Raw genomic sequence first — 72089 nt, 5'->3', positions numbered from 1 at the left:
CCTGGTGGCATGGCTTACATGACATGTGTGGTGTTATGTGTAGCAGAGGTGTGCAGTGTGAAGGGTGTAAGTTTGTATTGTATGTATGTGTGCCCCTGTATAGTGTGAGACACACATGTGTCAGCCAGGAATTGTATGCATGTTGTTTGTTTTGTCTTGCCCTGTGTGGATGATTGTATGCAATTGTGTGGGCTGTGGGGAGTGCACTGGTGTTGTGTGTTCCTTGTCAGCCAATCCTGCAGTGCCTGTGTCCCTGGTTGTGTGTTGTGTGTTGCAGTGTGTGTGTATTGTGCTTGTTGTTACAGTGCTTGTTGGTGTGCATGGGGGTGCACGGGATAAGCACCTGGCCTGTGACTAGCTCAGGTGGGGTGCAGTGTGGTTTGGGGTGGTGTGTCCCTGTGATGTTTGTGCCCTGCCCATGCCTTGGTGTGGCCCTGCCTTCTGCATAGTGCGCATGTGTTAACCATGGCGGTGACGTGACCGTGACCGGGACGTTGCTGATGGTTGGCGGACGTTGTGTGTTCCGGATGCTGTGGGGTGCCTTGTTGTGAGGTGGGTGATGTGTGGGTGCCCATGTGGATGTGTTGTGCCTCCCAGCAGGATGCCTGTGTGGTGCTTGGGCCCTGTGTCGGCATGTGTGTTGTGTGGTGCATATGTGTAGTGGCGTACCTGCGGCGGCGTCCGCGGCGGCCCATCTGGCGATACTGTTGCAGCAGGTACATGACCGGATGCATGTTGAGGGCTGGGTCCATGGGGTTCATGTTGGGTCTCGGCGTTCGTGCTCCGCTGTCGACTTTCCGCCTGCTTCAGCTGTGCGGTGTCTCCGCTGCGGGGCATCTGCTTGTTTGGGCCATCCTAATTTGTCGAGCGGGGCGGACGTCATCGTGCGCGGCGGAGGGTCTCGATTGGCTTCCGCCGCCGCGGTGGCGGCCGTACTTTGATGACGGTGCGCGGCGCTCCGCGGCGGATGGGAAATGACCTGTGTTTACCTATCCTAATGTTGCGGACGTAAGTTCCGCTGCTCGCGGGCGGTAAATGCTGTTTTTCCGCCCCGCCACCACCGCATTGGTGCCACCGCCCGTCATCCTAATGGACCCCATATATTTTTAGCCTGGTGAGCTTACAACGCAGGTAAGTAGTTGGGCGCATGTTAAGGGACTTTTTTTAATTGACAATCTTTGAAGCAGTAAACAGTGTTTTTTCTCATACAAGTTTAACTTCACTGCGGTAATAAACTGGAATTTGACATTTGCACTGTAGCAATGGGTGCTTATGACTATAGTTACTCTAAATAATGCATTGGGCAAGATTTACTTTCTCTGCCATGGCACGTCTGTAAATGTACATACATTCAATGACAAAATAAAGGTTAAAACTTCTTTACAGTTGGGAAAACGTTATTTATTCTTTCAATACTGGCCAAACTCGAAGGTCAAAAAAATTAGAAATTCTAAAGTTTATTGTTATGCCTTAAACATTCAAATTACATAGCTTTATTTCAACAGTACATGTCTTAAAAGTGATATAAATACTTAAGCATAAAATATCACACAAAGCGTTATACATAAAACTTAAATCACAACATTTGCATATATTGTTTGCCCTAAAATAGGTTTTCATCATGGCCATATTAAAAATCATAAAATTGAAACTTCATTGCTTTGACAATAAAAAACCTGAAAATTCATCTTTGATCTGATAATCCACATCCAGCCCAAGAACTTGGCAACAGAGCTTGAGTAGTGAGAAGATGATTCTAAGCGCAGTATTCTCATTGCAACACTACTAATTCTAGTGCCCTAATTTGCAAGTTGGCATTAGCCATTTTTTACGCTGGTCCGAATAAGCTGGGCAAGCAAACAAAACATGTGAAAATGTTTCTATTTGATTTATAGAGATGGGACATTAGTTGTCAGCTTTGGTGACCAGGTTCAAGCAAAAACCTTTAATGGAAGGATCTTTCCTGAAATAGAAAGTATCATCTCCTATCAAAGGGCTTGGATATAATGTCCCAATATGTCTCCTGCAGGGGGGTAGGTTTGAATTCTAAAAATCTCCCTGTCAGTGTATGGCTCTCCATCGCTCTAAACTTGTCTGTCATAATCATGTGCCAATACAGATCTTTTATGTTTTCCTGCGAGGGGAACTGTACATCTATTGGGTCTCCCATAGAGACTGCATTCCCATATTAATAAGTGTTCTCATGATGTTCTAGAGCCAACCAATCTTCTGTGACTGGTCGGCCTCTATAACATCCCTAAGAGCTTCAGCATAAGTGGTCAGCTTGGGAGTGGACCACATTCTACACCAATATAAAATAGGACCTTGTGTTGTTGTGTCTTCTAGGAGTTTTTGACCAAGATTAGAAAACAGAGGTATGAGAGGGGTACTTTGTGGTAGACCTGTTATATTTGGTAGAAATGTATTCTCTGCTACAGTGAGTGGGACTAAATTTGTAAAGCCCAACGTTCAGACCCTTATAGGACTGACCCCATTACTTCAGTGTCATAAATTTCAAGAACTGGACTAATATGGTTAGTGAATGATGTTTTAAACTCTTTTGCTAATGCATGCACTATTTGGCGATGTATGAGGGCCATGATTTCAATTTGGGGCTTCCAAGACAAATTCTTAACCAAGGTCACCCCTACATAGCTGAAAACATCTGTTTGCTCAAGGGACTCACCGTCAAGCTTCACAATGCCCGTAAATGATCTATTCTGGTTGAAAACCATGAATTTCGTTTTAGCAGAGTTAATGACTAAGGGCCAGATGTAGGTAATTCTAGTTTACCTACTCTTAAATACCGATCCATACCGAATTGATATTTCAGAATCGGGATGTAGGAAAAAAATCGGTAAAATTTACAGATTCGGTAAATACCGAAACGGTAATATCCGAATCGGTAATACCCATTCAACCCTATGGGCCTCCAGGCCCATTGGAATGAATGGGAATTACCGATTCGGTATTTACCGATCCGGTATTTACCGATTCCGTAAATACCGAATCGGTAAATTCAAAAAGACCTATGTGAGCCTGTCTACCAATCAGGAGCACCCACCACACCCCACAACAAAGCAACAGAGGAACCAACATATCAGATGCAACCACCCCACCCCAGTATCTGGAAGTGGCCACATCCATGCAGGTGGAGAGCAACTGAACTGTTTGGAGAGCTGGAGGAAACACAGAGGAGCAGGCAGTACTGATATATCTGAGCAGCAGGAGCAGCCCCAGGATGGCCAGCAGGATGCAGCTGAGCGCAAGAGGAAAGCACCCAGCTCTTTGGCAAGCAGTCTCTGCATGTAGCAGAGTCAGTCAAAAGGAACACCTGGCGGGAGATCCATCCAAGGTCAATGCCATTGGGGTCATAAACAGGGACATAGATGACCTCAAAAAAAGGTGGTATGATCTGCGGATCATTACCAAAAAAAAAAATTGCAGCATTGAGGGTATGTTGTCCGGGCCAGGAGATCTACCCCCCATAATTGCATCTAGGGCTGCTTTTACATCTGATAATCAATAGAAAGGTCAGTTCTGCCAAATGAAAGGGGATTACAGGCATCTGGTCATATTGGTCATCTTCCTCTGCTTATTGTTTGACAAAGTAGTCTGTCTGTATCATGAGCTATGTGATTTTGCAGGGGTTAAGGTTGCCTCCCTCTTCCCCAATTTACTAATTGCCAAAATGTTGCAGAATTATTTCCCGGAATATGACATTTTGAGATCCTGCCATCAATTATCATCCCATTTTTTGGTTCTGCACTGGAAGGATTTATAAAAATGTCTTGCTTGATGAATACGTGTTGGGACTTTTGCTTTTATGGCAACGATAAAGAGCTTGCGCGCCAGTCTACAATCCACATTGTACCAATTTTGCTGCACCGGAGGGGGTTTGCTATCTAGTCGAAGTCAGAGAAGGGGGATTAACAACCTTTGCCATGTTGGGGGATTCAATTACAAAACACAATGGATCATGAACACTGTCTGCTCTCTCAACAATTTCCATATCAATGAGAGCGGACCACAATTTTAGATCAATTAAGTGATTGTCGATCCGACTAGATTGATGCCCATTTTTATAGGTGTACGACCCTTTTCTGTGTGACTTTGATCTCCAGTTTGCTGCCCTAATAGCCCTCTCATAGCTTAAGGCCTTAAGTTGTAGGGCTGCTTCTGTCTATCGTGCAATAGGTGTTATCTCTAATCGTGGGATACCCCATATCAAATCTTCCTCTTCAGCTAGATTGATATCTTCTGAATCAAGCAGTAAAAAGGTTTTGTTAAAATACGGCTATTATTAAATGAGTTATATCAGAGGGATTGTCTAACAATTTGTCAAGCTTCATTACAGTGCTGGACTTCTATCCTCCTCTAAGACCTATTGAAGTTGAAGTTGAAAGTATTTGTTGAGCGCACTTATACCATGCGGTTTCATGGCGCTAAGAACTAATTGCACAGAGGGGAAAGTAGAGAGTGACTGTCCAGAAAAAGCTAGAGAGAAAAGGTGAGTTTTCAGGGCTCTACGAAAGTCCATGTAGGAGGACGTGGATATAATTGAAAAAGGAAGAGCATTCCAGAAGCAGGGGGCAAGAATGGAAAACCTCGCGCCTCCCAGTTTCTTCCTCCGAAAGCGGGGCACTTCCAATAAGATCTGAGTGGACGAACGGAGGGTTCTGCTGGGGGCATAGGCCCGGATCTTTGAGTTGACAAAGGCGGGGGCGGTGCCCGCCAGAGCCATAAAGGTCAGGCAGCCAAGTTTAAAAAGGGAGCGATAAGAGATAGGCAGCCAGTGAAGAGATTTGAGCAGAGGGGTGACCCCGTGGGATTTGGGGAGCCTATGAATGAGGCGGGTAGCTTGATTTTGAATGAGTTGGAGTCTCCTAAGCTCGTAGGCAGGAATGCCTACGTAGAGGCCGTTCCCGTAATCGAGGCGGGAGATGATCAAGGCCATCTATTGCATAGATATTGTAAATGTCCAAATTAACCTGGGGACTAATCTGAAAATGGGTTGCAAGGACATCAGGGCAGACGGTGTGGAGAACCTGTACCTTGTAGCCTATATCTTACAATAGCGATATTGTTAGCCCTCACGATGGCCTGCCCATTAAACCATGGGTTGCTGGAACATAATAGTTGAGGTACCCGTGGTGGAATAATGAAATGGTGGGCTAGGTTTCTTGGAATAAACAGATGTAATATAACTCAATAAAGGTATTCGAGTTTGGAGACCTTCCCTTACATCTGGCTTTGGCTGCAATTTATAATGCAGGAGTAGATGATTAAAAGGTCTACAAGGGGTTGTGGGACACGGGGTCCCCAGTGGCCGCGATCCTGCAGTGGCTCATGCCTTGACTATAGACAACCACAAAGTACCCCCTGGAGCGAGGAGACGGGCAGAAGTGGATGCTGACTCCTCTCAACAAAGCCTCCAAACTAATGCAGAAAAACACCCTGACAGCGATTCTGTGCTAAATGAAGCAGCCACAGTTTCCCAAAGCAGCAGGGTTCTGGCTGCAATTTATAATGCAGGTATAGATGATTAAAAGGCCTGCCGGGGGTTGTGGGACATGTAGTACCCAGAGGCCACAGTCCTGCTGCAGTGTGGACAATGACAGAGTACCCGCTGGAGCGATGAGATGGGCAGAAGCGGAGGCTAGTTATAATAATGTGAAGGTGGTTCATAAATTATGAATTTAAGGTATAACAGACCACATTGATGATGGCCAATGATTTTGGTTATGGACAGAGTATTCACTATAACCTTTTATATGTGTTGGACCTGTTTGTACTAAATAAGGCTTCTATTCCGCTTATGAGCTTAGAGTAATTTATTTATTTGTAATGTTCAGGTGTTAAGAATATGCCATTGTTGATTGATGATCTGTTTATTCCTATTTGACATATCATCTTAGGTCGAGACACATACCTATCATTCATCTGTTATGCATTTTGTAATTTTGAGGAGAGTTTCACCATTATTGTTAATCTCATGTTTATATGCTCCATCGATTATCCTTTTGTAATAGCCTCATGCTACCATCTGTCCAGTCAGAATCTAGTATATCGTTGGTATTTAGACAGATTTGTACAATTACGTTGAATGGTAAGAACTGTCATACCAGCAGATTTCCATGTGCTGCTTCGGGATGGTAACTTTTCGAAGAAAATGTCTATCCCTCAGCATTTAATCCACCTCTCTCTTCGGAATTCAGTCTTTAGTGGTGACACAGAGGTCTAGGAAAGCAATATATTTACTGCCAAACATATATGTGAAAGCCAGGTGTGAGTCACTTACCTAGTCTCTATATAACATTCTACATTGCACATGGCGCTTCTTGTTACCGCGCAGTGAGAAGAGGACACATATCCGGGATCGTCCGCACTTTATGAAGTGAGAACGATCCATCTGATGAGTGCGAGGTCTTGTTTTACTCCCTTTCCATATCACAAAACATCATTATCAATATAACGCTTTCAGGGAATGACGGAGTACAATATGAATTGATCTCTGAGAAGATGTTAGTCTGTTCAAATTTATGAACAGAAAGAATTCCCATGCTTGCGGCAAATTGTACTTCCTATCGAACTCCTGTTGACCTGAAGGTAGAATTGGTCTTCCTATTGGAAAATGTTTTTCTTCCTGGCATTTGTAGCACATTGCATCATGAAATCAGTTGGAGGGATCGGGTCCTGTTGTACCTCTTCTAGAAGCTGGTGAAATGTGTGTCTTTATGAAGAATATTTGTGTAGAAACTTTCTACAGTGAGTGCAATTAAAAAATAAGTGGTGTTGTAAAACACTTGATCTTTCAACAGATGTAGGATATCTTTAGAGTCTTCGAGGTAAGATTGCATATCTCTGACCAGTGATCCAAAGAAAATAGGCAAGAGTTGTGAAAGGTTCAAGCAATATAATGATATCAGAAATAATAGGCCAGGAGAATATAAAAATTGGGGATAATGGGATTCTCAGTAAGCAGAAACTCTCATTTGAGGATTTACTGTCACAATGTAAGCAACATAAAGCACCTAATATACTATGGGGAGGAGATTTTAATTTGACCTTTTGCCACACAATTGACAGCACACATAGTAATCATACAGACCATAGTTGCAAAGATATTGAAGCAAAACATAGACATGGATGGGCTACCAGATATTTGGAGACACATAGGGGTGATTTACTAAGATTTCGTGCTGCGTTTGGTTCACAAAAGTGATGCAAGTCATCGCATAATCTTTTTTTGCCAATTAAGTTTCCAGGGCTAAACTTGTTTAGCACTGAAAATAACAGGAAAACAATGCACCACGGGGGTGTGCCCAGAGTGGAGCATGGGCGGTACCATTCAACCACCCAAGGTTTTGTATGCTAAACCCACTTTCATAAATAAAGTAGATTGAGTGTAGAGTGAGAACACTGTGCCCTTGTCAAGCAGGTGCAAGGAAGGAGAAATGCTTTCATTTCTCCTTCCTTTTCCGACTTTGCATGTGTGCTGCACTGTACAGCACACATATAAAGAGGGAAAAGGTTTGAAGTGAGTCTCATCATAATAGTTTGTACTGGAAAGTTACCCTTCCAGTAAAAATCCTATGCTAGACTTACGGAGACACCCTTGCACCATAGCTGATTGTAGCGCTGGTGCTAGTGAGACGGAAGGAGAGTGCCTTACTTTAGTAAATAGGGCGCTCTCCTCCTCTCTCTTTTTCACATAGCACAGCGCAGCATGTGCAGCTGCTGCAGTGCGCTACATGAAAAGGTAGTAAATGTCCCCCATATAGTGGAGAAAGCTTACACTTTCTACTTCACAGTCCATGACACATACTTCAGTATGGGTGTCTGGCTAGAGACCATGGAAGTGCTTCCATGGATCATTGATCCATACAACTGATTGAAGCCTTTTTCACCACTCCCTGAATATGTTTGTGCTAGAGCTCCCCCAGGAGTGTTCAGCACACTGTTCCTTGGTGTTCCATAATGGGACCCTTAGAGACAGGATTTACCTGAAGGTTTCAAAGACATTGTTGAATTTCATCATATCACAATAAAGCCAGGCACAGCATTGTCAATCATACAGACCATTATCTTTACTAAATGTAGTTAATAAGATTCTGGCACAGATCATAGTTAACAGATTGGCTACAAAGACACATTTAACAACCTAAAAACTTTTTTTTGCTGCCAAGCCACAAGTTAAGCCATTAAATGCCATCTCAGTCCTTATAGATGCTGAAAAGGCATTCAACTCGCTGGAATGGCCCTTTCTGTTTGCATTGCTATGTACAAGAGGCAGCACTTATAAAATAATGAAACTGATTGAACTACTGTATACTAATCCGCTGGCCGGGATATGCAATAATGGGTGTATGTCTGACCCCTTTCCAGCAGGCAGAGGTACAGGGCACCGGTGCCCCCGATAGCCCGTCTCATTTTCCCTTGCCATGGAGCCTCAAGCTACGTGGCTGTGTAGCAAACACTCACATAGATACCTTACTTTTCCCCAAAAATGTATTTTACTGTCACTATATGCCAGCAACATTATGTTGTTTGTGTAAGATCCAGATAACCATCTTGAACCACTCATGGACAATGGAGAAGTATAAAGCATATTTACTGAGGCTTCCTCTACGTTGATGGAATAGCTTTCCAGGTTTTTATGTATAATGCTAAGCAGAGATCCATACCACTTACTCCTACATTGTCCAGTGTTTCCCTAGCTGAATGAACAAACTGAGGGTGGAGACAAAGAGGACACCACAATGCTACGCAGCGGAAGGCGCACCCAAAGACAGTAATGAAATGAAATGAAATGAAATGAAATGAAATGAAATGAAATGATTACGCTCTTGTATAGCGCACGACTACCCGTAGGCATCTCGGCGCTTGCTTAGGGAACCCGTCCTGGTATTCCCCTGTGAGATACCCCGGCAGGGTGTCCACAAGGTGAAAGCCAGGCATCCCGCCGCGAGAGGCCGTAGTGGAGATTAAGCAAGCTATTGCCACAGTAGGAGTGTGAATGATATATGTGTGGATGTAAGAGCGTGCACAATCCCCTGATGTAGGTAAATACCTTTCTTAAAAAACCTGCTTTTTCCCACATTTTCTAATGAATACCTGCATTTTTAGATTTTATGTAATGAACCTGACCTAACACCACCAGGCTCTCATGCTGTGTTTTCTCCCACTTTTCCCCAGAATGTCATTGTAGGGGCCTTCCCCATTCGACCTCCCATGGAGAAAGTAGGGTAATTACCTAGGGTAAGTCATGCAAGACAGTCTCTTGTTATTCACAAAGAGGTGTAAACACGTATGAATGACACATGTTCTGCACCTAGAAACAGTGTGGTGATGTATGGTAACTTGCTTTACAACCAGCAGAAACCCACATATCATGTTTGTATTTGCTTTCTGTTTCTCTACAGGCGAATTTTGGAGTACTATACTAGTGGGGGTAGTGACAATACACACCCCATACAGTGGTTGATATTTATTTACATTTCTATTTAAATATAAAGATGGAGCCCCATAGATACATGGTCCTGATGAATGCTACGTACCCGTTTGGGACACTGAGCAGAAACATGTTGACCACATCCATTACGGTAAAGGGATAATTAGTTCCCCAGCCACCGCTCACTTCTTTTAATACCATACAGTTGCCCAATTAATTAAAAACTTCTTTATGACAACTGTCATGGTTGTTAGATCACTTTCACTACTCACAGGCCCCCACTTAGTTTAGAAGTGCATCCCTGTCATCAGGTGCATGCCTGCTCTCTAGCAATCCGAATTTTTAGAGGGGGAGGACGGCCTATGATGAAGCATGACACCAGGTGGTGTGTGAGGCCAGTCCTACATTTATTGTGAGATGCCCCCACTTTACACACATCTCTAGAGACCTGTAGCAGGGGCAGCCCCATTTGTGTTTACACAGGTTGATAACACTGCCATTATCTGTCGTAACCAGGATTGCAGCTTAATTTGAGGACGTGGTTGCCGATTTCTCCTAATCAGCACTTATTTCCCACATCAAATATTGATACAGTGCAAGGGAGTTCAAAACACACTGATCGGAAAAACAAAGGAAGAGAAAGACAGCAAAACCATGAAAAAGGGTGAAACGGGAACATGGAAAAGGGCAAAAAAGTGGCAGGAAGCGTCTGATAGTGACGCAAGCCTTGGTATTCGACAGTCAACTGCTTGATTGCACCGGCTTCTGAACACCGGCACTCTTTCTTTCATAAATTAAGCACTAGCTGGTTGTAACCCAAGAGTAAGACGGGAGATGCTCAGGCTACCTCATGACTGGGGAGGGTTTGAAGTTCCAGACCTGAAGAAATACTATTATGCAGTACAATCACACTACACTTTGTTCTGGTTTCGCCCATTATCCAATGCCCCCAATGTCCCGGGTGTAAGCAATCAAATAATGACGGGCAGGATTTGGACCTATGGACCTCACAATGTTGTATCCAACTATACAGGCTGTTTAATGCTCTACCTAGTCGCTGTGGTATATGGCAGCTGAGGTCGGGTCCACACAACTGTGTTCACCACATATCCCTTTCTTAAATAACCCATGAGATCCCTGAAGCTGGACAGGAGCACAACACGTATGTTGAGCGATGCTATGCTGCTGACTGGAGGACATTGCTTGTATAAAGGAGACACCATCAGATATGTTTAATTGTATTCATATACAACATACATCAGCATCCAATTGGCACGCTTTCCACAAGAAGCCACCAAAACTCCTACCACTTATCCAACTCATTCAAAAACCACAACAGCGAACCTGGGCGTCCACACTATATACACTATATACGGAACTCGGAGAAATGAAGAGCTGACACAAGGGCCCAAACTAACCTGATATCTATAAACTATAGACACAAGTTAATCCATGTTAAGTTTATTATTAGATTATACTGTTCCCCACACTATTTACAAAGATTGGCTCAGAAACCTTTGTGCAGTGCTTCTGCCACATGACATTTGAGAACCCATCTTACATCAAAAGTAGAAATATTGCCCCTATATATAAATACACAAGAATGCTATTACTGATCTACATAACCGTTCTATAAATTGTCAGACTGACATTTGTATTCTAGAAAATCAATAAAACACATTTTTAAAAAGTAGGAACTCTCACTCTTGTCTCTTGATTCAATTGCTCAGTAGACATCTTTCAATTATTCCTTATAGATGCTAATAAGTCAAGGGGTTCAGGTCCTAGTTAATCGTTAACCAGCTCTTCTGGTTACCTTGTAGGCGAATACATTCTTGATGGTAGTCAGCTTTAGTCATGATTACCACCGCTCCACCATTGTGCCTTTGTCCACTGATTTGATCACTATTGGGGGGGTCATCTGTAAGTTTTGTCAACATATTCCACTCCTATAGGTCAATGGTGACTGTTTGAGGCTGTGTCAATATCTTTTATAACTACTTTTTCAAATGTCAAAACCTCTGGTGGAGTAGTTTGTGCAGGAGGTATGAAGGCAGATGTTTTCTGTAGAACTGTATCGATTGATTTGTTGACAGTGTCTTGTGAAGTTGTTTAAAAGTAAACTTCAATGTTATCTTCTTGAAAAGGAAGCAAATCAGGCTCTTTTTCAAACTCATCATATTCCTTGGTAGGGACTGCAAAAATCACACGCAACACAGCGCAACACCCTAAGTTGCTGCATTGCATGAGAGGGAGAGAGAAGGACAGCACCATATCTAAAAAGATATGGTACTATCCTCCTCTTTCTTCAACACCAACGCAGAATTATGTTGCCAACTACCACACACATACACCTTTGCACCATAGTGTAAAGGTATCTGTGTGTGTGTGTCAAGCATAGGTTTTGTACTGGAAGGATACCCATCCAGTACAAAATACAATTCTTAGACTGACTTCACAATTTTTCCTACTTTGAATTTGTGTTGGACAGTGCATCACACTTACACAGTCCGATAAGAAAGGAGAAATTAAAGCATTTCTCCTTTAATCGCCTACTTTCAAGTGACATTCATTTTTGGCGCAAAACTCTGTTTGCTATTGTTAGTAGATAGGGTTTTGCCTCATAAACAATGGAAAGTATCACAGTAACACTCATGTACCACCCATGAAACGCCCCCTTTGACGCAGAGTAAGGCAAGTTTTCAAATTTGTCCAGCTGCAGCACAAGAGTGCTGGAAATGCAAAAAGATTGGCCATTTTGGTAATGTTTGTAGAGGAGGCAGACGTCATCCTATTCGATATGTTCAAAACTGTGATGTTGATACTGAGAAAATATTAATGGAAAACAAATTTAAGGAATTGATGTTGGCTGTGGATTGTATTGACATTAACAATGTTCATTCAGACAAGATAGTTTCTGATCATTTACTTCAGATTTTTATTGACAATGTAAACATCCCACTTCTTATTGATTCTGGTGCAAGAATCACCATCATATCTGTTGATAAGTACAAACAAAACAGGGCACATAACGTGTTATTACCTCCAGATGTCGTCACCACAGCATTTGAAGGTAGCAAAATTGATTTAGCAAGGTATTTTTGTAGCAACATCACCTTCTAAACTAAAACCATTCTTGGAAAAATGTATGTTGCCTATTGGTTGGTGGCATCAAGCTGAGTTCGGTATGATTATCAAACCTGGCCACAAACACCCTGTCTCTCTTACCAGTTCTGTCTCCGACCATACGTCCTGGAAAGAGAAATGTAAAGATGTATTTTCTGATAAAATTGGTTTGGTACATTTTATTTGCCATACCATCAAAGTCAAAGAAGTTGTGTAAACAGTCAAGCATAGGCTGCGCAATGTGCCCAACAGTGTAAGAAATGAATTATCTCTAATGTTAAATAACAGGCAAAACAATGGCATCATAGAGAAAGTAGATGCCACGCTTTGGCTATCGCCCATTGTTCTTGCTAAGAAGAAGAACGGCGAGTTACGTTTATGTGTTGATTTGCGCTCTATTAATAACGCAATTTGGGTGGAAAATGTTCCCTTACCTTGCATTGAGGACCTCATCACGGCAGTTGGCCAATCTAAGTGGTTTTCTAAATTGGATTGACAAGCTGCATACCATCAGGTGGAACTGGATGAGTCTTCCATGCATCTTACAGCATTTGTTACATCTGATGGTACATTCCAGTGTCGCAGAATGCCATTTGGATTGGTGTCAGCAGCTTCTGTATTTCAGAGAGTGATGAGTAATATGTTCAAGGATATACCCAATGTAGTTGTATTTCAAGACGACATTTTAGTGCATACTGTATCAAAGGAGGAACACAATGAGGTACTTGAACAAGTTCTTACCATACTACAAAACAATCATGTTACTGTTAGGGAAGACAAATGCATATTTACTGTTAAAAAAATCGGATATTTGGGACATGTTCTTTCTAAAGATGGTGTCAAACTCAAGCCAAGCATTGTTGATGGCATCATCAATGCGCCACATCCCATTGACAAAGAACAACTTCATTCTTTCATTGGGCTTTGCAAATTTTACTCCAAATTCATCAAGGATTTTGCAAACCTCACTGAATGCTTCAGAAGTCTTCTAAAGAAAGGCTCTGATTTTATATAGACAGCCACTTGCCAAGAGCATTTCCAATGCATCAAACAGAGTATTCTTTCTGCTCCCGCTCTTCAGGCATATGTGGAGGGTCGGGACACATATATAACTGTTGATGCTAATTCATATGGCATGGGTGCTGTTTTATCGTAAATGATGGGCAACAATGAGCTTACCATAGGAGTTGCCTCAAGGAGGATGAAAGATGTAGAACTAAGGTACTCAGTTGTTTAAAAAGAAAAGCTTGCATGTGTGTGGGGAATTGAGACGTTCAAGCCATATTTGTTTGGGAGAAAACTTTGCCTTAGGATGGATCACAAACCGTTAGTTGATATCTTGTCTGGTAATGAAATTTAAAAAGCCACAGCTAGGTTAATTAGGCTTGCCACCAAGTTGTTAGAATTCAATTTCACTGTACAATATGTAGCCGGAGGCAAGAATATTAAGGCTGATTTTTTGTGCAGACGTCCCATTCAGGAGGACAAACTTAATGAAAGAGAAGAAGAAGACATTGAATAATGTATTATTGCTATCAATGATGAAACTGTAATTTGTGCAGACATGGAGGAATGGTGTAAAGCATTACAAAATGATTCGCTACTTAAACAAGTCATGGATTTTGTTGTAAAAGGTTGAACTAAAGAAAGATCCATCGATCATGATTTACAGCCCTTTTGTAAGATTGCCAACTAATTATCCTTTGAAGACAAACTCTTAGTTAGAGAAGGCAAACTAATTCCTCCCTCTTGTCTCCTGAAAAGAATTCTAGAAACTGCGCACTCAGGTCATCTAGGTAGGACTGCCACCAAACGCAGGATACATAATGACTTTTGGTGGCCCTCTGTTGATCCTGATGTTTAAATTCTTGTTAACAATTGCACAGTGTTTGTAGTGACATACATTTGTCCACCTCTTCTCCTTCTCCCAAACCCACTGTATCTCCCAGCAAGGTATGGCAAAAGATTGCTCTCAATTTTTTAGGACCATTTCATGTTCTCCCCAATCGTATGAGATATTTCATAGTCTTAATTGATCGCTTATCCAGGTGGGTGGAAGTCAGGGGTGTTTCTGAGCCCAACACCAAATCTGTCATCCGCTTTCTTCAAGATGTATTCAGCAGAGAAGGCACTCCTGAAGAATTACTTACTGACAATGGGGTCCAGTTTACCTCACAACTTATGCAAGATTTTTTAACAAAAATGGGTATTAAACACCTTCGCACACCATTATACTTTCCTCAAGCCAATGGCAAGTTGAAATATTCCACAGTGTTCTAGTTGAATGCATTAAAAGTGCAATAAAAGCAAAAGTAGATTTTGAGTCTGCCATTAGGGATGTTGTATGGGCTAATAGAACAACGCCTCACTCAGTTTCAGGTCTTGTCCCTTTAGAACTGAGGAGAGGGAGAAAAGTGGTTTCCACTCCTAATCCGTTTTGGAAATTGAATTGTTTTAACAATGAATGTAATGTGACGAAAGATTCTTTCACAGATAAAATTCGAAGCGATGAAGCCAGTGTTCAAAGGTGTAAAAAATTCACAACGCCTATGCCCAGGAAAGAAGGTAAGTTTGCCACTGGTGGCTGGGTATGTGTTAAGGATCCTTTACTGTTACAAAAAGGAAAATCTAAATTCGGAGATCGTGCATGTATTGTCAATATTAAAGGTAATGCTTTCAAATTAGACAATGGTCAATGGTGGAATATAGGTCGCTTGGCTAAGGCCAACACTTCTGGTGGTCCTGTTGTTTGTAATGATCAAAATTTTTCTGTTGTTAGAAAAAGTTCCAGGATTAGGAAAATTCCCAGTAGATACATTCAATAGGCATTTTATGTTTGTTTCTCTTCTTTTTCGCCATCCCCTTCATTCTCGTTAAAGCGGTAGATATGTAGTGCTTATGCTTCATCTGCTAGTGCCCCTTTAATTTACACTTCTGTTAGAATGTCCACATATTCTATGTATTACCTGCAACATAATGTTTGGGTAGTGGCATGGAATACTCCAGCGGCAGTTGGAGCGACCATCCTGAGCCCTCAATACATTTGTACCTGTTACTCCTTTTTCTACAATAAAGCCTCTGAAAATACTGAAGGTTGCTGGTCTACGCTCTCCTGTGCTCGCTCTACACTACAATCTGCAAGTGAGCCCACTTCATTACTTTATTCTAGACTTGTTTTATATGTACCTATGTACATATAGTGGTTGTGAGTTAGTCACGCAAATGCGATTATCTGGTAAAGCAATAGCAAGCTTGAGTCCCACCGCTGCCACCAATGTGAGAAGGTGGCCTGGCATATGATGTCCACTAGTTATAGTGGGCACCTTGTACCAGTCCAAACAACCCTTATTGATGATAGGTTTAAAGACAACTTTTATTGAAAGATATCCTAGTGGTAGCTATGGAGAGCAGCCTTCAGGCTAAGTCTTGAAGGAGTGTAAAGCAGCTTGGTTTACCAAATGATAACCTCTTGAATGACCAAATGAAAGGAGAACCACACAATGTATATATATAAAATATATGTATTTATTACTAAACACTCTCTACTAACCTCTTTATCAGATAAGAGAACAAGATACACAATATAAACACACTACGTTGTCAGTAAACAACACATTATACAATGGGCCTAAGAGGGAGACCAAACCAACTTGCAAGCAAACACTTTTAAACTTAGAAGGTTCTAAGGCCAGCACCCATGTGAGAACTGGAGTACTTGTGTTACCTCACCCAGGGAAGCGGGTGCATAGGTGCCAAATGGTGTCAGGAATCGTTGCTGTTTTCAATGATGAATTCCCTCAAAGTGCTGCTGCTGTGGAAAGGAAAAGTGTACGTGCGATCCAAGCCTGGATCAAAGATGTGAAGAACCTGAAAGCATAGGGGACAGAGTCTGGGTCACTACAGGGTGACCAGGGGCATGGTAGACCAATGCCCACCAAAGTTGAGTGTTTCAGGTGCGATGAGGTGAAGCTTGAGAAGAATCACTAAATACCAGCCCAACGGGTCACTCGTTGAGTGTAGGCCAGTAATCTTCAGTGGAATCACTGCTCGGGGTCTGGACTACAAGTAGCCCAATGCACAGCCTCGGGATTGCCAAGAAGCATATGTAGCTGCAAATGGTCACGGTGTCCAGGGGTTCGGGTTGCACGTTCCCCACAATGGCTTTGGATCTCAGGTTTGCTGAGAACATGGAACGGCCTTGAGGAAGCTTGGAAACCCACCTCCTGTGTTTGCACAGTCTTTAGAGTCCTTCAGAAGCTGCGTAGTTGCAAACCGGACAGATGCGTCTTTGGTGCCTGCCTTGCAGGGGAGTAACTCCTTTACTACAAGGGAGATTCTTCGGTCATCCAATGAAGTGTAGATAGTTCAAGTTCTGGGATTCTGTAGCAGAGTTTAGTCCAAGTAAATCTAAAGACCTGTAGTCAGGGATTCCTACTTTATGGGAGGCTCAGGATAGAGAGGTGGTTACACCCATATCCTTTGTCCATTTTCGCGGCAGAGCAGGGGCTGGTAGCCCCTGCAACTGGTTTTGAACTGGACTATGCACAGGGACACCAAATGTGCACCCAGTGCAGACATCAAAGCCCTCTTGGAGTGCACCCACCCAGCTCCAATACACTAAAGCCTGTCTGGGAGGCCATTTTGTGATGCCAGGGTTCTGTTAAGCTGGTACCGGGTGTTCCGGTGTAGTCACATTTCTCCCTCTAGGAGGGTGGAATCATACCTCCGCCACCAGAACTTGCGGGGCGGTATGATTCCAAGGTGTTTGACACCAAACATTACATGTTTTCTTGCAGCCATTACAAAGTTAGCATTTACAGCGAGGTTATAATGCACTTAAGAGTATATAGTTTGGCTGCATCACAGAACAACCCGGGATAATAGATTTCGAAGGCTGCAGAGGGGCCCTGCTTATGCATGGGCACCCTCTCACACAAAACCCAGCACCCTGCCTTCAGGATTGATAAGGCTTGCCACAGGGATGACTGATAGGTTTATATGTGAAGTGATATAAAGTAGATATAGGGAACCTATATCTAAATAAGGGGTACATACACCACCTTACACAGGCTGCTGGGCTGCTGTAGCAGGGGTGGCATAAAACAAGCTGCACCCCCTGAGAGGCCTCTGGGGTACCTATGCCCTAGGTATATAGGATTCCATATACTAGGGACTTATAAGGGTACCCTGGAATCCAATCTGTGCTGTACCTAAAGTACATGCAATCATTTTAGAGAGGCAGTAGCTAGGCTGGGGCCCTGGAAAGCATGGTACCAGCCAGACTAAAGTCGAAAAACAGTGAAACATCAGCAAAAAGTGGGGGTACCTATAAGAAGCAGAACCTACTCTCCTACACCGGGTCTCCAGCTAAAAAAAACGTGTCTGTGGGTTAACACGTGTCTAGAGATGCCTCAAAAAGGAAGGGGTTGCTTTGTAGCCCACCTCATTTTCCATTAGGGTGAGCACTATAATGAAGCATGCCACCATATTGGTGGGTATTACGTAAACGTAAAAAATAGTTGTTTATTAAAAACACTACATCGACAGTGACCTATTAGACTGAGCTTATACAAAGGATACCTCAGTTGTGTTGTGTTTATATATTACATTATTTCTAAGTTCAAGTTACATGCTTTCAATAGAGTACTGTCTAACAACCCGCAGTGATGCACAGACATTTATTAGAATTGGACAGATCCAAGATACGTTGTTGTGATACTGCCCACCTTTTCAGGATGCCTTCAGTACTAGCTAGTATCTCTTTAGATGAGTTAAAACTCCATGAAGAGCTAGTAAAAGCAATACCTCAACAAATGGACTGAAAAAGAGGGACCTATTGGCTTTGGCGATGAATGTTTCATGAAGTTACACTGTGACCCGTCTCTCAGTGTAGCTAGACACATTTTACATTCTGCCTTTGGCACAAAGTCCATGTTGATATTCTGTTTACTATAACGATTTATACATTCTAATTCTGGAATGCACATGCATTTTAAGGCGCTCCCTTGCGTGTGTGTGCAGTAGTGGTGAACTTTGGAGTTTTTTGCACATTTTTTAAATACTTTATTATTTTGTGCTTACCATAATTTGATCAATTCTCCAGATTTGATTTTGTCAAATTGATGCATAAATGTACCTTATTAGGCCCAGCGTAGGCATGTGCATCTTTTTAGCAGTTTCAAGATTTCAGGATTCTGTAATATGGGACGCATGCCAACAAGTTGTCCAGGTTTGGGGTACACGTATGTCTGCTGTAACTTAGAGCGCACAATTGAAGGGTTCTCACCCTAAATCTTCCACCACACTCTTGGCATTTGGCTCTGAGTTGGCAAAGTAAATATTAATTAGATGGCTTCAAATTCTCTTACGATACCTCAACTGAGCTTCCTTTGCTGAATGTTTACAGCCTGACACAGGTTATGTAATGTCTCTGTTGAGAAATGTACTGGCAGTGGTCCTGGTACATACCTGAAGCCTCCTTCCAAATAAAGCAGACTGTGTCTGCCTATAAACCTGAGCTGTTCACTCGCTGGAACTCAGATGCAGGTCTGGATGCCAAGATGAAGAGAGTCATTGGGAACTGTCTTGCCCTGGCCCTTCTCTGCCTTTGCATAGGGCTGCACTGGGCAGCTGACAGCCAGTCAATGTGTAATGGTCCACAGAATGCAGGTAAGTGTTTATGATTTAAGACTACCATTGGTTTCTACCCAGCACCTCTCCCTCAGCCAGCACATCATCTCTTTCCCTATGTCCGGGTTCGTGTGACTTACCTAGAAAGCAATTTATGCTCCTGCATTTCTGTGTCTCTGTGCTGGCATCAATTTGCCTTCATTCTCTTTGCACTCTTTCTTTTCACAGTCCTCTAAAGCAGCTGTTTGTCTATTTCATTGTCAAGTATATTTATTTATTTCAAGTAAAGCGTGTGGAAAGCAGTAAGTAAATTAAAACCAATGAGTAAACAACACCAGCCAGCCTTCTAGCTGGTTCTGATTTCCTGGAGTTCACCTTTTATGTCTAATTTACAATCTAGCATTAGGTGCGGAATTAATGATAAGCATGTAAGATGACATCAAGTAATATTAGTATTTTGACCAGCAGCTATCATTGGGTGGGTGAATGAAGTGGGTTAAGTACTAACCATAACCTTGTGTAGAGCTTTCCCAGAGAGTCTTACAAGCATCCTAACAGCATCCTAACAGTAGATGTACGATCTACAGATGAATAAGGGAGGAAGTAAGCTGTAACAAAAGATGTAGGATCTACAGATGATTATGAGAGTAAGTAAGCTGTAACAGACGATGTAAGAAGTAGATGATTTACAGGGGGAAGTAAGCTCTAACAGAAGATGTAAGAGCTACAGATGATATACAGGAGGAGGTAAGCTGCAACAAAAGATGTAGGATCTACAGATGATTATGGGAGGAAGTAAGCTTTAAAAGAAGATGTAATATCTGCAGATGATTACTCAGAGAGATGAGCTCTAACAGAGGGCATAGAAGGATAGGAGAATTTATACCTGAGTGCATGAGATCTACAGACGGGTAGCAGGGTGGGACGAGACCTAGCAGAGGATAGAAATTCTACAGGGGATTGCAGAACGAGTGGACAGCTCTACCGTACGTTAGGTGATAGAACCTAACTCTAGCAGAGGGAAAGAGCGCTAAAGGGGAGTAGGAGAACACGTGTAAGCTCAAGCAGACAGTGCGAGCTAGAGATATGGCTGTCAGCGGGAGGTGCATGCTTGCAAGGATCTAAATGAGGCTTCCAGAAACTTTGAGGTCTAGGGGGACTGTAAGATAAGTGGCAGAAGGGAACTCTGACACAAGCTGCAATTAATTCTTCGATTGAATGTCCTCTCATTAACTGAAGGACGAAGTCCAGAAATAGTTTCAAAGGTGGAGGCTAACTTATCGTTGTTCCACACAAGTGCTTCACATAGTACTCCCAATGTGCAACTGTGATGGGCTACGTAGCAAGTATTATTCTCATAATTATCTCAGCACAGTAGTAGGTCAATAAACACTGTCACAAACGACATGCTAGCTGACCCTCATTTCTCTTTATATATTACTAAAGGATGTTTTGTTTCTTTGTAATGGTTTATTTGTCTATGAAGAGAGTGACAAATTAAAAATATACAGCCCTATTCCTAAAGCTACGGGGCAAATGCGCAGTCTCCCCCTGCGAAAAGGGCACCTGAATTTCATGACCTATCCCTCAAATCTTGTCATCACACTCTGAAGAGTCTATTGGAAGGAAAAGATTCTCTGCATTGTATTGTACTGTAAACTAATTTAAATAGTGCTTACTATCCCTGATGAGGCGTTGAAGCACACCGCTCCCGGACCCAATGTAAAGGGGTTATACAGTGGATATTGGCTATAATGTAATATTCAAATTAGTCTTGTGCTCTCAAGGAAAGCATTCCATCTGTTTACTCCAGTTTCTTTGTGGTAGATTAAATTAATAGGATTTATGTGTGATCATTATCTAGGGGTATGAGAGGTAAAAACACAGTTGGAGGGATAAGTAGACATGCTAGGAGTGCTTAACCACTGTTGGACTGCAAGGGACGGTTTCTGAGAGGAGAGGTTGTGATCTATGAAATGAGGCGTGGGCAATTTACAGGAGTACAAAGATACAAAATAAGGACGGGCCAATGGACTCAGGGTCGGCTGTACTCAGAGTTGGCTGTACTTAGATGATGAAGGGTAAGGACAGGGAAATGCATAGATAGAAAGTAGAAGGTAAAGAAACGATACGAATATATGAGACGTTTTGAGACAACCTGCAATCTCAGGGGCTAGAAGTGTGGAGAAAAAACATTATTTGAATACACAATGGATCACTGTGAATTAATGGTAATCCCTGAAGCAATAGTAGCACTGAAGACATGTCCCATCCTAGGAGCTGTGGTACCACTGCGGTAGCAGTAATTTTGGCTACCGCCTGCAGAATGGATACCAATGCAGATAGTTCAGTTTCTTGGAGTAACATTAGCTAAATAGCAAGTCATCCTACAGCAAAGTTACTCCTGTAGTAATAGTACCACTACAGTTATTTGACTTCCTTTGAGCCCTTGACCCTCAGCAATTACATTGCCAACGCCTTCAGCATAGAATGGCATTACAAATGCACAACTTATTCAAAAAGGTGTTCTTGCATTCATGGACTCCAAGTTCTGCGTTTATAATTGTAGAAACAGAACAAAAACAACAACAAAAAGTCTGCGAGGCAGGCAAAGGAGGAGGTGGTGTGGAGATGCACTGAGGCCCATAAGGCACATGAGTTGAATCCTTTACACATTCATGTAAAAACCAGGGCAACGTTTTAACATTTCATGCACCAAAGCCTACCTTCAGAGAGATGAAAAATAAACACAATATGCTTTTATTAAATCATTTATTTTCGGATTGGGGAGCCTGAGGCCCCTCCCTCTACAAATGCTGCTGTGTTGGAAGAATGCAACAGCTCAGTTGATGAGCACTTAGAATTGCTAGCATCTCCATTCCTGGCTCAGACCATCACCTGGTTATGTGGTGATATAAGAGCTATGGGCACCCAAGTCACAGGTAACTCCTATTCACATTTGAAATTAAAAGGTGGGCCTTGGTGTTCGACGGTCTCCTCCATCCTTTATCCCTGAAAGGGGGTGGGGGGTTCTATGAAGACCCCCACCGGCCTCCAAATATCAAACTTTCTATTGAAGCTGAGACCTATCTACCTATGCCCCCCCTTCAGCAGTGGTATAATGCTAATACTGCTGGGCTCACCCAGCAAACTGTGGCTAGAAAGCTGCAGATATTTAAAGGCCTGCATGATTGAGGGGGCCCCCCCTGCATCTCTGGGGCTGGCTGGGTCTGTTTTTTGCCCCTGACCTGCAGAACCCTGGCTGTGTGCGTGGGTGTCTGGGAAGTAATACTGGGGTGCACATGGGCAGACTCCCATGCCACACACCTCTGTCATCATTCTCAACAGGTAGGGTTTGGAGGGGGAGTTAAGGTACTAATACATACAATACATTCTGTGGAGGGGCATAGTAGAAGGTACTGAATACAATAATTAAATATTGTAGAATGTGAGGACTCACCAAATCTTTTCCCAACCATTGATGGAAAAACACAGCTACAAAATACTTTTTAAAGCATTACATAAAGTCTGGAATCCTAAACCTACAAGAAAACTTTTGTGCGTTGTTTTTAAAGTTTCCAAAGTTATTTGTATAGCGAGCCGAGATCACATTTAACAGGAAGGATACAATCTGCAAGTTGTACTCGAATCCCAATTACAAGATTGCAATCCCCAGAGCAGTGGCCATCTCCTTTCCTCCCCTTGTAACATAATTGTTTATCCATCAGAAATCTTCTAAATTACTCACCAACATGACCCACTCTTCTCAGTACAGCATCATTCTGCATGCCCATCTTCTTAGGGCTGCTAATACATATGCTAAATATACATTTAACTCTGCCTGTGTGTCCTCACACCTGCAAGCCTATATGGAGTGTTGGGTGAGTTTCCTTCTCTCTTTCTAGTGCACAGCCCTGCACTTAGCTGCCCACCATCACCACCTTGAAAGGCTCCAAACCTGGTAGCACCTTCTTGCCTGAGGGGTGGGTGAGTGGGTGTGGATGCATGTCCCTTCCGTACCCATAAATGGTTTCCCACCTGCACCACTGCAGCTTGCAGAAGATCAGAAAGTAAACCACAAACATGAAGCAGAGTGTGCCTAGGGAGCATGCAACCAATCCCTATGGTCCCCGTGTTGCATGTTTCTGGATATTGTTTTAACCTCAGATCGCGCATATAGATCATGCATGCTAGCAGAAGGCCCACTATGCGACCAAGCAGTGAGATCTTTGTACCTAGAGGGGCACACTCGGTGCACCCCACTCTTGCTGAAGAGACTACTGTCAACTAATCAGGCTGTCTGGGACTGACTACAGCAGCAGCAGCTCATTCTACCTGCAATACCTGATATTTTTGTTCCTGCCTACAGGCATCTCGTTCCAGTCTCCTGTCCTTTACTCCATCTATATGGGATATGGAAGTTGCATATATGTTTATAATATGTATGTGTAGCAGCAGTAGGAGAGTGGAGCGTTATGTGTGACTGGGGCAATCCACAAATCCATTTAATATCTAAGGTTCATAATGGTACATAAGACTGAAGGTTGGAAGGACCTTCCCAGACAGCAATGTGAATTGCAGGGCTCATGGAAGATAGAAGACAGTCAGCCCTCGTCCTGCTCCATCTCCAAAGTGTTACTGCTGACTGCCAATTCCCATTTGCCAGGTTCTGAAGTGGAACTTGAAAGTTCTGTTCACTTCTTGATGGAGTTGTCTTGAATTACCTTGGAAAAGGAGACCACCGAATTTTGAGAAAAGTTACAGGGGATGCATTTGCACAGAGGAAAGGTGGCCTACAAAAGGAGAGTTGCAAGGTGCTGGGCAGGAGGAACTAGATTTGGCCTGCTGTTTTTCAAAGCAGGACGTATATAGGCAAGCCTTGTGGTAAGACGTTGCATTCCTGCTCCTCCTGCAGCACACTTGGAGCTATATATCTTGCTCCTTAAAACTGCAAATGCGTGACATCCCTCCCTCATTGAAAGATGACAAAGATGCTGAAAAATACCACAAAGGGCCAATAAAAAACTTGGGAAGTTTTGATAGGGTGGTGCTGAAGCACACTGCTGCTGTGGTCAGTGGCTTCTTCTCAACCTGTGTCCTGGAACCCACATGGGGGAGGGTAGGACCTTCATTTGCTTGGGTAGTGGGCTTGCATTCTGAGCTGAGAAAGACGCAGCATATAAGACTTTCCTCCCTAAGACCGGTGCAACCCCTGCCTACAATCTCACACCACCCCACCTCTCCAGGCTTGAGGGTTTGTCATTATACTATAAACACACCAAGGGTGATGGGAGGAATACCTGCAAATAGTTTACACCACCGGCAACTGCTCAGGTTAGCATTTTGGTCTATTGTTATAATCCCACTGTTCCAATCCACACTTATTAGTTCTGTCTTATGCAAATCAGTCCATCCCTTTAAGTCACGTGGTACTCCCTCCATGTAGGCATACTGTTGTACATAGTCCTGAATGGACGAGGTTATGCTTAAACATGTCCCACAAAATCTAAACTATATTGAGTGGGTAACCAAGATAGTAGTCCACTTTCTGGATCCAATGGTTTCATTCTTTTCAATGTGCCGAATGGAACATGAGTGACTCGAGACAGAGAAGAAATTATAATATCAGACACTTTGAATGCACTACAAAGGTTCATGAGCTACATACAATCATTACTCGAAAAATCAACAACATGGATAGGCTAGGCCATATTGCAGTTATGCTAGTGCAGATATTGGACGCTCTGACAACTTCAGCAACTACAAACAAGATTCCAATGCTGACTGATAGGCCCAGTGCCAGCTGACATTTCTACAGGATACACCAGAGCCTCAATTGCAACACAAACTAGAGCTGCTCTTTTGTTTCATTCTGCTTGTTACACACACAGGCTACCACTTGCTAAGGAACCAAGGCCAACAATATGATGAGGCCTTAATCAAGATAAATACTGGCTATGATGACCACCCTGAGGAGGGAAACATCCTTTACCCCGCAATCTCAACAACGGCCAGCCTTTACAACACAGTTACTACCCCAACTGCAATTCTACTACATGTAACTTTAACCCTCAAGTTGTTACAAAGATTTGCTGTAGGGGGAGCGTTGCTGGACTGGTACTGGAGTTTTAAGTTAAACACCTTCCCTAATGTAAAGTTGGGATACTAGATAGTCTAAAGAGCCAAATGCATTGCTCATTCGTCTCAAATTTGCATATGTGTCCTGGGGGGTAGGGATCCAATATTCCACGTTATGCTCTTTTCCAAAAAAAGCGTCTCGTCCAATGTGGAACTGGCTTCTTCCTCTTTTCAAAAATAGAGGAACAAAATGCTGTCAAGATGCCCTAATGTGTGGTATAGGACAGGGGATAATATTGTTTGCTCTATGGGATTCTACGCAGGTGAGGTATCATTTTTATCAGGAGGCCTCCAGAACTTTCCCACGAAGAAATTTGAGAAAAAAGTGATTTTTTCAGCTAAATTTGAGGTTTGCAGGGGATTCTGGGTAGGAAAACGTTAGGGGACCCATGCAAGCCATACCTTGTTGGACTTCCCCGGGTGTCTAGTTTTCAGAAATGTGTGGGTTTGGCAGGTTTCCCTAGATGGCCACCGAGCACTGGCCCAAAAACTCATGGTACCCCCGTGCAAAACAAGGTTGTTTTGTGTTAGGTAATTTTGATGTTGCCTCAATATGTTTTGGGCCCTTGCCTGTCACGGGGCACTAGGCCTTCCCACGCTAGGGAGGTACAATTTTTCTCTGAAGACTTTGGGGATCGCGGGGTGGGTGGAATTTTGTGGACCCACGGGAGGGAGTGGGGGCACGGGCATGTCCCCACCCTAATTCAAATTTGCCCAAAAAAAATCCCTGGTGACTAGTTTGCTTTTTGCCCCCCCCCGGGGGTGCAGAAACCCTACTAGACGCCAGGGATTTTTTTGGGCAAATTTGAATTGGGGTAGGGGCTTCTCAAAACAGGTATGCCAATGCCCCAACCCTAATTAAAATTTGCCCCAAAAAAATCCCTGGCGTCTAGTGTGCTTTTTGCCCCCCTATCAGTCCTGAGGAAGACCCCTATGTAAGGATCGAGGTCAACATACACGTGTTTGGGGTCGAAACATCGACATTGCCTTTTTATGTGCCAGTGTGGTCAACAGTGCTTTTTCACTGTGTCAAATCAACAGCACAATAGCCTTAGAATAATTTATGGTCAATTGTCAGGCTGGACAGGTTTCCTTTTGTAAATAATAATGTGGATGTATTTAATGTCACTACCCTTCCTTTCCTATTGAACCTTCACTTGCGCACAATTTACTTCCTTTCTCCTTTTTCCCTTTTGGGTCACTTTTTTCTGTAAATAATTTCCATATGTTTGCTGGATTCTGACCATTTCTCTGGGTATTCAATATGAATAAATAATATTGAGCAGAAACATTTAGTGTAAAGTAATTTAACACATGTTGTTGCATAAATATTTGTTCTTTACAAGGGTGTCCTACTGGGACAATTTTTATTCAGTGTCGTCTGTATCCCAAGCATCACCGTAGAGTGATCCAGCAGGCTCCCAGGTAGGATCTCTGTGGTCCTCACTCTATGAGTAGTTCTGGAAGATATAAATAGTTTATTGCTGTATTTGAGTGTTAACAGGTATGAATGAGATAAAAGATTTACCCTGACAGAGTAAAATTTACCAAATAATAAAGTGATGCTAACCACACATTGTTGCCCATTACACCACATCATTTACCTTTTATTTCTGCATAATTTAGTCAACCCTACCACATAATTTGTTCATTTCCTGCTACATAGTTCCAGTGGCCCTGCTTAAAGTTACATGGTGACAACACTGAGATCTGGAATAATTGAGATACTTATACAAAATGTTTGCATTATGTACAGTCTGATTACTTCTTTCTTAAACTTTATTTTGAAGGAACTTATTTTATCTCAAACACTGAACCATTTTGCAGCAGCCTAGCTTAGACTGTGCTCAGTACTATTTTAAAATGACTTACATATTGACAGTGCTTTCTGTCACAGTCTGGGATCTCCTAGCACTATAAATACAAAGGTCACTTTTCCCCAATGCGCCAACTAGGGTTTAAATAGTTTATTGATCGGCCAATAGTATGATCATAGCCAGCATAAAATCTCAAATACACACATCATCACATAATACATTTAAGAATGTTTCTTAAAAATAATGATTTACAACATTGCTTAAATCAACTGTCAGACATAAAAGTTACACAGATTTACTTAAATCAACTGTCAGTCAGACATAAAAGTTATAATTTTACACTTCTAAAATAAAAGATACAAGTATAAGACACATGTATTAAAATCAGTCTCATCCCAGCACGTATTGTGACAAATCTTTCGATTTCTGCCACCAAGCATATAACAGGTATCTTGTTATTGCAAGGATAAGTCACTTTGTTGTCTGACCAGAATATGCGGGAGAGGGGTTGGCCTAACGGCTAAGGCGCTCGACCTCGGACCTCGGTTCGAGTCTCGGTAACGACGCCAAAAACCCCCTGTGATTCTGGGCAAATCACTTAATCTCGCCGTGCCTAAAAAAAAAAAAATGAAAGTGTGTCCTCATGTAACGTAACTGGTGCTATGTAAAGCGCTCTGATAACTGATTCGGTTCGGTTCTAGTTCGCGCTATATAAAACTCTGCCAAAAAAAAAAAAAATGCGTAGTGCTTCGGAGGGGCTTGAGAAAGAAAGCAGTCGGTAGGCTGTAATAATCCACGTTTTCCTTATGCTTCCATACACAGGGCACACAAAAATAAAGTACTCTATGGTCTCTTGTGCAGCCTGACAGTATGGGCACAAGGAAGAGATTAATACATTTGCTTAGCTATTTGTCCATGCTTTTAATGGAAGAGTCCCTAGCCTGATTTGAAAATAATGTGCTTGTGCCTGGGGTGGTTCAATTTCATCCATATACATGTCAAAGTTAAAACTACTTTTAACATTTAAAAATTGCTGGATTAAAGCGCCACATGCTACAGTATCATTACAAGTGGAATTGATAAAATCCCAGTATCTCTTCTTTAGCAAATGATTCATTTTGTTGTAATAGAGCTAGGAGCCTACCACATCTTACCCACGCCCAACCTATACAGCCACTTCCTAACCCTATAAAACCAGGGCAATTCGCCTTTCTGACTTTGGAGAGTTAGTAATCTCTGTATTAATAATCCAAATTCTCACCCAAAACATCAATACTTTGAGAACTGCGGAATGTGAAATGGATTTGATCCCTAAATCGAGGTCTAGTGGTAATATTGCTGTATTAATTGGGACACTGAGGATTGCCCTTAAAAATAATTTTCTGCTACCCTAACGGTTTTGTATTATCGAGGCCCCAACGTTTGGCTCCATATATGGCTGCCCGTAGGTCCTTGGTTCTATGTTTTTCAAGTGTAGGGGAAATTGGGCGAAAGGTTGAGCACCTTAACCTCCTTGATATTGCACTGCCCACGTGGTGTAATACCAACACAATCTTCTTTATTTGGGGAGCTAATGCTAGGTTGTCACTAATTCTGACTCCCAGGTAGTCAAATACCTTAACCTGCTCTAGATGTTGGGTACCCAGCATCAGTTTCCCTTTGGTGGATTTGTAGGGGTAAAGAACCATATATTTTGTTTTAGAGCAATTCATCTCAAGGCCCTGATCTTTACAAGCTTCAGCAAAATTATTTAAAATATTCTGGATACCCATCGGGGTCTTAGAGATGAGCAATGTGTCATCTGCGAATAGAAAGGAGGGCAAAGGGCTGCCTGCTAATCTGAGAGGATCACCCCCACAGTCATATATCTCTTTTATTAACTCATTAATGTACAATGTAAAAAGGGTTGGGGCGAGCACATACCCCTGGCGTACACCTTTAGTAGTGGCTATACTATTGGAAAGACTGCCATCTGACTTCCACCTGACTTTGGCATAATTATCGTGATATAGGTGAACCAATAACTGAAGTAAGTCACTTGGAAGTTCTAGTTTTTTAAGTGTGGCCCACAACTTGTTTCAGTCAATGGAGTCAAAGGCCGTTTTAAGGTCAAAGAATACAACTTATAGGTGACCCTTCCAAGTCTTCACTTCCTTCCAAATTAGAAGCACAAATCTAAACACTTGATCTACGGTGTTTGTAGATGATTTAAAGCCTGCCTGCAAGTGGGAAAATTTTTTATTCTCCTCCAACCAATTTTATAGACGTAGCAGAATTACTTTAGAAAAAACTTTTTGTGAAAAGTCTATAAGACTTATCAGTCTGTAAGTAGAAGGATCCCCTTTCGCTCCTCTTTTAAGAATGGGAATTATTTCAGCTCATTTCCAGGTTGGGGGATATTCCCACCACGTAGGATAGCATTCAAAACCTTTTGGAACAATGGGTCCCAAATATTAGGCTCAGCTTTATACAAATTTCCAGGGAATTTATCTAAGCCAGGAGCTTTCCCTACCTGGAGTTGGTTAATTGCTACTGTGATTTCCTTTACGCAGAAGCCTTCTACATCTTCCTGTCTTGACACTAAGGTGTCTTCTCCTGCGACTATTGCAGTTTAGGGACCGATCCAGTATAAAGCTTTTTAAAATATTCCTCCCAAACCAGTGGTTGTATATAATAATCGACTTCACTTACCTGCTCTGTAGAACCCCTAGAAAGCAGGTGCCAAATCAATTGACTATCCCTCTGTCTGCGGGCCTCGGCGAATATACGCCAGTTATCGGCCTCCTTTTTTTTGTTGTTGCCTCATTCTTGGTCCTCTTGTACATCATTCTTCTATTCTTAATGTCATCTTGTACTCCCTGCTTGACTGCCACCGTTAGATTACCCTTTGCTAATCTACATTCCCCATTATACCATAGGGCAGTATTTCATTTAAGAGTATTAAAACTAGATGATTTACTAAAATATTGTGTAAAGCTATTGGACAATTTCTGATAGCTGGCTAAGATAAGATCATCTTCATTTTGGTCTAGCTCACTAAAGACCGTAAGAGTCTGAGACACTTCTTCGTACATTTTTGGGAGCGTTTTCCCATCTACTATTACCCTGGGCCATTTCATTCTTCTGTCATTATTCGTAGTTATAATCAGAGCTGTACTTTGAGGGGTTTGATTATCAAAAATTGGGAGGCCAATTAACTCCAAAAGGAGGGTATTATGATCACTGTCATCAAGGTTTTGGACGGTCATATCCTTGACGTATGGCCACAAATCAAGGTCCACCATGATGTAGTGTATCCTACTTTTAATACTCCCCCTCTGAAAAGTAAACTTGGCTGCCTCATCAGATGGTGTCCATCCATTACAGGCTTGCACCCCGTGCGCTAAAGTAAGAGGCAATACTCGCTGCCCAACTTTAGTAAGTCTTTTAATGGCAGAAGTATGTAACTTATTAACACCCCTAGCTTGCTCTTCTTCCTGAACTAACTCATGCACATAATCTACTGGCTCATAGGTTGTGTTGAAATTGCCAGCCAGAATAAGATAGGGCCCTTCGCTACAATTCTCTAGACAGTTAACTAGCGTTGTTATAGTTTCAGAGTGCTTGTGGTGGCTGCTGAACCTGTTATAAATGTTAAACAACCTAATTTGGACATTCCTTTTTGGCCATATCAGATCAATGCCAAGTATCTCCTGAGAGTCTACCCCAATTATCTCAATTTCACCTTCCAATGGTATCCTGACCATATTAACAGCCTTCCGGCCAGACGACCCGCTGTTTATGGCCTAGCCTCGATGCTAGATGCGCTGAACCCCACCCTGTGCACCCGTTTTGTCGCCCAGGTTTCCTGAAACTGGCATATATGATACTATCAACCACCCATTCAGGGTGTCTTAGCTTAGATTTAATTTCTGCAATATTCCAGGAAAAAATATGTAGTAATTGTTCGGCACCCATGCTTCCATGTTGCCTACAACTAAGTGTAGAATTTGCATGTATTGGTTTCTGTAACGTTTCATGGGGGATTAATTGGGTGGGAGGGATGTTAACCATCTCATTACATAAGATATTATCAGTGGTAGTTATTTCCTTTACTTGGATTGTTGCGACTGCATCATGTTCCAACACTCCACTCCCTTGATTTAGTAAGTCAGGGCTATTCAAGTCAGTAAGGGCTTCTTATCTGTTGCTGACTTCCAGGGGGGAAATGGACTTTCATACTTGGTGGATTCTGGGTAAGATGGGCATTCAATGGGGGATATTACGCAGCCGGCTTAAGATGTCTATAAAAGAAGCTGAGTGGCACTAGCTCGACCCCTTATCCTGGGCCACATCCAGGTAATTTCCTCTTACTTCGGAACAGCCGCCCTGCGAGATCTGGGGATCTGCAATTGATCACTATGCCGTCTCCCTTTGTAGTCTTTCGTAATGGACCAACCCAATTTACTCTACAAACAAAATATCATGAAAACTAGAGCTAGAAAATTCAGTATTCAATTTTAGCCAATGGCAGACCTTATTCTTTAGTTGAGTGGTAGTCTCCTTTTGGTCGCCCATAAGTGACGGAACATAGGTTAAGATCACAACATATGGGCAATATTCTAGGGGAAGATGGAGAGTCACATCTTTGCAACTTTCTCCACCTGAGGAAACGTCGTACAATCTAAGTTAGACTGTCTAGATGGTGCTGCTTCATTCCTATTCAATGGCAGGCCGTTGGTGTAAGAACCCGAATGGTTAGCAGGCTTATACGGCCTGGTATTTTCCCTGCGAGGGTCTTCCCGTATGTCGTGCTCATTTGTTTGAGCATTAGTCACAACTGTGAGTTGTACTAGAATAGAGTGGAGATTTTCCAACGTAGTGCTGGTTTTCCTACGATTATCGACCGCCAGTTGTTGTACAAACCCAGGACATAGGGAGCCATGATCTTCTGTCCCTACAGTTAATATTTCTTTATCTAAAGCTTTCGCAGGTCGTGTTAGGAAGCAGTCAAGGGTTGAGTTCTGTAGAGACCTGGGTGTGCTCCCCCTTTCCCCCATCCATCTTACTTTTGCCCTAGTTCAGGTTAACTCAATTCACGCTAAGTAGGGCAGAAATAGATGCAAAAGTTCCAATGTGCTTGCTTGATGCGAGTTAATTTCCACAATGTCTTGCTAGTTCACACAATCCAATTTTGGATGATGATGGGCAAGAAATTTTGGTGCCAAGAGAGTAGGGCCAGCCTAGCCTTATCTGGGCTTTTTACATGCGTAACCTGGGGAGCCCCAGACTGCCTTTAAGCCCCTCCTGGTGCGATATTTTGCTGCAGCACCTCCCCGGCGCGAAGAGTTCTGGGGGATGGAGTCCCCTGCCAGGAGCAACAGCGGTAAGATGCAGCAACCATAGTGGGCGTGCCGCACTGTGGGAACCCCTGCTCGCTTTTAAGCTCCTCCTGGCGCAATATTTTGCGGCAGCGCCTCCCCGGCGCGAAGAGTTCTGGGGGATGGAGTCCCCTGTCAGGAGAAACAGCGGTAAGATGCAGCAGCCAGAGTGGGCAGAGTCTTTTTTACTAAACTAATCAATATGTCTACTAGAGGGAAGCTCACCCCAGCCGTTGCAGAGACGTGGCGCTTGTGTCCAGGCCAATCGTCTTGCCACAATGCAGCTAATCGAAATTCAACACACATGCAGTGAATTCGTTCAAAGGCAAATATTGGTGGCTAATTTGTGCAGACCATCACCCCTGAACTCCCATTGGATCCTCACATTGGCTCTTTAAGAGCAGAGCATTGGGGTCCTTATGAAGTGTGGAGGATTGGGTACTCAAAATTACCAGAAAGCAAAAGACCCCAAATACATTTGCCTGCTCAAAACGACTGCCAAGTTCCAAGTATTCTCCTGCTGTAACCTGTGTATCTGTGCAGCTAACTAGTCTTATCCAACTGCCCTTTACCCCAAGAGATGTGGAGGTCGGAGATCTTCTCCACCGAACACCAGCCCGCTGAATCGGGCAGGCTGCTCACCTTTTTAAAAAATATGTTTACATTCTTTTCCCCTCAGCCACTCAATGGCGCTTCATCGGCCTTCGTCTCTGCCGAGCGAGTTGGCCCTAGGGTTTAATTATGTGTCACTCAGGATTCACACACTCAGACATCTGTAGTGATGGTATTTGCCAAGTGTGGTTTCATAACCTAAAAGAGTACATTTGCCAAAAAATCAATTAGGCTGTTTGTGCTTTATTTGATAAAACGTTATCTGACGAAATGCGTGTAAATCAATACAGCCTGGAAAAGTGGCAAATAAACAAGGCCACATTTCCAGGCCATCTTCATTTTCATGTGCATGCAGAGTCATATGCACCTCCCTGGCAAACCATCCACGGACCCCCAGTGGTGTGCACCCACAATTTGAAGACCTCTGCTCTACCAGAATTGAGCCAGGTGATAGCTACTTTAGAAAAGTGTTGGAAATATACAGAGAATTTAAGTTCAATTTACAGTTGTAAACTATACCTGTAATGGGCCCTTCATGATTACAACAGTTAGACATGTAAAAAAGAAACTCTCTAAATTAAGAGTTATGGTTGACAGATGTATAATAATTGCTATAGCATATAAATAATGAAACAAATGTGAAAAGTTTATATCCTTATGATTCAGTCCATTGATAGGGTCTTAGGGCATGCAATTCCCCAGCACACGCTTGATGTCTTGCACATAATAAATTATACATCCATGTTGACAGAGATGTCAATTTCTTTATTCGTCTTCTTTTGCACAAACACCAGTCTCAGCCAACACGTGTTTTGCTGTTATCCAGGTATCAAATCACACGACTTCTTCAGGGCTGAGAAATCACATGTAACAGAAGGAAATTTTATAACGATTGCATCACCAGCTCGTCTCAAATCATTTCGGTGACTGTAATGCAATCTTCTAAACCACACTCTATATAAAGAGTTTAGTTGTGTATGATCCGTGGAAACCCATATTCAAAATTGATCTCAGTACACCTGATTGTCATTACATGTCATTACAATAGTTGTGTTTTACAAATAAACATCTCTATACACAGCTAGTGAAATCTCCATACACATGTTGTCACAATCCTTTGTGTCAAATAGAATCTTGCTGACCTTTAAAATGAGATTTGAAGACTCAAAACAATGTCGTCGATTTCCCAAATTCCACCTCCTCTCCTGCCTCGCACATCGCTCCAAGACACAATCTCTCACTAGTATATTACTACTCCTTCTGACCCAGTTTCCCACTGTTGGACCCCATCAATTTCCATCGCCTCAGATTCATGATCAGACCCTCTGCATCCATCCTAAATGCCGCCACCAAACTCGCCAAAGCCCAGGGACTCTCTGCGCGGAGTCACAGCATCATGGCAACTTTTCTTGCATCAGATACAACATTCCCATCATTTAAACGCTTAGTTGACCTCTACCCATCATCAAACCAGATAGCTCTTGCATTTCAGCAGTGGTCTACCAATTCCCAAGGCACAACCTCACTTTTCTAAATTATTTCTTGAATTAACTTTCTGACCCAGAGGCCAAAGCCATACAAATTGTGAACATGTGAGACTTCAATCTGTGTGTCGATTGCAACCTGCTAAAGTCTTCTTTATGTTTTGAAAGACAAAGGTCCTTAGCTTATCAGAATCAAGTTTAAAAATAAAATATAGGCCATAGTAGGAAACTATATTTGTCCTCTGTCCAGCCGGACAGGGTGTTTATTTGAACAATTTTTTAGAACAGTTAATTAGATCGTTTCCGGCACAGTCCCGTACCACATTCAAGAGAAGACAAAACAACAAATAAGGGAAAATATTTCACAGGCAAAGAGAGAGCAAAGCTGGCCACTTTAGAATTGATTTTAAATTGACGTGTTTGCCAGGAAACACAACACACAACTTAAATATAACACAATGGTTAGGCTGTGAGTGTGCTAAAGAAAGTCGACGTTTCGATCCCTTAAAGCTCTAGTTACATGGGATCATCATCAGGACAGAAAATTGAAACCATTTGCCTGCCTGTGGTTTATCAAGCACCCGCCCCAGTATTGGGCTCCTAGGATCTTGCGCATAGGGATAGCCTTAATCAATCGTTGGGAGTCTTGTTGCAAAATGGGGCAATTTTCTGATTGGAGTGTGACGCTGTCCACACAATTGCCAATGGATTGTGACATCCATTTCGTCGCCGAGTTTTTCTGGTATAAGACTTGGTCCAGAGTGGGGTTGGCTGCCCGGTTCGGGGTCGGGGTCAGTGCTGTATCTGTAGGAGTGCAGTGACTCGATTACAGATGGGGTTCTTTGGGCGGGGGAACGATGTCCTCTCCGTGTCTGCAGAGGTTGCGGACTGCAGTTCAATTTTCTGTCCTGATGATGATCCCATGTAACTAGAGCTTTAAGGGATCGAAACGTCGACTTTCTGTAGCACACTCACAGCCTAACCATTGTGTTATATTTAGGTTGTGTGTTGTGTTTCCTGGCAAACACGTCAATTTAAAATCAATTCAAAAGTGGCCAGCTTTGCTCTCTCTTTGCCTGTGAAATATTTTCCCTTATTTGTTGTTTTGTCTTCTCTTGAATGTGGTACAGGACTGTGCCGGAAACGATCTAATTAACTGTTCTAAAAAATTGTTGAAATAAACACCCTGTTCGGCTGGACAGAGGACAAATATAGTTTCCTACTATGGCCTATATTTTATTTTTAAACTTGATTCTGATAAGCTACGGACCTTTGTCTTTCAAAACATAAACTACCCACGGTCCTCAGCCAACTGTTTGGGTCCCCTTGTTAAAATAATATAAAGTCTTCTTTATAACATGCAGTTTGTCAGCGGTGAATACCCCAACACTCGTTACAGTGAACAGGCAGGACCTTCGTTTCATACACAGCCTTCAACAACGTAGGGGCATATTTACGACAGCATTGCACCAGTGAAGCTTCCTTTTTGTGACGCTCCAGAGGTGCTGTGCTATGTTCCATATGTTCAAGGCGGCCCTAAACCACTTTACGTGGTTCAATGCCGCCTTGTAAACATGGCCTTCCTCGATGCAGTTTTCTGAGGCAAATGGGCATGCAATGTGTGCTGCTGCTGTGGGTGTTCTAATGCAACACCCATTGCTTTTTGACATGGCCCAGGTTTACAAGCATCTTTAAATCTGAGGCAGCACCAAAAACCGTACACCTCCCCAGGCGAGGCATTAGAGTTGTGTAACAAGTAGAAATACTTGTATTTCTCCTCCTGCACATAGATGGAGCAAAATACCATTGAGGATTGTTTTTTGTTCAGGAAGAGACACCTTCCTGCAGAACAACAATCATCATTGAAACGCTGACACACTTGCACCAGGGTGCACTGAGGAGGAGTTCACACCCACCTATCGAACCAAGATAGAACAAACCAAAGAACAACTAAGATTGAAAATATTGCTTGTCAACTTTAACCTTTAGCTATGAGCTGCTCTAGACACTCTATCACCAAGCAAATCCAGTAAACATTAGGCGGGCCTACGATCAAACAATAAGCTGCTCAGAAATATGTCAAACTCAACTTGGAACAGTAGTGGCATGTGTCACATTGTGGAGAGACAAAACATACTGCAAGACACATAGGAGAGCTATAAACAGAGTTACACAAGGATTAACTTGCTACACATATTAAAAACTAATAGAATCATTGCTAAAAAAAGCTTTACTGCCTCGCAGGAAATGTACAGCAGATCCCACAAACTCTGCAAAGACCTTGAATTCTTCATGTCCAAAATTCCTAAAATCTACAAATTCTTTTCTAGCATTTTCCAGATTCTTCACCTCCATTGCAACAAATTCTCTCCTCACGCAAACCATTGGAAATGACTGAACTACCAAGCCTGGCCCTCATAAAAAAGTATGTAACTTTCCCATGAGCCCATGCTCAGCCACATATTTCAAATAACTTTTAACCATCTCACTAGAGATTCAACAAACATCATCAACATCGCACGGTTCTGGAGTCACACCATCATCACTTACCATTTGAAAAAACACAACTGCTGACCTGAAAATATTAGCCTAGTTCTAGAAAGTCTCCAGCCTGCCTGATAGGCTGGTGTCTCTGTAATGAAAGAACAGCAGCTTGTATGGCAATTAAATTTTCAATACTGGTAAATAACAAGTGGGCTTTTTTGTTGATGCAGCCCACACATCATTCTTTTGGGCCTGATGTGAAGATTTCCTTACTGGGTCTGCCATGGTGGTCCTGGAAGAAAAATACAGTGATGGTCCTGGGAGTCGAAATACATACAATACAATTACACTCATAGGAGGTACATTACCACGATAGGATTCAGACTATCTGTGGTGGGGAGCCTAGAAGTTGCCCTCACAACGCAACACGGGATACTGACTTTGAGCACATGATTTGAATGTCCTGGGGCGAGGTAGTCTACACAATAGGACCCTGTCTAGGTCACTGGTACCACACATGCAGATCATTTTTTGGGCCTCTTCCATAGGCTGAGCCCCAAGAAAGTGGGGAACAGATTTGTGAACTTGGCTTTGTCCCTGGCACAAATGATGTGTAGCCATGGCATGGAAATCACCCAGGGGTCCTAACTTGGAAACTTGGGTGTCGGTTGGCACAAGCTGGGCGGGAGGCGAGGAAAGGGAGCTGCAGAGGGAGGAAGCACGGGGTGTCCGACACAGATCTAGTGCAGCATTCTAAAGGGAAGTGGTTGATGAATGGGAATCTGCAGAAGATTGGGTTGAGGGGCAGACTGTGGAGTCAGATTCCATCTGTGAAGCTGAGCCTGATAGGATGAGGGAGCACAGTCCCTGGAGTTGTAGGCAAGGTATGCCATGGAGTGTTGGGTGTCCTGGGAGGGTTGTCCTGGTTTTGACATGCCTAACATGTTTTCCTATCACCCCGCATGGCTACCCTGCCCTCCACCCCAACACCCCTGGGCTAGACCTGAAAAAGTAAGCACAATCCCATCCCCTGTGGGAGATAGTTTGCTCATGTTTGCACTGTGAGCCTTATAGTGTTGGCTATAAAATAAAAATCAGGACAGTGCCGATATTGGGCTGTATTACTGAATTTATTGAAATGCTAATAAACATAAGTGTTAATAATAAGGTTGATCAAATGCCATGGTACCCTTGTGGCCCAGTGGAGGATGTGCTGCGAGGTCAAGGGTTTCTGCCAGAGGAGCCGACTGTGGCTCTGCCGATGGATACTTAGCAGGTATTATGCCTCTAGTAGAGAGGGTGACCCACAAATTTGTGGAAGTTGCAGGGGGATGCTCTTCCAGGATATGCTGATTCTCCAGCTCAGTAAAACTCTAAGTGACCTTTTTGCATGTACGCACACATTACCTAAACTAACACAAGTTATAATAAAAATGAATTCTGAATACTGGAAATCATGTAGGTAGCAACTAACTGAGTGTAGGACAGAACCGCCCTCCTTCCTAAAGTCCTAAAACATTAGATCTGTGTATACTGAGTGACGTGAGAGAGTCATAATATGAGACCCAAATTTTTGAGGTATGCGCCATTTGAGGGAGGGCACTGCTATCTGAGGCCTGAGACTGTACATTCTGTGCCTGCCTAAGAAATAGCTCTGCTTTTTATTGTCTATGTTTGCCAATCTCTGTAAGATCTTTGCAAACAGCGCGATAGGTCCGGGGTCTAAAGCCACAGTTTCTTAATACTGTAGCTCTGCTATGAGAGGCTGTAGTCCGTAAGGTTGTTAAAGTCTGAGCTTTAGCTCCGATGCATAAAAACAAATACCAGTCAAATCTCCCACGTGAGGGTAAGCTCTGCAGTGTGAAGCCTGATCCTGTAAATTCTTCATCAGAATATTCCAACAAGCATTTTAAAGTTTGATATCTGAAACCCTCCCTTAAAAGTCTCAGAAATCACATGCCTGATATGAATATATGCATGTGCTAGAATCCTACATCTTCTGTCGATGTGATACATTGTTTATAATTGATCCAATATGTTCAGGTAGATGCATAGTTAATTATCTAAACTCATTTGAAGAGATGGTCCTATGGTGTCCGGTTAGAGAGACTCATTGCCCACTTAAGTCACTTTTGACTGGGGAAAATGTAGATCTTTTCTCTCGAGAGGGATAGTAGCTCATAGCTTCTGTGGCTGCCAGTTCCTTAAAGCCTCTAATACACAAATGTTGGACGTATTTAATGCTCAGAAGAGGTTACTTGGCTTGCTAGCTGCAATTATTTTAAATACTTGCGAATGTGGTAGCATACATGATGCTTCTGGTAGCCCCAATATCGCTGTCTAGGGCTACTGGAATGTAGTATTCTTACTAGGGCTGTCAAGTGAGAGTGCTACCGATTGGAATAGAACGTAATACTACACCCCAGCTGGTCAGTTCACAGTGCCATTGGTTATGGTGAGGAATCTTGTAATTGTTTGGCTTTGGTAAAGAAGACCCATCAGCAAGTTTTTTGAAGGTGCAACCTTTCTCTTCACAGAGAGACCTGGTAAGTGCCCACTTGTCCAAAAGCACTGCAACATGCTTCCTCTAATAACTGTTTGCTACTGTGATGACCAGTGCCCAGGAAAACAGAAGTGCTGCGAACAACCATGTAGCATCAATTGCACAGAGCCAGTGTTCTAAGAAGGTAAGTCATGTACCTCATGTTATAACAGCTATTTGTATGGTCTTGCAATGCTGCTGGGAGAATGCACACGGAATGACTAAGTTACTCACCATGAGTTACTGCAGAAAGCATGTTGATGGTGTGCATGTTGATGATGTGCAGTGCACCGGTCCTTTGTGTGGATTACAGTATCAGTGCATGGAGATCGTTAGATGCAGAGGATATGTTAGGACTGTGTAGTCCACTGGTGCAGAGTATCACACAAGGCATGTGCCATGTTTGGAATCGGCCCTTAGAGTGATCACACCAGTGAGTGCCTACAGAGTGGGTAGCACATGATGTTAAGGTTGGGGGGCTTGGACCTCTCTTGGGGAGCTACACGTGGGGGAGCAGCTTGTTCTTGTGGTCAAAGAGCTGACCTGGATCCTGCCCCTATTTCAATACTAGGGCAGTGTGCTGTTTTATATACTACACTCACAATGTTGTTATGTCCCATGCATCGCCTTCACCCCGTTACCATTCTAGCGCCAATGACCTAACGTTGCACCATGCTACTATATATTGCACATCAGATAGAAATGCTCATACATAAATACTTACAAATAAATGCTATGTTTCACAGATTAAATGGAAGGCAGAATTTCAAGAAAGGTAGACCTAGCATCTGTATTACTTGAAAACATGTTTTTGTCAAAGGCCGGGTGCAGAACAAGTGTTTCTAACCTTGACCTGGCATGACTGAGATAGGGGTGAAGGCCTCCACAGTGCACTTTGATTCTTATGCGAGATATATGAAAAAGGAGCACAGACATAAAGAGCCTCTAGGGCTCAAGGTGAAGATCCAAAGTATGAAGAGAAGAATTGAGGAATGATGGCTGAAGAACAAAGAGAAGATGAAACCAAGGCCCGATTTCCAAAGGTGTATGCAAGGTGGAGGCAACAAAGCACAGCACTCACAGGTATGGTGCTGCTTGACAAGACAAGTAGAGAGCCGGAGAGAGCCACAGTTTCAGAGATATTACATTCTTCTCCCCTCTCCTTAGTGCAGCACAGAATTTTGCTGCTTGGTGCCACACACACCTTTGCGCCATAATGCAAGTGTGTGTGTGAGACAGTATAGGTTTTGTACTGGTAGGGTACCCTTCTAGTACAAAATACTATGACAAGTTTAACAACTTTTCTTACTTTTTATTTGTGCTGTACAGTGCAGCACAAGCGCAAATTAGGAAAAGAAAGGAGAAATGAAAACATTTTGCTTTTTCACGCCTGCCAGCGTTATTATAGGGCCCAAACTGGTTTGTGTACAAAAAACATGGGTGTTTGCATGGGAACACCCATGTAAAGCCCCTTGAAGGTAAGTAATGCAAAGCAGCGCACGTTACTTTTCCTTACAAACCAAAGCAAATACCAATTTGAGTTGGTTTGTAAATCCTCTAAAAGGTTTTATGTTGGGATTGTGTTAAAAAAGTAAACCAAACCTGACACAGAACCTTTGTAAATCTGGGCTTTAGTACTTTAAGGAATGGCACAAAGAGTTCTCAAAACAGTAAAGAGAGCCGAGGGTACAACTGACTCAAGCTGGAAAAAAAATACAAACAGGCTAAAATAGTCAGGGGAGTGCCAAACCAGTAGAAAAAAGCTCTTCACACCTTAACTACTCTCCAACAGGAATAGGTAAAGTCAAAACAAAAACAGGATTTATTAATGTAGGTATTTATTTTTGTATTTATTTATTTATTTACATTTTTAACGTGTAACAAATTCCAGTAGTCCAGATTCTAGGCGAGGGTGTCAGTTTTAACCCAAAAAATCAGAAGAGCAGTAAAACAGTTTTATTTGTAAAAGTACAATACAAGTAACAGGGGGTATTTTTGTTAGAAGTGAGGCAGTATATGACATGGTTGGGGTGTTGCAAACATCTACATTATAAGGGCCTGTGGAGTAAACTAAGGATAACGCCTTTGGTGGGATGTCCTTGTACATTCTCGTTGAGATGTGAAGGGTTTGTGTGGGGTTGTGATGTTTTATGGTTTGGATGTGGCAGTGGAGAACCTTATAAATCTGTTGTCTGTTCAAGATATCGAGCGTGATGAATAGCTCCGATGGGCCAGTTATTGTCATGAATTAATGATTAGATGACAGCTGTGGGGGAGGTTGAGCCTTTGGTATATTGGTAGATGTTAAATGCATGAATTAATAATAGGAAATCTTTCCTTAGCAAATGCTCTTTGTCAAGTCATACATTAGCAGTATGTCATTGCCCTTGTCTTGTAAATGTTCACATAGGTAGTGGAAAGTCTGACGTACAACTGTATTTTGGGGGATATTAGGTACTGTTATAAGCACCAAAAAGTTGAATTCCACTGATAGTTATCCAAACGAATAACAAAGTGTGCCTGGGATTTCTGTACACTTGAACTGGGAGATGTATACGACTGCTACATCCCTTTATTTAATGTGTGTCTGTTGCAATAGAAAGCGAGGTAGCTGGTTGGTAATATTGTGTTTACAGTCAATTCAGTGCTGTTTCAAAATCATGTTTCTGTGCCAGCAAAAATGTGAGTTTTATGTAACCCAATGAGGTCTGAGATAAGAAATGAGGTCTGAGATAAGAAATGAGGTCTGAGATAAGAAATGAGGTCTGAGATAAGGATTGAGTGATCCTGCTGATCCTGAATTTCTTTTGGTACAAACGTGGTAGGCCAGATCATTGTTCTGTTTTGGAAGGCTCTCAAGGGGGTATTATTGTTAAAAAGGGGGCAATTATTATAGCAGATATGTGGAGATAAGATGGTATACAAGTATTTCAGGAGGCTAGACTATAGTAATTTGGAGGGGGTGCAGTATAGTAAGTAAGGAAAACCCAAGAGAAGGAACCCGAGTAGAAGGTATGTTTTATGAGTGAAAAATGTAAGAGCAAATGTAAAAATGAGACACAGAAAGTAATGAGAAGTCTTCAGTAGGATAAGAGATCAACTAGAAATGAATATCTGTTGATGCATGAGTGACGTACCAGACCAGATGTAAGTGTGGGTGCTGTGTTATAAGACAATGACTGGAAAAGCATTGTGAGCGGCAATAGAGAATATATTTCAAAAGTTGGGTGGAAGTCCAAGAACCTAATAGATGCCAATAAATGAATGGATGGATGAATTGAGACTCATACAGTGTTGCTGTTACCTGTATTGGGCATCCTGGCCCTGCTGGAGGTAGAAACTCATGAAAGAGATGTCTTGCAGTACTGCGCAAGTCATTCTTGTCTAGAATTTAATATCTCTCTTTTGAGTTTGGTTAATAGAACTCTTAAGTCTCTGTAGTTCTTCTCTTGAATGTTCCTCATAGTATCTGAGTCTCAGAGCTCATTTCTCCCAGACTATACTAGCATCTCTAGCGCTAGTCCAAAGCGAAGAATTCTTGCTCATCAAAATCCAGTTTTATGTGTCTTAGAACAGTCTCACAGCCTAATATCCTTTGAATCCTAGTTATTGTTGACGCTCTAAAAGAAATTTGAACTCATGAAATATTTCACTTTCCTTGATAAGAGTTCAACACTGACAACGCTGACTTCTCCAGACATGCAAGTACACACCCAAAAATAGAAAAGCTGAGAACGTTTGGAATGTACGTATTTGGTAAAGCAATGTGAATAATTTACTTTACAAGAAAGAATAAGAACACATAAGGTATCTAAAGCTTTGAGAGTAAGAGGTATTCGACTAAAGTGTTTAGATATAGATATGCATACATATGAGGTGGAAGAGTAGAGAGAGTAGGTTTATGCATACATGTGAGGTGGAAGAGTAGGGAGAGAGTAGGTTAATTACTGTTGAATGTTTTCTTACAGTTCTCAGTGAGGAAGAAAGGTTACCAATAATAAAAGAAGAAAATAAAAATTTCTTCCTGAAGAACCGTAACCAGGGTAGTCTCTTCTCTCTCCCCATCCCTTTTTCACTCTGGAGACTTAACTGCATGCACCAAGGTTTTTGATTCCTTGTGAGCAGTGAGTTTCTAGAAGGGAAATGGGAATAGGCGTAATTCTGCTCCTGTTTAATTACAACTGATGAACTGACATACTGATGCCTGCTGTAAGGGTTTGGAGGCGATTCTCACTCAGGTTGGTGCGAAGGAATGGAATTATTCATAAATTTACCATCCAGCTAGTAACGGCGCTGTTGAGCATTTTAACAGGATGCTCAAAAAGGCTATCCATTTAGCTAAGGAAGCTTGAGTCAACTGGATTAGATGAATGTGTAAAATGGTGTGGTCATACAGGATTATGCCATGTGTGACTGGTTTCAGTCCTTTTCAAGTCACAAGTCACGAGTAGAAGAATTTCTTACACCATAGATAACACTGGCTGGTTAAAGTGTACTAAGGTGAGTGAACAGACTACCTCAATCGTCAAGAGGAATTTAATCACTGGAAAAGACAAAATTAGGTTGTATTATAACAAATAACGTCTAAGGAAGTGTGTATTACGAATGGTGATTATGTACGGGTGAAAAAAAACTGAATTTGTGGTAATTCTGGAGGTAGAGTCACTAAACCCCTACAAGTGGAACACATTTTGTGCAATTCTGTCAAATTGCGTGATGGGCGAATTTAGCACATGGACAGATCGGTTTATTTGAAGGTGAAGTTGAACATGTAGAAAATAGTCTACATTTGTCAAAAAAAGATAGGGCCATATATATCAAGCAAAAGTTCATTCTCAAACGCCGAAATTTGCAGAATTTCAGCATTTGCGAATGCAATTTTGCAAAATGGTATGTATTAAACAAATCTGCGTGCAAAATAAGGAATCGCAAAATTTAAGATTCCTTATTTTGTGATTGCATTTAAGGAATCGCAAATTTTGCGATTCCATAAATGCAATGTAAGAAGCTTAAAAAAAGTGCAAATTGGCCTTAAGGAATCGCAAATTACCACCAACTTCAAGTTGGTGGTAATTTGCGATTTCTTTGAAAAATGCAAATTTTTTGCATTTTTCAAAGTGCTATGTGAAGCACATACATGCCCTTAGGGCATGTATGTGTGCCACATGTGCACCCATGCTTATTTCAGGGGTGCAACAGGGTGTCCTTTGGACACACCTGCACCCTTGAAATTGCATTCTCAATTTTCGATTCGCAAATTGCTAATCGCAAATTGAGAATATCTTCCCATTCATTCCTATGGGCCTCTAGGCCCATAGGAATGAATGGGGAGGTATTCCTTAATTGCGAATCGCAATTTGCGATTCGCCATTAAGGAATATGTAGGATTCTCAAAATGTATTACAAATCCTACATACATAGCATTTTGAGATTCTCAAATAGCAATTCCCAAAAAATCCCTATTTGAGAATCACAAAATGACTATTAGATACATATGGCCCATAATGTTCTAACATCTAGTTGGCTGCTTGATGATGTTGCTAATAAAGGGACACAACAATCACAAATGAATTCCTTTTATGCAGGGAATTAGAAAGTTGTTAAATCGCCACGAAATTTGTGCTGATTGTGTAGAGGATGGTCGGGTACCATCTACATCCAGGGAAAGTTCTTCTTCTTCATGTTTCCAAGAAAGTTGAATGGGTAGGACAATTAGAAAGCCAAAAACATTGAAAGATTTTATTTGTGATTAAGCTTTCTTTCTTTTTTTTGTTCATCCACTTTCCTTCTTGCTTCATATTACAAATTCTGCTATTTTTTCATTTTAGTCTTATAAGAGGAAATGTTTTGTTTGGAGCATTTTTGTTGTTGTTGTTTATTAAAGGAGAAGATGGGTTGTGTTACTATATTGTATACAAAAGGTATGTAATGGAATGTTACTGTTGTATTATCCCTTCTCTGTCTCGTTAGTTGTGGAACCTGATCGGATGCTCATGATTAATATGGAATGTGAAATCAGAGAAGGGAGAGGATGGCTGCAGTTAGTACAATGCTTTGGCTGGGGTCTTTATTCTTCAATAAACTAAGGATTCAACTTTACAAAGTGTACAGTATTCACTATACGGGGTGGATGCGGAGAGTATATGGGAGGTAGCAAGTGGATATTGACAAGGTAGAAAAACAAAGAACGAATGTGTTGTATAATGTGTGTACAAAAAGAGAGGATGTGAAACGTGCATGAGTGTGTGTGCATGTGTGGGTATCAGATTTCTTAGGCGGGCATATATCAGGAAGGTGGACTACAGAGTATAGAAAGTAGATGAGAGAAGGGGATAGAAAGTGTTAAGCGTGAAATATACTGCAGATCAGAAAGAGCGGGATTTACTGATCAGAAAAGAGTACCCAAGCGGCTAAAAAGTCAAGAGGCATCCCTACTCCTCCTGGGAGGAAGCAGGGGAGAGGCAGCTTTATCCCTCACTCACCTTTGTTTCTCCCACCTAACACTTTCCTACCGAATCACTGCACTTAGTGTGAGCTCTTCCATTTTATCTCAGTATGACATACAGAGCTGCTACAGTACTTGGGTTTTGCTAGCATTCTAATGGGTTTTGGTTCCCTAATAAGTGTTGCTCGAACAGGAAGAGTGAGCAGTAGTCGAGAAACCAGATTGCTTGTTTAGTCGCAACAATCCAATTGCTGATTGGCCAAGAAGGACTGGAGGTGGGCAAAAATCAACTAGGTAAATTGCAGGAAAAGCCCTTCACATTCTTATCAACAAACTTTAATGACAACTTGAGTTCTACAGGAGGAGACCGTGATGCTGCAGCTCCAATCCAAAGAATTGTTTTTACAAAATAATAGCTTACAGACTTGGAGTCTATGTGTAAAATGAGATTTACTGCCTGAGCATGCACTGGTTTTATTGTGCTATTCCACTAAGTACCTTTGATAATTCTAATAATAACGGTGGCCACACAGTTATCAGTATTCTCAATAGTAAGATTTACTGTCCAACTCGCATGCAGTTTAACAAAGAAAACAGTAGATTTTGCTATTGATATTTATCAAAAAGTTGACAACTTTCATTAGATTAATTACCTTGTCAGCATCATACGAAACACAGCTTTTTCTGACAGCTATTTTTTAAAAACTGTTTTGATAGTTCATTGGGTTAATGTGCCCATTGCTTTGCTATGTGACTAGCATGCATGGTTTTTGCTAAAAGCTTATAAGAACTGGCTGTGACCCTTATCCTTCTGTAGTACATAGTACATAAATCAACAATCTTTACCATGGGTATTCTTTACACCTGTTAATTATAGTTACAACATTGCAAGACAACGCTACCAACACTGAACACTAAATAAAATAACACGTTTAGTATAAACACAACTATCTGCAATTATTGCACAGCTGACACTGAGCATGACATTATGATTACTGTATAAGCTCAATACTGATACTTAAATTTTTATTTTTGCGTAAAAGCCTATGCTGATATTACCAAGTTTCAAATCATTGAGCTGCAACTTATATGCAGTCATATGCAGTAGGTGTACCCTTCCACTGAGCTCAGCTGTCTTCCTCTTATCGAATCTTAAGTCTGCTGATATTGGCTATAAGCATAAAATGAACTGAACTGTTTAACTTTGTTTCAACATATATTTTATGCACACATTAATGTGGCTTGCGCTCACTCTACTTGCACAACAATTAAAATAAAGTATCAGTATTGAGATTCTACAGTAATTATATTGGCATTTGTAGTGTCAACTGGGCAATAACTGCTGATAGATGTGTTTATACTAAATGTGTTAATTTATTTAGTGCTAGAATTGCAGTCTTGCAATGTTCTAACTCCATATAGTGCAGTTGTGAAGTAATCTTCAAATATTAATAAAAAATCATCCAACATAATTGATATTTTGCTGACAAAGGTTTGAAGAGGGTGACATGTGAATTAAGCAGCAAATTATTTTCGCAATCAGAAAAAATTCAAATGTTTTAAAAATGGTAGTGCTGTTCAACAAATAATTTTCAAATCATTCTCAAGTCATCATGAGCAATTTCATCTTGTGAGGTAAAAATCAGATACCCACCATGACATCATCAGAAATTGTCACACATGGTGAAGTACTCAGATGGCCATTTTTAAATCCTCCAGAAGTCACCAGGAATAGCCACCCCAGATATTAATTTTCAAGTCATCCTCGAATCATCCGGTTTAAATTTCTAAACTTTGCTGATGACTTCAAGAGCTTGAAGATGTGAAAATGACTTCTAAAGCAGTTGGATGATCGTCTAATGACTCTGGGACGGCTTCTAAAGTAATCTTGTTTCACATAGGATGATGTCTTGCAGACTGCAGGGTTGTCATGCCAGATCTATTATGTACCTCCCTTCTTGTCTCGTGTTCTTGAATGCAAGTGAACTGAAAATTCTTCCTCTTCTAATCGCTGAAGTGACAACAGCCGTTGTTGTCAGGCTGAGAAAGCCAGTACTCAAGAGTATACAGGTTTTGGCACTGGTCTTGTGACCTCATAAATCTACTTTAGTGAATCTGCTCTAAATTAAATTAATGATGTCATAAAGAGATTGTAATATTAAATTAGAGATCATTTGTAGCATAGTTTCCAAGCCAAATAAAACCTTCATTAAAGTAGCAGGATTATTTACACTAAGGAAAAGTTTGCTCTTGGACACAAAACAGTTGTTTGACTATATTTACCAAGAAACCACCTATAAACCGCTGCACATAAGGATTATATACAACTCAATGTGTACTCACTAGGCGCTGATGATTCTTGTTTCCACAGCTTCCGGCCCCTGAGGCAGTTCCGAACACCACCAGAAGATGGCAGTAGGACTCAAAGCACGGAGGGCGCCTGCATCTTGCAGTTGAACGCATCTGAGATTGTGGACGTGGTTAGACAGCCCATGTGTGATTCCATTTAATCTTCCTTAATCAGAGCAGTATGAGGTGCTTCAGAACGTGTGCCAAAAGCATGCTTACTTAGTTTGCATATGGTGATAAATAGTATACCAATGCAGAACATTTTACAAAAAAATAAACCATTTTGCTTCACATCCCTCTGTTTGGTTGTTTATTGATGTGTTTTTTGTTATTGCGCACTAAAGGTGACCGCAGTGCACTGCAGAAAGATCAGCTCCAGGCAGAGTAAGGAGCTGCTAGGAGAGGAAAGCATACATTTGCCAAGCCTAAATAAGTGAATAGCTGCAGCAACACAAGAGTAACACACATTCTTGCCAAAGGAGTTTACAGAATGGGCACTTATGAATAGTTACAAAGAATAAAACATCTGAAACAGAAAAGTGTCTTTAGACAATGATGTATTGGGTGGTCCCAAATTCATGTTTTGTTTTTCATCAAGAGCCGGCATATTAATCACAGCCCCTGCTAGTCAGCACAGCTGCCCGTGGTGTTAAGGGTTTTCCAATCGACTTATACTTGTTAACTAGGAGCTCTTGGATTCTGAACTTCATAACAATTCCTGCAGGTGTGTGTTAACTAGCGGCCCTCCAGTGTGGTTTTGGTGACAGGTAGTGCACCGTGTCAGTTGTGAAAGGCAGATCTTGAATATTTATTTGGTTTCTAGATAAGAATATCTTTGCCCTTCGATACAGAAGTGCAAACATTCCCCAAGACACTCCAGGTCTAATATCGGAGGAACCTGGTTTAAGGTCTTATCCTGCACGTTATGCTCCTGTGATGTGCGGACCTCTATTGTTGTTGCTCACTTTAACCGCATGCATGCGGTGCATTTTCCCGCTGTACGCGGCAATTTCAAAATTACCGCGTTACATGACGAGCTGAGCTCGTCATGAGCGTACAGCAGGTTACGCTCAGGTCGAGCTGAGCTCGTCATCAGCCCCGAAGGGTTTATAAAACATGGGGCATATTTACAAAATGTATGGCACACCGCAGCTGGGTCCTCTAGCTGCGGCTTGCCACAGGGAAATGGCAGGATTGCTCTGTATTTAAGCAATACACTGCATTCCTGTCCTGTCCACCTATGCCGTTCCCGTCACGGCAGCCTAGCGCCAATGCAGGCGCCCTTGCACCATGTCGCAAGGGCGCCTCCGTTGCAGGCAGGATTGTTTTTGTGCAGGAAGGGACACATATAGAGGTGTGCAGCACACATAGAAAGAGGAAAACAGAGGTGTGCAGCAAAAGTAGAAAAAGGAAAAAATAAGAAGAAATCAAGATATCGCTCCTCGTTACAGTTTAGCTGGGGAGGCTTAACTTTTTGGAGCATTCCCAGGTTTACTAGGTTTGATAAATCTGGCAATGTGTGTAGGAAGGTGGCTACCTGACTATGGTTACCCCGGATTTTTTGCCTGTGTTTAGCTGGTTTTTTGACTTAGTTGACCTGGTTCCCTGCTAATCAGGGCCCCAGGCCATCTGCTCTCTCTGTAAAATGGATTCCATGTACCCTAGGTACATACCACAATTGGAAATGGACTCCTTGTCAGCCCCTGTATAATGCACTGTAGGTGCCCAGGGCATAGGGGCCACCAAGGCCTACCAGGGGCTGCAGCATATCTTTTGCCACCCCTGGCTGGTTCTTAAATTGACACAACTGGCTGATCACTCAGCTGGGGTAAGGTGGTGTAATCACCCCTTGCTTAGATATAGTATACCTATATCTAAACCTATATCTGGACACATGTAAACCTGTGAGCCACTCCTATGGAAGGCCTCATCAATCCTGGAGGCAGAGTGCGTGGTTTTATGTGAGATGGAGCTCTAGCATGAGCTGAGCCTGTCTGCAGCTGTCGGGAACAACTCCCTAAGCTGTTTCAGGATAATGCCATACCATATACTCTTAAGTGCCTTATAATCCTCGCGGTTATATAGCAACTCTGGTTTGGCTTTATCAAAACATGTCGTGTAAGGTGTCATACGATTTTGAATACTATCCCCTCGCCAGTTCTGGCGACGGGGATAGCATTCCACCCCTCTAGAGGGGTAGGACATGTTGCTTTGCTTAAATGCGGTTAATTTCTAAAAGGACCTTAGATCCACAAAATGGATGCCTCTGCCACAGACAAGAGTCTGACCCCCTGAAGCTGACCGAAACTCAGCCAAATGGGGCCTGGACAAAGGGTTTCCTGTTGCAGGGAGGTGTTACACCCCCTCAGACAGGAGATAGTGGATTGTAGCAGGGAGGTTTGAAAGAAACCAGACACTGCATGGGGAGCACAAGGCTGCCCCTTGCATAATCCGGCCAAACCGGTTCTGGGGCACTCCAGCCCTCGTGCCAGGGCGGCCTGGATCAAAGGAAGGGGGTGTATCCACCCACTTCCTGGGTCCCACCCATAGGGGGGGACCTAGCAGGTAATCACGCCCCCCAGATTCGAATAAGAGTGGGAGCAGTGCCAATGCAGATCAGATCATCCTGAAATCACCTTTAAACTAAGAAGACGACTGGACTTCGACATTCTGATGAACAGAAGACTGAAGAGCATCTCCCTTGTGGCCTAGGAGGGGCCACCCTGTGAACACAGGCACCACCCAGCACCTCGACGTCTGCTTTGCCGCCACCTCCCGCCAGAGCCCGAGTGCAGAGCCTGACAAGACCCAGCTTCCCAGACTTCTCCCAGCCCGATCCACAGTCCCTGCAAAGAAGGGACCCGTGGAGGCACCGAGAGACGTGGGAGCGGACATCTTAAAAGACCCCCGAGACGCTGACTGCGCAGCACCCGAGGCACCCTCGACTCTGTGCTTTGGGGTTTGAGAAGCCCCACAATCGAGCAGCATTTGCACCAAAGATCAGCCCTCCAGCATCTCCACGATCTGCGTGGGGCCCTTTTGCTTTGTGCCACTCGACTCGCCATCCCGGCCGCTTGTCACGTGGTCAGCGGCCATCTTGGCGACGAAACCTACGATTTACACTGTGGGTCTGGTTGCTCCAGACCTGCCCTCGCTCCTGTAGAAAGGAGTACCCGCTCTGACCTTGCTGGTCCGAGTAATAAGCCTTTTTCACTTTCCCCGTGGCTTGCATTAGCCAAGGCTTGTTTGCTTCAATCGAGTTGCCGACACCGCCATCAGCTAGAGCCTTCGAGGGACAGCTCGTGATCGACTCCTGGACGTCCTTGACCTCTTCGTGTCCACGTGGCTGCAGAGAGAAGCAACACCTCATCACCTGTTTGCACCCGACTTTGCCTGGTTCCAATCTGGTTCCACGTGGTCACTGGCCAGTGCCTTTGAACACTGTCCCCTCTGCTTTCAGGTCTTCACCACTTCAGATCCACCCTTGGATCCACCGGACACTTCTCCTTCACATCGCCTGCAGCGTCTTCAGCTTCAAGCGCCAAGAACCTGCGTGTCAAAACCCGACGCCTCTTCGACCCTGTGCACCCACTTCCTGTGGGTGAGGTAACTTTGCTCCGCCGGTGTTCCCACACTGGTGCACATCTCTAGGGTCTGTGTGTTAAGTTTTGTTCCTCTAGGTCCAGCGGAAGTGTCCTTAAGTGTCCTTAAACTTTAACTTTATGACTTTTACGCACCATTGGTTAACATTGGTGCATGCGTGCGCTTTCCGCACATCTCCCGAATCCCGAGGGCCATTCCCGACTTCAGCATTGCTTGTCCTGACTGCTCCCAGCGATTCCCTAGGCCCTAGGCCTAACCACTGCTCGAGTGGCATCTCTTATACCACTTGTTTAGTATATGGTTTGAGTGGCCACCCGCCCTCATCCATAATTGTGCAACTTGTATGTTTAAACAGTGCTTTTGATTTAACGCTTGTGCCCCTTTATTCATAAAGAATACTGGGGATTGTTTTTAGTAATAAACACATATATTTTTATAATATATACTTGTGTGGTGTCCTTTCATTTGATATTACAGGATTGTATGTGGTAAAACAGCTCGCTTAACACGACCTCTTAAGTTAAGTCTTTAGGCTGCTTAGTCCATGCTACCCCTAGGATAGCTTGTCTAATAAGGTTGACTTACAACCAGACACCATAAGGGATTGTTTGGTCTGATAATAGGTGGTTCCAGAATTGGAAACATCACCTATCAGGCCAACTTCTCACAATGTGTCAAACACCATGGGATTTACATTAGAACACCAACCACAACACCCATGTAATGCCTCCCTTGCGCAGAGTAAGACAACGCAGCCATTTGTGCTGCGTCACCGTACTCCAGATTTATGAGGCCACTCAAAGGCAGACAAAGTGGCTTTGTGTGATTTCATAAAACCTACTCATAGCTTTGAGTCATGCGTGTACCAGTTTATTTAGTGCAAACATGATGCAAGGCTCTCACAAATAAGTCCCTATTTTTCCACTTTTGCCACAGAAAAGTCTGAGTGTAGGCTCACGGTCAGGCCCATAAATGACAAGTGCGTCAGACCAAACTGGGATGCACAAAGCAGGCATCCAAGTGTATCTGTCCCGATAGAGTCAAACTGGCAGCCAGTGAATGATGTTACAATATCCCTCAAGACCCAAGCTGATGTCATGGGTGCCTCCTGTTTTTTTATTTCCAGGCACCCAGTTGCTGATTTCCTGCTACAGCTTTTTTGTCACATTTGTGACGTTCATTTGCTGGGTGACTCTCTCAGTGCATCAGTTTAGCACTACGCTGTATGACACCTAAATTCTCTTTTGTACGTTTGCCCCGTGGTCACTGAATTTCTCATTTGCCCACAACACACTATACCTGATTCCACAGCTGATGCAACTTATCAGATCAGTGATGGTCGAACACTTTATATGAAAATGGCACGACAAAGCATTTTTCATCAATCAAGTTTTGACTGCAGTTCTAGTGAAACTGTATACTGTCCTTGCTCCACCATGTGTACTTCCAGTAACCCTAAGGACAAATGCTGAGGAGGATTGGACCCTAGAGGGTAAGGGGTTAGGGTGAAGTGGAGCTCATAAAGTGCTTGGGCTCTTCATCTTGCCTGCCTCCTTTCTGTTACTGAACACAGTCCCTAAGAAGAGAATTTTTGCGTACAATGAAAAGAGCAGGAATGCGCCATATTTAACATAATACGGCGCACTCATGTCCTTTCCTTGCGCTGACGCTCAATGTGCTGCCTCGCTATAGTGTAGTCACCCTTGACCACAGTGCAAGGGTGCCTGCACTGCAGAGAGTATTGCTTTTGTGCAAAAAGGGCCACAAAAACAATCCTGGGAGGAAACAATGAGGAGCAATAAAGATATTTCTTCTCATTGCACCTCCTCTGAGAAGCCGTAGCATTTTGGCACATTTCCGGCTTTACCACCGAAATCTGGGAATTAGCCAGAATTAATGGGTGGATGCTTGGGAACAGCCATGCTTCATCCATGAAACGCTTCCCCGGGGCAGAGTAACGCAAGGCTGCAAATTGTGCTGGCTTGCATTACTCCAGATGCAAGAAGCCACTCAGGGCTATGCGAGGTTGCCTTGTGTAGCTTGATAAATTTGACTTTGATTTGTGAAGCCCTTGTGCCCCCTTGCATGCCACAAGGGGGACCAAAAGCATGAGTAATATGCCCCTAATGTTTCTTCACCTAATTGTAAAGGTCCTTGGGTGTAGATCTTGCATCCCAATGAGTTGGGAGGTAGTTTCACTGCACATGAAGAGCTGGTATGAGCTGCAAATCTCAAGGGCGAATGTCCTCTATTCAAGGGAACATTGGTAAACAGGGAAAGCACAGATGTAGCAAAACTGCATCCGTTTGGCCAAATTGCTTACATTAATGCAATGCAGATTTATCATGGTGTTGTGTTGGTTTTGCATCACACATGGTGTCACAAGGGCAACACAATACTAAAATGTACCGAGTAATGCAAGGCCACCTTGCTTGTCCCTTGTATGGTTTGGTAAATCTGGGGACACAAAGCAGCCAAAGCCGCTGACTTCTGTTACTCTGCCCCAGTGAGGAGTTCCATGGATGGAGTGTTGGTGTTCCCATGCATCCATCCATGGATTTTGCTGCATTGCCAGATTTACTAAGATTGATAGACCTGGGAATGTTTCAAAATGCTACACTTTCAGAGGGACGCACTAATGACAAATAGCTCCTTGTTTTCTCTTTCTAAGTTTGCTGCATTCTGCAGAAACACTTAGAAAGAGGAAAAATGCATCTACGGATTGATTTTGTGCAGAATGGTATTCCTGCCCAAAAAGAATCCTGTGCAATGAAAGCACACCTGCGTTGGTGCTAGGCAGCAGCTAGTGTGCCAATACAGGCAGAGAGCAGAAATGCACCATACAGTCTCATGTAAGGTGTATTCCTGCCCTATCACTTTCAAGCCACGCCACGCAGCGCAGCACGCTGTCTTTGATAAATCTGGTCCTCAGTGTCCTACAGCTCTTAATGCAGGATGAACGAAAATGGCACCCAATCCAAGACCAAATTGAGGCTGCACTTGCAGGTCTGATGGTGGTGGGTGTGGTATCCTGCTGCTCAGCCAGAATGATTGTGTGAGAGAAAGCTGGGGTGTGGAATGTTGGAGTGCCTGAGACAGTGGGTGTATGGGCTGAGCAGCAGGGTGGCTGCTCCTGGTGGGGCTCTTTCCAAGTAATCTGCTACTCAATAAATCGTCATTGAAAATTACTTGGATTTTGACTTCTTTCAGTGCATCCATAGCAAGTCCCAGTAGAGTGGCATCTGTGCAGCTCTGGCCTGTGGCCTCCCCATACGTCATGGGAGGTGCACAGTAACATTTTCCTGATGGTAACTGACAACCGTCACAGAGGGTATGTGGGGGAGAACAGGCTAGTGGACCTAGGATCCTAGGTACACTTAAGGGAACATAGACACCAGAGAGGCAGCAGAGACTCCAACCTCTGGGGGGAGGGAGGCAGAAAGGATGAATAAAAAAGTCTGCCGGAAGAGTATTATATATCAATGGGGATACCCAATAGTCTACAAGACCTGTGTTACAGATGCGGTACAATAAAAAAAGCAGTCAAGTAGCACAAATAGCTTAAAACATAAACAATTTTAGTTGCATTTACCATTAAGAATTCTAGAAGTCACTGTTGCAATTGTATGCAGTTTATTTGCATTAGATTAGATTTATCAGTAGTGGCAACACAGTTGCTCCATAAATTTGAATGCCTTAAAAACATTTGCAAATTACGGGACAGAGTAGTGTGACATATATAAGTATATATGTCACACTACCCTGTCCTTGTCCACAACCCCCACTCCTGAACCACCATCACTAACCCATCCTTCATCCCTTTAACCTGAGCACCTTTCTCTTTTTTGCAAACGTTTTGAATGCATTCAAATTAATGGAGCAACTGTGTTGCTACTAATACGCTTTTTGTATTGTACCGGGTCCACCAGAAGAGGTCACACAAAAGTGGTAGCGGCAAGGGATTGCACAGTGAGGTGAGGACCAATGCTCGGTGCTGGGCGAATGGGACTGCTGCCAATCTATGTTTTTGAAGATGTACTGTACAGCAAAAGGTGCGGCTTCACCCAGAGGACTACAGTGTTGGCCAACCCCATTTGGTGGACCAACTACATGACACAGACACTCCCTCATGGCAGCAAAAGCACAGAGGAGTTCAGGAGCTTCAAGCAAATGAATGCACAGGATCCATGGAGGATATTAAAAGGAGAATTACAAAGGGCCCATGAAAGGAGTGAATCCGAGTGTTGCTGGAAGTTCCAATTCCCAGTCGAAAGGGATAAAATCTCACAGGGGAGCACTTCAACTTCCAGGGATGAAAGTGACCATTGCAAGATGGATGGTGTGCAGGTAAGAGGGAAGATGAAGGTAGGCAGGGTGCGCCCTATCTCAAGGAGATCAGAAATACAGATCAAAGATGCGGAAGGCCTCCAGACAAGAGAAGAGAACATGAGGGGCGACAGATCAGGGTGCTTCACTGAAATCAACACTGGTAGTAGTGCACAGTATAGACCAAGGGTTGGGGAAAGAGCTCCCTGGGGAAGAGGGTACCATTGAAAAGTCTAAGTAAGTTCATTGAGCAAGGAGAAGGACTGGAGATGAAAGACACGGCCAGCCAGCATTCTAGAAAGTTCCTTTGCTTGAGGACGCCAGCTTGGGTTTTGATAAATATTGTCACATCATTCAGCAGATGCTGGTTTAACACTGTTGGGACAGATAAACTCAGGGCGCTATCATGCACACAGTGTGCCTCTGCAAACACTGCTTTGTGCATCTCAGTTTGGACAGGGGGGTTTGTCATTAATGGACCTTCCCATGAACCGCTGCCCTGCCCCTTTCATAGTAAAAGTGGAAACATATTTTATAAGGTGACCACCAACAGAGGTCTGCACAAAACAGGAGCATAATCAGGTTCATGGGAGAAGTGGTTGCATCGCTTGAAAAAACAAGAAGCTAAAGAGACAACAGCTCAGCAGCGGGAACAGAGGCTAGGTGGAGCAGGAACATGCACACAGGAGACAGGCCAGTGAGCAATCAATGATTGAGGTAGCAAGATAGAGGAGGACAGCAAGTTCAATCCCACCTCAGAAGATGATGGTGCTGCAATTGTTAAAGAAACAGCTGTCCGCCAGCGGCTCGGTACAGAGCAAGGCGACCAGGGACAAACAACAAAGACCATTCCAGACGCACAGTTGGGGTCGCTGACGGGCCAAAGGGAGAGTATGATAGAATTGATTGATGAACAAGGGAACTGTGAGGATGAGAAGCTTTCAAGGGTGTAATTGAGTGTTGGAAAAAGTACTTGGGGAAGAAAGGTCAAGGTCCATGCTTTTTTCTACCAAGCTACCCAGTGCAAGAGATTGTGGGTGTTGCTTTACGAGGGCTCACATCCCAGCCATTCAACAACGTTTTTACATTGATGGCAATGGTGGAATCAGGACTTGTGTTAGTGCAGTACCATACAGTGATTTTACCCGATAAATAATTTGACACAAGTGGTCCCTTTCTACATTCATCCTTAGTTTTTCAAATGCCTTCCCCCCTTTTCTAAATGTAAGTGCCCTAGCTTTCTTTTTTACACCACTGAGATAGGTTCCTGCAACTTTGACATCGTCAAAAGGGCTGCTGAAATTCTGCAAGCAGAAGGGGCTGAAAGCAGACAAGAAGGCTACCAATCTTCACCTAAAAGGTAGCCCTCAGGACCTCTGAGGGGGTAGAGATGGCAGGCCACCTCAGAGAAGGATGAGACAGAGGAGGAGAAGAGGGAGTACCCAGCCCAGGGCCTGAGGTACCAGTAGAATCCAACACGACCTCCAGCAGATGACCTAAATTCCCTGTATGCTCAGGATGGAGCAGGGACAAGTGTGTCTGCCAGGGGTCTGACCTCACAGGAGCTGATGGACAGGATAGAGAAGAAACTCAAACTGGAGCTAACCAGGTTGTGGCTATGGAAAGAGAAGGAGGAGGCTGAAAGGGCCTGGGAGGAAAAGAGACTGACCATGACGGAGAGGAAAATGGCCCATGAGCTTAGTCTCAAAAAGCTCGACTTGAGAGCCAAGCAAATGGAATCCAGCAGTGATGGAGGCAGCATACCAGCAGTATCCAATGAAGAGGTGAAGGTCTGCATATGCAAGGACCCGCTGCCCAGTTATGTGGTGGGAGATGATATAGACATATGGTTTTCAACTTATGGAGTAGGTCTGAGGGTACACAAGGTCCCAGGGGAGTACTGGGAGGTAGCTTGCTGAGGTAAATATGCACTGTTGGAAGGGACTCATTCCTAGCACTAGAGGTAAAGGACCAGACGAAGTATGCCCCCATGAAGACTATTCTTCTTAAGAATTTTGGATTGATGTTAAACCCATATTGGCAGGGAGGGCTCCAGTTTACTGCAGTATCAGAAGTGTTAATATTTTTTATGGTTTAAACAAAGGTTGCCCGTCTCTGAGGACCAGCTGCCTATTGCTCATTAGTTAGAAAATATAGAATACAAGACACCTGGAGAACTGTGCTCTTTGGATCCAGTTAATGTAAGCAAGTATTTCAAGAGAAGCGTGGCTCAGTGGTTAGAGGCGGCAGACCCGGAAGCTGAGATCAGCCGTGGACCAGGGTTCGATTCCCCGCCTCGGCGGGTCTCGGGCTCAAAAATTCCACGGACTCGACAATTCTCGCTCCGGTGCCTACTCGACTCACGGGGTCACACTCTGCGACTCTGGGCAATAGCTTGCTTAATCTCCACTACGGCCCCTCGCGGCGGGTTGCCTGGCTTTCACCTTGTGGATACCCTGCTGGGGTATCTCACAGGGGCATACCAGGACGGGTTCCCTAAGCAAGCGCCTTGATACCTTCGGGTGATACGTGCGCTATATAAGTCGCAGTACAATACAATCATAGATTTGAAGCTATGATGTCTTTTATCACAAACAAAAAAAATCCTCCTCTTGGAGAGGTTCTGGATTTCATTTGGAGAAAGGAGTATCAAGCAAGAGGTGCTCCTCACATACATATGCTGCTATGGATCAAAGATGCCCCCAAATTTTGAACAGATTCAGATGACACAGTGATGAGTTTTATTGAACAATATTCTACCTGTGCTGTCCCAAAAAGTACAGAACAAAACAATTTAAGACATCAAGTCGTACGGTTTCAAACTCATCGTTGTGGAAAATACTGTTGTCGAAAGTTCAAAGCTAAGGACAAGTTCTACACAAAATGTCGTTTTGGATTTCCATGACCAGTAATATCAAAAGGAAGAGTGAACAATTTTGTGTCATCTTTGCGACATACTGTCACAAGAAAATCACCGAAAAATACCTACAACTTAAGAAGAAATGAAGAGTCAAAATACATAAATGACTATAACCCAGTCATTTTGTCCATGTGGAATGCTAACATGGATATTCAATATGTTGCAGACAACTCCATTGCTGTGGCTCGATATGTAACGTCTTACATTACGAAGTCTGAAAAGACAGAACTAAAGGAAATGTGGGAGGAAATTTCTCATGAAAAAAGCCTAAGTAAGAAATTGTACAGCTACAGTTTGAACATGTTGTCTCATCGAGAAATTGAAGCACATGAATGTTCAGATCGCTTATCATCTGCAAGTCTATATGCCAAATCTAGAACAATCATTTGGGTGAGTTTCGGTCTTGCAAGAACACGAAACCGAGTTTTGAAATCTGTACAACAAATTGAGTATATAGTAGAGAAAGAACCAAACAGTACAGATATTTTGAAGACAAATATGTTGGATACATACTATCCAAATAGAAGTAATCATCTTGGGAACGTTTGTCTCTATGAATTACTGCAAAGCTATTCTTTTAAGAGGAATATTACAGAAGATATCAATAAAGGTGTATATGCTGTGATTGGATCTGAAGGATGTCTGGTGAAACAAAGAAAAAGACATTTGATTAATCATCGAAAACTGAGATGCGAAACTCCTGACAAAAGGGAATTTTACTATTTAGCTCTTTTGCAACTCTTTAAGCCATGGCTGTAGGAAGGTGGATATCTGACTATGGTTACCCCCAAACTTTTTGCCTGGTGTTTAGCTGGTTTTTGACTTTAGTTGATCCTGCTATTCAGGGCCCCAGGCTAATTGCTCTCTCCTTAAAATTGACTCCATGTACCTTAGGTACATACTCAATTGGAATTGGCTCACCTTATTGGCCCCTGTAACAGTGTACCCAGGTACCCAGGGCATAGGTGCTTCCAAGGCCTACCAGGGGCTGCAGCACGTATTGTGCCACCCCTGGCCTGGCCTCCATATTTGACACAACTGGCTGATCACTCAGCTGGGGTAAGTTGGTGTAATCACCCCTTACTTAGGTGTAGTATGCCTATACCTAACCTAAAATGGACACATATATTCCTATCAACCACTCCTATGGAAGGCCTCATCAATCCTGGAGGCAGAGTGCTTGGAAATATGTGAGATGATGCTCTGGCATGAGCTGAGCCTGTCTGCAGCTTTCAGGACCATGTCCTTTAGCTGTTTCATGATACTGCCATACCATATACTCTTAAGTGCATTATAATCCTCGCCGTTAAATGCTATCTTAGGTTTGGCTTTATCAAAACATGTCGAGTAAGGTGTCATATGAATTGGAATACTACCCCCTCGCCAATTCTGGCGACGGGGGTAGCCTTCCACCCTTCTAGAGGGACACGACATGTACCTAACCTGAACCCCGGTTAAAGTTAAACAGAGCCTCAGCATCACAAAATGGATGCTGCCACAACAGACACAAGTCTGACCTCCTGTTGCTGGGAGTCCTTCCAGCGAGGGCAGCTTGGACAAAGGGTTTCCTGCCTTGGGAGGTGCTAGCACCACCCCAGACAGGATTGTGTGTATTGGATAGGACAGGGCTGAATAGAATCAGACATGCCTGGGGCGCACAAGGTGTCCCCGTGCATAGGCCAGTTCAAACCGGTGCTGGGGCTTTCCAGCCCCAGTCCTGGCGCGAACTGGACAAAGGAAAGGGGGTGTAACCACTCCCCTTCCTGGTTCCACCCAGAGGAGGGACCTAGTAGGTGATCCGGCCCCCCAGATTCGAATAAGAGTGGGAGCTGTGTCCTGAGACTTCAGATCATCCTGAATCAACTTGAAACTAAGAAGACGACTGGACTTTGACATTCTGCTGCACAGAAGACTGAAGAGTATCTCCCTTGTGGCCTGTGAGTGGCCACCCTGTGAACACAGGCACCATCCAGCAACTCGACGTCTGCTTTGCCGCCGCCTCCCGCCGGAGCCCGAGCCCAGAGCCTGACAAGACCCAGACTCCCAGACATCTCACAGCCCGATCCACAGTCCCTGCAAAGAAGGGACCCGTGGAGGCACCGAGAGACGTGGGACCCGACCTCTTGGAAGACCCCCGAGAAGTTGACTGCGCAGCATCAGAGGCACCCTCGACGCTGTGCTTTGGGGTTTGAGAAGCCCCAACCTTGAGCATCCCTTGCACCGAAGATCAGCCCCCCCGCATCTCCACGATCTGAATGGGGCCCTTTTGCACTGTGCCACTCGACGCGCCATCCCGGCCACTTGCCGCGTGGCTAGCGGCCATCTTGGTGACGAATCCTACGATTTACAGTGCTGGTCTGGTTGCTCCAGACTGGCCCTTGCTCCCCTGAAAAGGAGCACCCGCTCTGACCTTGCTGGTCCGAGTGAGAAGCTTGAATCACTTCCTGCGTGGCTTGCTTTAGCCAAGGCCTGTTTACTTCAATCAAGTTGCCGACACCGCTATCAGTGAGAGCCTTTGTGGGACAGCTCGTGACCAACGCCTAGACGTCCTTGACCTCTTCGTGTCCACGTGGCTGCAGAGACAATCTTCACAACATCACATGTTTGCACCCGACATCGCCTGGTTCCTTACTGGTGCCACGGTAGTCACTGGCTAGTGACTTTGAACATTGTCCCCTCTGCTTTCAGGTCTTCACCTTTCAGATCCACCCTTGGATCCACCGGAACTCTTCACATCGAGCCGCCTGCAGCATCTTCAGCTCCAAGCACCATCGACCTGCGTGACGAAACCCGACACTACTTCGACCCTGTGCACCCGCTTCCTGTGGGTGAGGTAACTCAGCAACGCCGGTGTTCCCACACTGGTACACACCTCTAGTGTCTGTGTCTAAAGTTTCATCCCTCTAGGTCACTCGGAAGGTTCCTTAATAACTAACTTTGTAACTTTTACGCACCATTGACATTGCATTGGTACATGCGTGCACTTTGAGCACTGCACCCGAGTCCCGCGGGCCTTTCCCGACTTCATCACTGCTAGTCTCGAACAGCTCCAGCGATTTCCCAGGCCCTAGGCCTCTTCACTTTCCCCATAGTGGTTCTTATACCACTATTTTAGTATATGGTTTAGGTGGCCCCTAGGGCTCATCCATATTCGTGCAACTTTTGTATATTTAAACTGTGTTTTGTTTTAACGCATATGCTTCTGTGCTCATAAAGAGTATAGGGTATCTTGGTAGAAATAAATCTATATATATTTTCAATATATATCTGTGTGGTGTCCTTTCATTTGGTATTCAAGGGATTGTGTATGGTAAAACAGCTTGCTTCACATGCCTTTACAGAGTTTAGCCTAAGACTGCTTAGTCCATGCTACCCCTAGGATAGCTTGTCTATAAGGTTGACTTTACAACCTGCACCATAAGGGTTGCTTGGTATGGTACAAGGTGATCACTAGAACTAGTGAGCATCATATACCAGGCCAACTTCTCACAATGGCGTACAGAAGAGGAACTACTCGGAGATTTTCTCAGTTATGAAGATTCATTCAACGCAACCAAAATACTATAGAATGTCCTGTTTTTACTAATTATCTACAAATGTTGAACGAGGAAATACAGCAAGAAGCTACAATTGCAGCAGAGATTGCTAGACAGTTCTCAAGACAGTCAAAGCTCTGCTTCGTTGAGTCAGGATCCACTAGGAGGACCAATTATCCAAAATGAAGCAGCCACTGCCATGGATGAGGTGGAAAGAGCAATGGAACAAGCTCAGGAGGATGTAATAAACTTAGAAGAATAGGAAAAACAACTAAATATTGAGCAAAAACAAATATACGATGATAGTGACAGAGCAGATTGAGCATGGTTTATGTCATGAGAAAAAAGAGTGCTCATGTACGTCATTTAAACCTGTTCGACTGTACGTGAGTGGAGAAGCAGGGACTGGAAAAAGTTTTCTAATTAAAGCAATTGCAACTTATCTACAGAAAAGAACTGAGTCGTCACTCTCTAGTGTTGTTACCGCTCCAACTTGGTTGGCAGCACATAACATTAAAAGGATTACTTTACATCGTTTATTGATGCTGCCAGTAGAGCACGAAAATAAATTAAAATACCACAAGCTATCTGGAGACGCTTGTTGTGAAGTTTCCAGAGTCCTGAAAAAAATGAAACTTCTCATTATTGATGAGGTAAGCCTGGAATCAAATTTAATGCTTGCTTTTGTGCATTTAAGAATGCAAAAAAATTCTTAAAACAGAGTGTGATGTGTTATTTGGAGGCAAACACGTCATCGTTTTTGGAGATCTACTACAGCTAACTCCTGTGAAAGGACAACCAGTGTTTAAAACCGTTACACATGAAGATACCAGAGTGTGCCTGGGAAGCATTGGAAATGTTAATATATGGTTATATTTCAAATATACAGAACTCATTCAAAATATGCGACAGGCAAAGGATGCTGATTATAAAAGAATTCTTCTAGATATAAGAATTGGAAAAGTGAGTGAACATGGCAAAGAAGCTTTACAGGCACGATTACTTTCCAATTTGTTTCCAAACAAAAATATTCTCCCAGAGAATATATATAGAAAAATTGCTGAAAATAAATCAATGATATGCTTGATGCCAACTCTGCAAGAATGTTCAATCTTCAATGAAAAAATGTTAAAGTTAGAAAATCAAGAAATTAAAAAAACTGGAAGCTATTGATAGAATAGAGCATGAAGGAGCTACTATTATTTTGTATTATTTGTATTATGCAAAAAGTCCAGCACTTAAGCTAAAACAGTTAAACAGTGTTCTTTTGCATGGATCTATATTAGATGTAAAGAACATTTGTGAAGAAATTGAGGTTAGTTACTTTCGTGAAAAAAAGAGGACAGTGCAGAAACTGATACAGTAATAGAAGGAAATGTGGAAGAAAATGTACAGCATTTTAGTACAGAAAATTTTGACCAAGGAATTACAAGGTTTAAGGTCATTTCAGGTGAAAGGGCAAACTTTTCTTGTGTATGTTGTCGACGATCTCATTATAAGAATCAGACTAGATTAGTTGATTTATATGTAAAAAGTGAAAAGGAAAATAATAATGAGTGGAAGGATTTTGCAATGTATTTGTTGGTAGAGAACTGTTTTGATTTGGGTTCTGATCAACGTATTTGTAAATATTGTTATAATAAATTAAAAGTTAACAAAACGCCTGGTAGAGCTCTTCATAATAATTTTGAGTTGGTAAATATTCCTTCTGAACTGATGGATTTAAATACTTATGAGTCTATTCTTATTCAATGTGTGCATCCATTTCAGGCTATTGTTCGTATGGCACCTAAGACAGGGAAATTGCCTCCTTCAGATGGGAAGAGTTGTCTATTTGCCTCTAGATTTAATGAAAAATATTGAAACAATTGGTGTAGAAAAAGTAAAGAGGAACCTCTAGTTATTCTAGTTAATGGCGTTCCTAAGAAGAGTAAGAAAATCTGGCAACAATTAGTGGATGTTAGGAAAGTGAAAAAGGCAACGTTGTATTTGGTAAAAAACAATCAATACTACAAAAATGTATATGTAGGAGAAGAGGAAACAACTGTAGAAGAGGACAGTGATTTGTCAGCTGGACAAATTAAAAAAGTGGATGTGTCCAGAAGTGAAGAAATGTATGAACATTATAGTGTTCATCCTCTGCATTCCAAAGAAGTAATGGGGAATGCTATCGAGTTATTCCAAATGAAAGAAGCAAAAGGAAGTCCCATTAGTGTATGGGAAGAAAGCTTGGAAGCTCGTTGTTTTCCTCAGTTATTTCCAACAGGTCAAGATGCAAGATATGTTGACCGACCTGTGCAGATTCCTGCATCTGAATACCGGACATCAAGATTATATGCAGAAGATCCAAGGTTTCGCCAATGTAGGGGCGTGGCTTGGACACGAAGCGGAATGGCTGCTTGTTCTCGCAGCTCCGCCGACCGAGCAAATAAATCCACTAATTATCGGCATTTCTGGAGTGTAACTTCGGACCTTCCTCCCCAAGATATCAGCACGGGGAACGGGCAGCTGCCCGGCAGTGAAATTCGGAGCAGACTCCGAGCTGGAGTGCGGCTGCAGCGTACGACCTGCGTGCTGGGCGGAGGCCTGGTTGCTGTGCAGAGACCGAGGGCTCGCGTGACTCATCGGCCTGGACGGGTGCAGCGAGACGCCGATGAGTAACGGCGCCAGGCGGGGGGGCCTGTGCGCGAGCACCACAGACACTCACCAGACTGCGGGAGGCACCGGTGGGGCTTGTGTGGGCGCCTCGCAGCAACTGAGGAGCGGTGACTGGCGGTGGAGTCCCGGCGCTGAGACACACCACGCGGGCGCACTACCGCAGATCAGACATAACTGTCAGGTCGGCGACCGGCTTGGTAAGGATCTGATGGGGAATGTGTTAAGAGAGGCTGGACCCTGATCTGGACAGAGACGTGATGACTGCGATATCGTGTCAACGCAGAACCCTGGGATTTGGCTATGCCTGATGACTGGCGGCATTTACTCACAGCCTGTTTCCCATTGCCAGTACCGCTCGCTCGGTCATTCCTGGAGGCCGCATATCGCCCGCTGCGGAGGGTAGAGGGCTGTGGCAGAGAACCAGCGCTGAAGGCAGCGGTGATCTGGAGCGTCCGACTTGGGCACCAGCACCAGTGGAGCGGGGAGGGGTGACAGGACGTGGGAGGCCATTTTGTCCTGCTCTAGCCCCAGTGCCATACCCTGCAGCTACGGCCTGAGAACACGTTGGAACTTTGTTGGAACTGCGATATTTGTGGGGGATATCTTGACCTTGCAGTACTACGTTGGAGTCATCGTCCATCGGGTAGCCCCGGGGGCACATCGGTGGTTGGCCTGATTGGCGCGTAATCTCTTGCTGCTGGAAATCCGGTCGACGTGGTGTGAAACGACTGCTAGCGTGCGCCCTTGCCTGTTGGTTGCGGCGACTCAACCACTCCTCCCTTGCAGTCGCGGCTGGAGCTGGTCATGGGGAAACCGGACACGAGGCAGCCACGGCTGACCTTCGACAAGACCAAGCAGAAATCTGCAGGACAAGACCAGTCGGAAGAAGACGCAGTGAAGAGTGACCAGTGTGGCTCGCAAAATGCTGAGATAAAATCCATGTTCCAGGAGCTGAAAACAAGCCTCCAGGGCATAGATCACAAGATGGATGACTTGGCAGCCCGCATGGACAGTCTCACCAGGTGGATGGATAAACAGGACGGCAGAGTGGGTGTGCTAGAAATGCGAGTGACCGAAACGGAGGAGAGCCAAACTGCAATGGACAAACAACTGCGCGGAATGGATAAGGTTCTGACGTTAATCCAGCAAAAGAACGAAGACTTAGAGGCCCGCTCGAGACGCAACAACGTCCGCGTCACGGTCGTGGCGGAATCCACAAACATCTCGAAAATGGAACTGTATATTGAGACAATGATGAATGACCTTTTCGGGGCGGGCCTCTCCCAGATGTTCCTGGTCGAGAGGGCACATAGAACCTTGGGCCCCCAGCCCAAGCCGGAAGCACCACCAAGACCTATAATTGCGCGTATCCTGAACTATAGGGACCGTGATACTATTTTGCGCATGGCAAGGTACACAAAAGATCTGCAATATCAGGGCAACCACATCTCGATATTCCCGGACTTTACCATACAGGTTCAGGCAGCCAGGAGGGAATTCGTACCGGCTAAAAAGATATTCCAGCAAATTGGTACCAAATACTCGCTCATCTACCCTGCGAAACTGAGGGTGCAGGGCCCGGGCAGACCTTCCTTCTTTGTGGACGCAAAGGCGGCATTGCAATATGCCAAACAACTGGCACGGGACCAGAAAAACCAGACGCCAGCTGAGGAGCCGGAGGCGCAGACTAGGTTGAATGACATTGAGTAACCGTAGGCATAGACTTAAGTACGTCTGCTGCGCCTCTATTATCATGGATGCCGGAAGGAGAAGATGTCGAACTGTGACCCCGCTGAACTGCCCTATACAGATAAGTGGCCAAGCGAAGATCCATGTATGGGGGTGCAGGGGTCCTTGAGAGATCACTGCCAGGCTGGCGCTCGGTCATCCTGGCAAAAGTACAGGGTTAGTAGGTGTCCGACCTGCGTTCCCCAAGGGATGATTCCCATTGGTTTGTTTTTGATGAGGGGTACTGAAGGGTGCTTGCAGTTTAGGTAGGAGGGGAGGGGGAGATTTGCACGACCTGATTGGGGGGTTGGAGCGGGAGGGGACAGGGGTGGATTGGGGTTGAGTTGTAATGTTGAATTTTGTTGTACTGTGAGAGATATGCCGCATACAGCTATTACCAGCACTGAGCTATGCACTGGACACCGCGGTCTACTTGTCTGGCAGGGATGTCGGGTGGCTTGCTGATCTAGAATGGGTAAGACTGAGGTCGGGACTGATATCACTCCGTTTGTGTGGATGCAAGACTCTATTTTGATGTATGAATCAGCTGCAGGTAGAGCAATGTACCTCTTGACAATGTAACTATGGCTCAAATCAAACTTTTAACCTGGAATGTACGTGTAATGAATGACAGACGCAAGGCCAGACTGGTACAAGCCTATTTACTTAGAAAAGCTATAGACATATGTTTCCTACAGGAGACCCACCTGACTGCTAACGCTACCACTGTGCTCCGACACAGTAGATGGGGGGAGGTTGTACATGCGCCTTATTCAAACTACTCACGTGGGGTGGCTATACTGGTTAGAAGAGGCCTAAATTGGAAAACGTCAGAGGTAGTACAAGATTCTGAGGGAAGGTTCATATTACTGGTGGGGACATTATGTGGCATGCGAATGATACTGGTGAATGTGTATGGCCCTAATGACAGAGAGTGTTGGAACGAGGCAGAGACGCGGCTCCACCTAAGACGAGAACACATCCAGTTTTCCTAAGGAGTGCATGAACGCTATGCCCGTCCAATGAGAGTTTTAAATGTTTTTAAGATACTCAGCCAAACTGTTTAATAAAGTACAACAGCAGGAGAAGTAAACCCAATACAAGGATCCCTGCTTAAATAAGAGAGATACATCCCGTGGGGCCCTTGAGACGTGACAGTGAAGACGTCAACTAAAATTTCTTGGATGCTTTTATTTGGATCTCCCTCAACATAGATGGGAGAGGGTGCCAGTCACCATTTATTCAAGTGAGAAACCCCGATTAAAGAAGTCCTGAAGAAGGTGCCAATATATCAGTTGTCCTGCACCGAAACGCGTCACGCACTTTTTGTAAATACAGAGAATCCAACCAGGGCCCAGTGAACAACTGATGTACATGACATACTGTTACTGTTGTTTACACTGATATAATAGTTTTGCAAGCCTTTGGATCTAATGATAAGTAGTGGCAAAGAGATCTAGTAGCCACAACTAAACTAGGGGGTATATATTATTAGGCTTATTTTTCACTGTTTTTAAAAATGAGTTGTTGATATGTTCTCATGTGTTTTGTATTACATTATCTTTTAATTTTAAATTCTGAGTTGTATACTGTGATGTAAATATTGTGATTTATTGTCCTTCTATTTGGTGGTTTCCATAATAGAAATGTGATGAAATTTTTAAATGTGATATTCAAGCGCCTATATATATTTTTTTTTCATGTACATGGTTTTATTAAAAATAGATTGTAAACGATCCAATTTGGTTGTGGAAATTGAAATATTTTTCCTAGCGCGGCCATCTGGCCAAATAGATTAAAGTTGTGTGTGCCCGAAGTGAATGCCACACTGAATTTCCGATCGACTGGGTAGTGGATGAAGTCAAATACCTGGGAATTAAAGTGAGCCGCTCAATACACGACATCTGGCTGTCAAACTTCGGAGTGGCAATGGACTGGCTTGAGGGCAAAGTTAAAAAATGGAAGACTCTACCACTTTCACTGACGGGTCGCATAGCTATTGCCAAAATGGTGGTGGTCCCCAAATTCCTTTATCTATTTATAAACATACCCCTACCCTTAACGATGGCATTTTTCCGCCGGCTTCGGCAGCGTACGACCTGCGTGCTGGGCGGAGGCCTGGTTGCTGTGCAGAGACCGAGGGCTCGCGTGACTCATCGGCCTGGACGGGTGCAGCGAGACGCCGATGAGTAACGGCGCCAGGCGGGGGGGCCTGTGCGCGAGCACCACAGACACTCACCAGACTGCGGGAGGCACCGGTGGGGCTTGTGTGGGCGCCTCGCAGCAACTGAGGAGCGGTGACTGGCGGTGGAGTCCCGGCGCTGAGACACACCACGCGGGCGCACTACCGCAGATCAGACATAACTGTCAGTTCGGCGACCGGCTTGGTAAGGATCTGACGGGGAATGTGTTAAGAGAGGCTGGACCCTGATCTGGACAGAGACGTGATGACTGCGATATCGTGTCAACGCAGAACCCTGGGATTTGGCTATGCCTGATGACTGGCGGCGTTTACTCACAGCCTGTTTCCCATTGCCAGTACCGCTCGCTCGGTCATTCCTGGAGGCCGCATATCGCCCGCTGCGGAGGGTAGAGGGCTGTGGCAGAGAACCAGCACTGAAGGCAGCGGTGATCTGGAGCGTCGGACTTGGGCACCAGCACCAGTGGAGCGGGGAGGGGTGACAGGACGTGGGAGGCCATTTTGTCCTGCTCTAGCCCCAGTGCCATACCCTGCAGCTACGGCCTGAGAACACGTTGGAACTTTGTTGGAACTGCGATATTTGTGGGGGATATCTTGACCTTGCAGTACTACGTTGGAGTCATCGTCCATCGGGTAGCCCCGGGGGCACATCGGTGGTTGGCCTGATTGGCGCGTAATCTCTTGCTGCTGGAAATCCGGTCGACGTGGTGTGAAACGACTGCTAGCGTGCGCCCTTGCCTGTTGGTTGCGGCGACTCAACCACTCCTCCCTTGCAGTCGTGGCTGGAGCTGGTCATGGGGAAACCGGACACGAGGCAGCCACGGCTGACCTTCGACAAGACCAAGCAGAAATCTGCAGGACAAGACCAGTCGGAAGAAGACGCCGTGAAGAGTGACCAGTGTGGCTCGCAAAATGCTGAGATAAAATCCATGTTCCAGGAGCTGAAAACAAGCCTCCAGGGCATAGATCACAAGATGGATGACTTGGCAGCCCGCATGGACAGTCTCACCAGGCGGATGGATAAACAGGACGGCAGAGTGGGTGTGCTAGAAATGCGAGTGACCGAAACGGAGGAGAGCCAAACTGCAATGGACAAACAACTGCGCGGAATGGATAAGGTTCTGACGTTAATCCAGCAAAAGAACGAAGACTTAGAGGCCCGCTCGAGACGCAACAACATCCGCGTCACGGTCGTGGCGGAATCCACAAACATCTCGAAAATGGAACTGTATATTGAGACAATGATGAATGACCTTTTCGGGGCGGGCCTCTCCCAGATGTTCCTGGTCGAGAGGGCACATAGAACCTTGGGCCCCAAGCCCAAGCCGGAAGCACCACCAAGACCTATAATTGCGCGTATCCTGAACTATAGGGACCGTGATACTATTTTGTGCATGGCAAGGGACACAAAAGATCTGCAATATCAGGGCAACCACATCTCGATATTCCCGGACTTTACCATACAGGTTCAGGCAGCCAGGAGGGAATTCGTACCGGCTAAAAAGATATTCCAGCAAATTGGTACCAAATACTCGCTCATCTACCCTGCGAAACTGAGGGTGCAGGGCCCGGGCAGACCTTCCTTCTTTGTGGACGCAAAGGCGGCATTGCAATATGCCAAACAACTGGCACGGGACCAGAAAAACCAGACGCCAGCTGAGGAGCCGGAGGCGCAGACTAGGTTGAATGACATTGAGTAACCGTAGGCATAGACTTAAGTACGTCTGCTGCGCCTCTATTATCATGGATGCCGGAAGGAGAAGATGTCGAACTGTGACCCCGCTGAACTGCCCTATACAGATAAGAGGCCAAGCGAAGATCCATGTATGGGGGTGCAGGGGTCCTTGAGAGATCACTGCCAGGCTGGCGCTCGGTCGCCCTGGCAAAAGTACAGGGTTAGTAGGTGTCCGACCTGCGTTCCCCAAGGGATGATTCCCATTGGTTTGTTTTTGATGAGGGGTACTGAAGGGTGCTTGCAGTTTGGGTAGGAGGGGAGGGGGAGATTTGTACGACCTGATTGGGGGGTTGGAGCGGGAGGGGACAGGGGTGGATTGGGGTTGAGTTGTAATGTTGAATTTTGTTGTACTGTGAGAGATATGCCGCATACAGCTATTACCAGCACTGAGCTATGCACTGGACACTGCGGTCTACTTGTCTGGCAGGGATGTCGGGTGGCTTGCCGATCTAGAATGGGTAAGACTGAGGTCGGGACCGATACCACTCCGTTTGTGTGGATGCAAGACTCTATTTTGATGTATGAATCAGCTGCAGGTAGAGCAATGTACCTCTTGACAATGTAACTATGGCTCAAATCAAACTTTTAACCTGGAATGTACGTGGCATGAATGACAGACGCAATGCCAGACTGGTACAAGCCTATTTACTTAGAAAAGCTATAGACATATGTTTCCTACAGGAGACCCACCTGACTGCTAACGCTACCACTGTGCTCCGACACAGTAGATGGGGGAGGTTGTACATGCGCCTTATTCAAACTACTCACGTGGGGTGGCTATACTGGTTAGAAGAGGCCTAAATTGGAAAACGTCAGAGGTAGTACAAGATTCTGAGGGAAGGTTCATATTACTGGTGGTGACATTATGTGGCATGCGAATGATACTGGTGAATGTGTATGGCCCTAATGACAGAGAGTGTTGGAACGAGGCAGAGACGCGGC

General features: G+C 43.8%; 1 long non-coding RNA gene across 1 annotated transcript; it reads left to right on the top strand.

Annotated features, from left to right (window-relative positions):
- The first annotated feature begins 19117 nt into the window (after positions 1–19117).
- LOC144762030 (uncharacterized) lies at positions 19118–48734 on the top strand. Its single transcript, XR_013596010.1, has 3 exons — positions 19118–19249; positions 39643–39792; positions 48464–48734. It is a non-coding gene; the product is annotated as an uncharacterized LOC144762030 (long non-coding RNA).
- The last annotated feature ends 23355 nt before the right edge of the window (positions 48735–72089 follow it).

This window comes from Lissotriton helveticus, chromosome 6 (genome assembly GCF_964261635.1).
Source record: "Lissotriton helveticus chromosome 6, aLisHel1.1, whole genome shotgun sequence".
Taxonomy (NCBI): domain Eukaryota; kingdom Metazoa; phylum Chordata; class Amphibia; order Caudata; family Salamandridae; genus Lissotriton; species Lissotriton helveticus.
The sequence above is the reverse complement of the archived record's forward strand: the minus strand, read 5'-3'. Positions and strand labels throughout refer to the sequence as shown.